Raw genomic sequence first — 72,089 nt, 5'->3', positions numbered from 1 at the left:
CAAAAACGCTCATTGGGACCTAACGTTAGTTGGATTTTTTTTTTAATCCAAACATAACTTTTAAGGCTTTTGACATCTCAACCTTGGTTAAAGACATCTCAACTTAGGTTGAGATGTAATCCAAACATGCTCTTAATTTGCACGAAGCCGGAAAGGTCGAAAGCATTACAGCTGATCATATGTATATAAGAAAAATTTATATTTTAAATTAAATTAAAACAGGTATGTTTTTTTATAGATCATGTATTTTGTAATAAATTCTTGGTATCAATATTGTTAACATATTAAGATCCATATATTTTAACTTGATTGGATAAAAATATATTGAATATATAAGATTAAATATATAAGTCTTGCCTAGCTATATATATCACTTGAAAATACTTACCAAAGTCTAAGAGAAGTAGGTAAATCATTGATATTGTTTGAAAAAAAATTATATCATTTGGCTTTTATTAGATGTATCATATTTTAAAACATTCATCCCTCATATATATACTCTCTCCATTTAAAAATATAAGGTATTTTTAATCAAATCTCATCTCCCAATAGTGTAGTTGCCTATTTTCAAACTAACCGTATCTTTTCATATTTATTTTCTATTAAACACCTTACAATAAATATAAAGTCATTCATCAATAGGGGCACTTTTAAAAAAATAATGATTACACCTTAAAAAATTAAGGCATTTTTGAACATCCAACTCTTAACAAAATGTCTTATATTTTTAAATGAAGAAAGTATATATATGCAACCCTTGCCTTTTTCTTTTTTAGAATAAACTCCCTTGCCTTACTAATGAAAAATTGAAAGAATAAAATTAAAATGAGATAATTAATAATATTCCTTTTCATACAAAGTGACCCATGAAAAGATTATATATTTCTCATAATAAATGACATACATAGGATCCGAGGAAAGCGCGCGCGCACGCTAGTAAGGCAAATTAAGGCTAAGCACATATATATAATTTGCTTGAATTATAGACATTGAGTATTTATATTATAGACATTGAGTATTATATTATCTAAATTATTAAATATAAATCAATGATTCAAATAAATTCACTTATTTATTAATCTTAAGTGAAGTACAAATTCATAATCATTAATTTAGATTTTAATAGTTTAGATGGTATAGACATTCAAGTATTTAATATGATGAATCATAATTGCTTACATATTTTTTTTATTAGAGGTAGTCTAACCTAAGGCATGCAGTCAGGTATTAAATATAAACATTTTTAACATAAATCTAAATTTTGATTCATCATATTATGCTGCTAGTGGCAGTTGGTGGCTAAGCATCTGTTTTAAGTTATTTATAATGTTTAAAATTCAGCATTCATGATCACAGTTTGAAACATGTTTTAGCTGTAAACCATAATCACGTAATATAATTATAAATCACCGACAAAGCATAAGAAAGCAGTGTGATCTTAGCGACTTTACATCTCAGCGCGCCATTTTCCCCAAAGCGTGTGATCATTTTTGTCAAACTAATATTATGAGAAATTTATCCCTACTTTCGTGTTTGAAATATTTTTCATATGTATTAAAAAATTATTTATTATAATTTTATTAATTAAAAAAATAAAGATTACTCCCTCCATTTAAAAATATAAAATATTTTTTAAAGAGTTAGATGTTAAAAATGTAAGGTATTTTTAGTCTTTTGAGGTGTAATTATTGCCTTTGTTTCAAAAATGTCTCTATTGATAGTGACTTTATATTTATCATAGGGTGTTTAATAGGAATAAATATGAAAAGATAAGGTTAGTTTGAAAGTAGATAATTACTTTATTGAGAGGTGAAATTTGATTAAAAATGCCTTATATTTTTGAATGGAGAGAGTATTATAAAAAATATAACCAACGAGAACAGGGGAGGACTGATGCTTCGTCATTTATTCAAAGACTATCATGCTTTTTGGGTCTCTGTTTTTAGTTTGTGGGTCTTTTATTGTAATTTTTTATTACTTTTTGTAATTTTTAAAGTTTTTTATCATTTTTTAATCAATTAATGATTAAAATTAATTTTTATTAATGATAAAAATTAGATTGTATTATTTTTAAAAGTTGAAGAGAAATATTCCATAAAACAATAAATTTAGAAACCTAAATATTACTAGATGTATAATTTAGTGGTCAATTTACTCTTTCACTCTTTTAAATTTGTAAAGATCTTATTTTACATTTTAATAAGAGGATATCTGTACACAATTAAAAAAAATTAAGAAAAGTTGGAAGACGTTTGATCTAAACCTTTAGCTTTCACTTTTAAACGTAGACCTTTAGTCCCTTTCCTGTCTCTTGCTCCACCGCCATGCAATATAATAGTTTACAAATTGACATGCGAGTTGAACGTGATTGAATGTCCTAATGCTGACATCAATTTTTTTACGTATATTGATTAGTTTTATTGATATATCTCAAGTAAATAAACAATATAATTCACACTTTAGAAGATCCATTAATAACGTCAAAACCCAATAATGAATTAAGAAAACCAACAAAGAAACATGCTGGCCGCAGTTATATGGTCGAATTTAAACCAATTCGGGAAATTAAAGTTATCAACTCAATGAAAATTAAGAGCAAAAGAGTATTAAAAATGGCAACTCATAGTATGTCTATAAAAAGATGTTGCAAGTTGTGCTGTTTATATATATATATATATATATATCGAATTTCATGCAAATGCATGGTTCTAACTATAGTTTAGTTATAAAAGCTAAACTTAAATGTCATCTCATGCGCTATAGCTATAAACATGAAGAAAGAAACACAATTTAATTTACTTATCCGTGCATGATCAATACGTAGAGAGAGAGAGAGAGAGAGAGAGAGTATTTAATTTTCTACAAATTCATATAGTATGTATGTATTTGTGGGATTCAAGAGCCACTTAAATTTATTTTTCCTTTCAATAGACCATTGATCAACTCTCGTGGTCTTAAAGAGCTCTTTTATTCTAAAGCTGTTGAACCTATTAAAAGTTACAAGTGAAGAAAAAATTAACAGTATTTATAAAAACTTACTCAATTACTAAAAATAAACTTATTGTATGTACTTTCTTCGTTAAAAAATGTAAGACATTTTTAATTAAATTTTATCCTCAATGAAGTAGTTAACTACTTTTAAGATCTATTTGGTTTAAGGGGAGGAGAGGGGAGTCCTCTCCTCCTAACCAAAGGAGGGGAGGGGAACTCCCCCCCCCCCCCAATTTAGAGAGAGGGGAGGGGAGGGGAAATTTTTAAAATTTTCCCTCACTTCCTCCTAACCAAAAGAGAGGAGGGAAGGGAGGGGCTCCCCTCCCCCAACCAAACACACCCTTAAACTATCCCTATCTATTTATATTTATTCTTATTAAACACTCTACAATAAATATAAAGTCATTTATTAATAGGGATACTTTTAATAAAAGGTAATAATTACATTTCAAAAAATTAAAAATACTTTATATTTTTTAATATTCAATTCTTTAAAAAATATCTTATATTTTTTAATAGAAAGAGTATAAATTTATATAACCTCTTGAAAAAATGTTTGCAGTTTCTTTAATTTTTTTTTGTCTTTCTATCATCATCAATAGAAAAACCAATTTATATTTACAGTCACATGACATGGACAGGCTATAGATAACATGAAGTACTGGGTACACATGCAAGAATTTCTCAACCTTGTAAGTTGATGGCTCTGGTGATCAATTGACATGAAGTATGTCTTACTTGATATAGTACTAGCTACGTCAGAAAAAGTAAGGCATGTTAAGGTTTATTAAGACAACCTGATTACTGGCCCTACTGTATGTGAGAATCTGGTCTGTCGAGGATTCAAACTCCAATTATTATTTGGATTTATTTGTCTCCTGCCGGATGGAGAGCGCCCATAAAAAGGGCTGTGAAGTGAAGAGAGAATATATCAAACTTTGTTTCTATAGAGCAGCATCGATTGCTTTTTCTAGTTTGCAGCTATATAGTATGGCTCTGAAGTGGGACGTGGTGAAGATGAACCAAGTGATCTATGAGTACCTGGACCAACTGGGAGTGACGGAGGGATCCAAGAGAGAGTTCGTGAGCAGAGTGAACGACATGATCGGAGTGGCCAGTTTCAGGTCCCTCTGGTTCCACACCATCACCCAACTCCATCAAATCCTGGACCCACTACTCACCGGTGATTGCTCAGTTACTGATCCATCAAAGGTTCGCCGGATAAATCTCAATGAATCTGTAAGTAATAATAAGTAATGCACTAATGTTTTCTTTCCCTTCCTGCATATTACCATGGTCGACGTTAATTCTTGCTTATTACTAGGTTGCGATCAATGTCGGTGCCGAGGATGAAGGAAAACGGATGATGAAGGATCCGAGGAAGAGTACTCCCAAGATCCGTCAATTATCCGATGAAAGCGGCGGAGCAATGGTGATTGAAGTGGAGTCGGCACTGCGGTCGTTCTCGGTTTGTATGAGGGCAAATCTTCGGTCTTTGTACTTCTTTCTGCCCATTGTTCTCTTCTCTTCTCTTGCTTTGCTTTCCTCTCTCTGTTTTGCTCAACAACGAACACACACACAGTGTCCTTCCTATAAGGTTCTGAAATTCTGAATGATCTTCTCAAGAAGAGATGCCTCCGAGAGAATCCAATACGCCGCCGTTTTACTCAAGTGCGATGATGCCATGTATGCCCCACTGTACGGTCAACAAGCTTTCTATTGTTGGCCAAAGTAAAAATGTGATATTCTTGTCAGAGATGCGAGATTCCTTTTGTTTCGTTTTGTTTATATAATATTAATATTTTGATAAAGCATCACAGAACATTCTTACACGCTATTGGCATGTTTTCATAACAAATCATTGTGTTCACTGGCCAGCTTATTAAATTAAACTAATATAGATGGTTTTAAGTTTAATAAAGGGAATATGGTGGCTTAAACATGATATTTTAAGTTTGAGTCCATGTATATTTAGAAAACATGAAGAGTTATTTTAATTAAATTTGACAATGTTAAAATTTGACATAGTCAAATTCTGATATAAAAAAAAATAAGAATATACAATTATATCCACAAACTATATATGTATAATATGAATTATTTGTCAACTTTCATTTACAAGGCACGTGATAAATAATTATGAGCGTGGACTGTGGAACCCAATTAGCAATGGTTTAAAAATTGACACGTCAGCTGTGGCAATTTATAACATTGGGAATTGGCCATACACACACATATATACAGATTCGCGTTCGGTGCTCATCAGATGCTCGTTATCGTGCAAATGAGTGATCTTTGCCTTTCATTTCAACTCAAAATCATCTCTATTGTTGATTTTAAATTAATTTTTAAATATTTTAAATATTATATTTGTTAAAATAAAAAGATTGATATTAAATTTCAACCGTCCTAATTATATTTAGATAGTTAATTTATAAAAATTATAAAAAAATTAATATTAAATTAGATTGTTATTTGTATGTATTGTCCAGAGTATATATATTTGATCAGTTAACTTGTAAAAGTTATAAAAAATTTATATTAAATTGAATCATCCAAATTTAAATATATTAATAAAATTGATTATGAAAATACTTGAGAGAGGACAACCTCTTAAATGACTTCAGATTCTTTGGAGGATTAGTCTCATAGCTGCTGACTGTGAGGATACCTTGAAAAAAAGAAAGATTATGAATATGTTTATTAAAAATTTAACATTTTTTTACACATTTTTATTTTGATAAATATAAAATAAAAATAAAAATAAAAAACTTAAATCTGGAATGTCCATCTTCCAACCGAGGTGATGGATACCATAGTACTCATCATCTATTAAATATTGAGGACAGTCTATATTTAATATTTAAAATTTGTATAATTTATATTTTAACAAATATAATATTTAAATTATTTAAAAATTAATTTAAAATCAATGGTAAATATGAATTTGAATGGAAATGAAGGGCAAGATCACTCATTTGGTGCAATGCGAATCCATATATATACAGATCATTCAGAGTTTTTCCCCCCTGCTTTTTGGCCTTTTTTGGGTCAAAAGTATGTCTTATTTTATTCACAGCAAGACATAAACAAGGTTATCCAACCCCGCTTACAACAGTTTTTGTGCAAATAATAATAATACTAATAATAATCATAAAAATCATAAAAAATTAGTAGGTGGGGTATGGGAATCCCAACATGGACAACATATCCTTTAATTTCAAGAAAATGTTTAACCTTAAGTTGCATCCTTAAAGACCAAATAAGCATCCCAGCTCCTTCGATGTATAAATGAGAAAAAGTGTTAATAATGGACATGGCTCATTTTCGGTAGAGGAGTCTCTCCTTTTCTTTCTCTCCTTTTTCCCCCTCTTCCCTAATCTTTATCCTTCATTCATTCTATAATTTAAAAAAATTATTTCATAAGATGATAATGAATGGTGAAGATTTGAGAAATGAAGGAACAAGGAGAGACCCTCCTCCCTTTATTTTCGCTATGTTGTAGCCAACTATTTGCCTCCTTAACAAAACATTACATATTTTCTCTGTTTAAAAATGTTTTTAACCAAACTTCATTTATCAATAAATTAACTAATTATTTTTAAACTAATATTATTTTTTATATTTACCTTTATTTAATAGAGTATTTTACTTAAAAATAAATGTAAAACAATTTATTTATTAAAGATATTTTTGAGAAAAAAGACATTAATTATACATTAGAATTCAAAAAATTATGCTTTATTATACTTTTGAATATTTAACTTTTAAAAAATATCATATTTTTTAAAGGTGGGAGTACCATTGAAACTCCTAGTTCCCACGCACAAGATTATCTTATTTGAGATCAAAATTAGGCAACTTTATACTCCGAGTAGCTTCCTAGCTTGGCTTGACTTCCCTGGACAAGTTAAGACTATCAAGATTTTTTTTTTTTGGCCGACTAAGACTATCAATTTATGTACCATATTCCATTAACAATTATTATATCAGAAACAACCAACCTTTTTAAGTCATGCAGATGTATCCTCATCTCATGTAGGGTAATTAAATTGATTGGAATTTGGAACCCATGGATCCAACTATGATAAACTTGTGTTCGAAGTGTTTCACTGTAAAGCAATGAACCACAAAGGCAAAAGTCACTTAGTACTTGAAAACACTATTAAATGCCACCTTCCCACATTTCAAGAGGCTAAACCAAGTAAATAGGCTCTCAAACCTTACCTTGCTTCTATAAAAAAGGAATCTATAAAATACACTCCTAAAAAAATACTTTTTACATCATTTTTTAATGTCGGTTTAGCAAAAATTTATTGTAAAATCAAAAAAAGGCAATGGTAGTTTCATAAATAAGGCTGAGAGTTTTAACATCAATTGTTATAAGTATTTTTTACATCAATTATTCAAATAATTGACATGAAAAAGTTGGAAAAAAATTTTTAAAATGAAATTTGAAAATTTTCAACATTGATTTTCATAATTTTGATGTTGTAAAGAAAAACAACATTGATTTTTCAAAAATTAATCATTGTTTTTCTTTAAAAATAATTCCTCTGCATCTCTACTCTCAACCCATTTCTTTTTCTTCCTCTTCCTCTTCTTTCTTAAGATCTTTCTTGCCGAACTCGCCCAACCTTTAAAGCTTTGACCTTTGTCCATTTCCCGTTGCCAAGAAGCTCTATTCACTATCTATTATTTTTCTATTTTTATTGATTTATGAAAATTATAGTAATTGAATTTAAATTATTGTCTTCACATTTTATTTTTGTTCTTTGTAATTTATTATTATTTTTTATTTTTTTGATATGTTGCTTATGTTAAGGGGAGAAATTGAAATTCTTTGGTTTTTTGTCGAGTTTTTCATAAAATGATATTTATACTTTATAGGAAGAATAAAAATTATTATGATAAATTTTGTTGTGTAATTTTGATAGTTAAGGTTGAGAATTATTATGTTTCCAATATATATATATATATATATTTTTCAATTGTTTCTAGATAAAATTCCATAATTTTTAAAATGTTGGGATGTCTTATTTTAAAAGGAAACTTTGCCAGATATTTTTCTGATTTTTATAAATTGAAGAACAAATATGCTTGAGCTAAGAAAGTATATAATTTAGTCAAAATTTTTATTCCTGTGTTTCTTCTTTTTGAATTGTTATATGTTTAAATTTTCTTGGGTTTATTTAAATTTTAAAATTGTTTAAGATTTAAGTTGAAGTTGATTGTTGATTTTAGTCAAATTATATGATGAATGGGACATGCAAGGATCAAAATGCAATTAGTTGTGTTTACCAAATGTAAGTATATATCATTAGCTTTTCAAATAGTATGAATAAACCCTTAACTAAGTACTCTTTACCTCCGTTACTTCTATCTCCATTTTATATGATTTTAAATCTGTTTTGATTATTTTTTATTCTAATTTCCATTTTATATGAATAGAAGAGTTTCAGAGCACACCTCTTCGAAGTTCGAAGCACAAATGTTCAGTTTATAGTTGGAAAAGGGTATTACATGAGTCATACAATTTATTTCTTGCTTTTATTTAAATGATCTTATTCAAGTATTTATTTTATCTTAATTTCTTGTTGCTGTTGCTTTATCAATGCATGATTGACTTTGCTTTCAAGAAATAGAGCTTTTTTCATTAGCCTTTTGCCTTGAATATCATGATTAGGTTCTATGTTGCTCTGAATAATTGTTAAACTTATTGCGTTTTGGATTTTGTAAATATTTTTTATATTTTTGTGAATTATTTTTTAATTTTGAATAATAGGGATTTTTTTCGGAATGCAATAATTAAAAATATTTTTTTCAAAAAAAGACATTTAACATCAGTGTGGGAAGTGGACTTTTTCACTTCGATCTTTTTTATTTTCCCCCAATAACTAATCTATAAAATCCTTCTTGCAATAGTGATAAAAGCCATGCATTATCTTAAATTAAAATTTATTAATGATGGCTTTGGATGGATGATTAGATTTAGATTTGAATCAGATTTCCCATTTAGATACATAAAAGTCTATGGATTTATATTACCTTAATTATTTAAAATTTCAAAAAAATTATATTTTTCATAAACTCTATTTAGGCTCTGAAATTTCATTGTGGAAGAAGTTATTTGAAAATTCATCAAATAATCAAATATTTTGAAATTTCATTTTGATAATCAACTTTGTTTTGTAATCAACTTTACTCAATTAAAATCCAAACACACCTTTACTACATGTATATCCTAATAAATTAGTATGAGGAGATAATTATGGTTGAATTTTATTATTTTAATATTTTTTCTGCAAAGTTAATATATATTTTGAGCTTTTTAATTTTTACTATAATCCATGATTTCATTGTTTTCTTGCAAATTCATAATTTGAATTTGCTCTTGAAATTTAGCTAGAGGTCTAGAGTTGGGAAATGTGGGTTGTGCCAATATGGGCTTAAGTCCTTAAGCTCATTTTTCAAAAACTCCTCATTTTATGAAGCCCAACCCTTATTCTTAGAACTCAGAGTAGGGCTCGTAAGTCCATTTTAAAAAAAATATATAATAAAATAAAATTTATCATTATAACAATATATATTTATTGAAATATTTTAAATTTAAAAAAAATCAGACAAATCAAGATCTTTTTCATCTAGGTCATGAACCTCAAACAGCAAACAAAAGCATAAATCACATATTCAAAATAAAAAATAAAATCTTAGATCAAGGACATGAAACATAAGAACATAAACCTATATTTTTTTTTGAACCACAGGAATCACAAACAAAATAAAAAATAGTAGAGCTAGAATTTGAGCAGGTCAAGCTTGTTTGGGCTAGGTTTATTCATATCAGGTTTAAACTATCATATCTTTTTTAAAAAAATCATATAGTTTAACTCAGTCCTAACTTTGTTCAAGTGGATTCAAGTTAACTTGTTAGTTTTGGCCTGAATTACAGGCTCTATATACATATAGAGCTAGTAATTTTAACAATCAAGCTTATTTAGATTTGATTTAAAGTATCTACCATTTTTAAAGAAACTTTATATATATATATATATATATTCAAGCCCAGCCTTAATTTTTTTTGGGCAAGTTCGAGCTTGACACAAATTATCAGCTTTGAGAAATGAATTGGAGAACAATATGCCAATAAGGAATGAGACTCAGAAATAAAACTAGAACACTATCAACCAAAAAAAAACCAGGACCTTCAAAGAATCAAAAACCCAAAATAGTGAGTAGAGGTTGAATGATCGAAGTCAACACCATAATAGCATGATCGAGAGAGGTAGATGAAAAATAGGTAAAGGCGAGATTGAGATCCATACTCCAGAGCCACAATAACTGAGTGAGATTGAGATTGAGTAAGAGCGAGGTCGTGTGGAGATTGAGATGGATCATATAGGTGAGATTGAGAGGCTAGTCATTAATTGAGTGAGAGGCGAGGTTGTTGTCACGACCCAAGAGATGATAACCCAAAGCCAAGATAGTGTTCGGGTAGAAAATGGATCCACAAAATTAGAAGAAGTAAAGGGAGATATGGACCAAGGACATAAGGCTCAAAGGAGTATACCAAGACTTAGGAGAAGTAAGCGTATTCGCAGGCCCACATGGAAGCTTCGCTTGCTGAACGATGAGGATGAGCAATAAAGAGAATTAGCAGCAGAGAAAGGACAAGTTGGTTATGATGGACGTCTCTCCCTAATATTTTCTCTCTTTGTTATTCTTTCTTTCTGTTATTCTCTCTTTTTGTATTTAATTCCTGCAATTCTATTATTTGTTGTATTGTCTGATCTTATTTCCATTACCTTAGTTGATGATATATGAATATACTAGGCTACTGATATTCATACTTGCCTCTATTTCTATTGAATTCATGATTTCTATTAGAATATAATTGTGAATGTGACATATTTAGTGCTTTCATTAAGAGACACTATGGCTGACTTCAAAGGATTTATGGAGGAGATGTCAGAGCGATTTGCTAAGATTGAAAGGTACCTGAAAACTTTAGCAAAGGCTATTAAGGGAGCTAATCGATGACCCATAACTCTAGAGATGCAGCAAGAGTCTTCGTCTCACATTTTGGTGTTAAACACACCTGAAACTCTTTGAGAGCTTGCAAACAAGACGCCAATGATTCAATCGATAAACTAGTATCCCTATATGCCCTCTAAACAGGTAAAGGTTGATTTCCCAAAGTTTGATGGAACTTAACCTCTGGAATGGTTGTTTCTTATAGAGTAATACTTTAAGTTTTATGAGACCACAGAGAAGCAAAAATTAGTAATGGCTAGAATACATATGGAAGGAATGGCTACGCCTTAGTTTTAAATGATGCAAAAGGTGAATTAGATTTCTACTTGGAATACTTTGGCTCAAGCAGTGGAAGCTCATTTTGGCTCAACCCAGTATGAGAGTGCTAGAGTACAGCTGTTTAAGCTTACCCAACAAGGGTCCTATAACGAGTATGCTAAGAGCTTTATGGCATTGGCTAATCAGTTTGAAGAAATGACTGAAGGATCACTTATAGATTATTTCATTGGGGGTTTTAAAAGTAGAGATATGATGAGATGTAGTGGCACAAGCACCCGAGTCTCTACTCAAAGCAATCACGCTCGGGCAATTATCTATTGGATGAGAAAATTTATCGACTATAACCTTGAGATTGCAAACCACTTGCTCCCTATCTCCAACGATCAACACTACTAAGGCTGTAGTGTTATTGCCGATAAATACAAGGGGGAATGCTTCTAATAGCAAAACAGCCTTGTTGCCATTACTTCCAACACCTAATCGACCCCCAATAAGTCAAATTATGCCGACAGAAATGCATATTAGAAGAGAGAAGGGTCTTTGCTATTTTTGTGATGAAAAATTTACCCCCACTCACAAGTTTGCTAAGCGTCAACTGATGCTACTTATTGAAGAAGATGAGGTAGAAGAAAATGGTGAGACAATGAACGATGAGCTTGAGATAGGAAATGCTTCTTTGTACCATTTATCCCTATATGCTTATCAAGGATTAGTGGGAATAGTGACTATCCATTTTAAGGGAACTAAACACGGACGGACGTTCAAATTTTATTAGATGGAGAAAGCTCCGATAACTTCATATACCTACGGATAATGCAACACCTAGCTCTGCAATAGAACTATTTCCAGTTTTTACACGTGTTAGTGGGAAATGGGCAGGTAATAACCCATCAAGGTTATATAGCTGAACTACCCGTACAGATTGATGAACACATGTTGCAATTCTTGACATTTATCTTGCCAGTAGCTGGAGTGGACATCGTCATTGGTGCACTATGGTTGGAAACTTTAAGACTATATATAGCCAACTATAGTTCATCCATAATTCGATTTATGGATAAGGGACAGTTTGTGACCCTCAAGGGTTTTCAGGCCTTACCTGTTCATCAGGCCCAATTAAGTAATATGACTCAAATAATGAAAATAGACTCAGTTGCAGAAATGTTTTTAATTTGATAAATGGACTCAGATGAAAAGAAGATTAGACCTACGCTAGAATTACCCAATGGGTTACTAACAGACTAGGCAAAGATACTAGTAGAATATGCAGGGGTTTTCTCGATGATTTGATGTGTATGCCCTTTATCCGATGACAAAGCTTGAGGTATCGAGAAAATGGTGCGTGAATTGTTAGAGGAGGGCCTAATTCAACCAAGTTGTAGTCCATACTCAGCTTCAGTTATCTTTGTCAAGAAAAAAGGTGGAACCTAGCATTTTTATGTAGATTACAGAACTTTAAATGCCATAATGATTAAGGATTCTTTTCCTATGCCTATAGTTGATAAATTATTAGATGAATTATGGGGTTTAGTATATTATTCAAAGCTAGATTTATGAGCTGGATACCATTAAATATTGATGAAACCTTCAGATAGGGAGAAGACAGCCTGTCAAACACATCAAGGACTATATGAATGGTTAGTAATGCCATTTAGCCTCACGAATGCACCAGTGACTTTTCAATCTCTAATGAATTATGTTTTCCAACCATTCTTGTACAAGTTCATGCTTATCTTCTTTAATGATATACTCATATATAGCTCATCTTAGGTTGAACATCTAAAGCATGTTGAAGATGTATTGCGAGTTTTGGCTCAGCATAAATTATATGTGAAATTATCTAAGTGCTCATTTGGCCAATTGAAAATTGATTGCTTGGGTCATATAGTATCAAGTGCTGGGTTTGAAGTTGACCAAACCAAGGTCATGAAAATACAGAACTGGCCAATACCCCTAAATGTTAAGCAACTCAGGGGATTTCTCAGCCTCACTGGGTATTATAGAAGATTTATCAAGAAGTATGCTCAAATTGTAGCATCACTTACTAAACTACTTTAGAAGGATGTCTTTCAATGGGGAGAGGAGGCACAAGTTGCATTTAAGACGTTGAAACAAGCTTTAACTCAAGCTCCTATCTTGACATTACCTAACTTCACTCAACCATTTATATTGGAAACGGACGCGTCAGGTATGGGTATAGGAGCAGTCTTGAGTCAGGAAGGACATCCCATTGCCTTTTAATTCTAAGAAATTATCTAGTAGAATGCAGGCACAATCTGTATACAATAGAGAATTGTTGCCATCATGGAAGCTGTAGCAAAGTTCAGGCACTATCTGATAGGACATCCATTTGTCATTAGAACAGACCATACTAGTCTAAGGCATTTATTAGATCAACAGGTTCATACCCCTGAGCAAGAGGCTTGCTGACCCAAATTGATGGGATATCAGTTCATCGTGGAATATAAACTAGGAAATTCTAATCAAGCTATGGATGCTTTGTCATGAGTTACTTTATTTACATTTTCTCAACTCCATAACACTTTTATAGATGAGGTACATGCACGAGTACAAGGGTCCACTGAGATCCAGATATTGAAAGAGAAGTTGAAACAAAATACCAATGCAATCTAAAATTTTGTTCTTAAAAAGATGACATCTATTGGAAAAATAGATTAGTTATACCAACCTCTGATGTTGAACTCATTTAGAAAATTTTGGGTGAATTTCACGCTTCTGTGTAAGGAGGACATGTAGGGTACTTCAAAACCTTTAAGAGGATTGCTGCCATTTTTTACTGGCCCAAGATGCATTCAGATGTGAGGAAATTTGTGTTGCAATGCTTAACATGTCAACAAGTAAAAACCACTCAATTGCATCCAGCAGGTTTGTTAAATCCGTTGCCCATTCCTAAACGAATATGGGAAGATAATTTTATGGATTTTGTGACTGCATTACCTACAAGGAAAGGATATTCTGTCATTTTTGTGGTAATAGATCGCCTCACTAAGTATGCCCATTTTATTCCACTGAAGGCCGACTACTGAAGTGAAGCTATGGCACACACTTTTTAGCAAAATGTAGTAAAATTACATGAAATTTTAAGGACGATTATTTTTTATAGAGACAAGGCTTTCACTAGCTCTTTTTAGCATCATCTGGCTCATCTATAGGGTACTCAGTTGCAAATGAGTTCGGCCTATCACCCACAAATGGATGGACAATTAGATGCTATCAAAAAAGTTTAGAGATGTACCTTCGATAGTTCGTGTCTGAACATCCTCGAAAGTGGCTGGATTTCCTTCCATGGGCAAAGTTCTGGTACAATACCTCACATCACTTATCTATAAGAATGTCTCCCTTCCAAGTAGTATATGGGAGAGAACCTCCACCAGTGCTTAAGTATTAATCAATGGAAGACAAGTCGGTTGACCTTCATGCACAGTTGCAGCAAAGGGATGAGCTCATAAATACTCTTAAGCAGAATATGGCATGAGCTCAAGCTCATTTGAAGTCATTTACTGATCAGAAGAGTACAGATGTCAACTTTAATGTTGGGGAGTGGGTATTAGTCTAGTTACAGCTCTATAGATAGCATTCCGTTTAGCTACAGAAATATCAAAAGCTAAGCAAGCATTATTTTGGTCCTTTTGAGATCATAGCTAAGGTAGGCAGTGTGGCATATAAGCTTACTCTTCCTAATGGGGCTAGAAACCATCCTATCTTTCATGTAACCTTGTTGAAGAAATGTGAAGGAGAACATCACAATCCTTCAATGCCAATGCCCATGTTAATTGTGCCTGAAGGCCCCATTATTCAGCAGGTGGATGTTGATGACGTTTGTTGGGTACAGCTTAAAGATCAGTGAGTTTTACATGTGCTGATACATTGGGAAGGGGCAGTACAACCTACTTAGGAAAGATATACTGATATACTAATGTTATATCCTTCTTTTGACCTTAAGGGCAAGCTTAAACTAAAAGGGGTAGGTGATGTCATGACCCGAGAGATGATAACCTAAAGCCAAGACAGTGTTTAGGAAGAAAATGGATCCTCAGAATTAGAAGAAGTAAAGGGAGATATGGACCAAGGACATGAGGCCCAAAGGAGTACACCAAGACTCAAGAGAAGTAAGCATATCCATAGGCCCATATGGAAGCTTCACTTGCTGAACGATGAGGAGGAGGAATAAAGAGAATTAGCAATAGAGAAAGGACAAGTTGGTTATTATGGACGTGTCTCCTTGATATTCTCTCTTTTTGCATTTAATTCCTGCAATTTTGTTATTTGTCATATTGTCTGATCTTATTTCCATTACCTTAATTAATGATATATGAATATACTAGGCTACTGATATTCATACTTGCCTCTATTTCTATTGAATTTGTGATTTCTGTTAGAATATAATTGTGAACGTGACAGTTGTGAAAGGAGATAAAGATAGAGGAGACGCCAAGAATCAAAGATTGAGAGGAAGAGCATCATGACTGAATAGTGGCTATCGTGACTAGAGAGGGAGAGCACTGTGAGTTCATAACCAAGCAACCCACAGCGTGATAGTGAGCAAAATAAGGAATGATAACCCATGTCATGAGTAAAGGAGAGGCTGAGAGGGAGAGTAGTGAGGAAAGGCCGAGAGGGAGAGGGAGACAAAGACAGAGAGCAATGAGCATAGTCAAGTAAAAGGAGGGAGACCTTGGGGCTTTTTTCCTTCTCAGGTGCCAAAATGGTGAGTTTTGGAAGGGAAAGAGAAAAAAAAAAGAGGGAACAAGCTTGAAGGGTTATTCGGACCAGAATCTTTTTTTAAATGACCAAGCTTGAAGCTTAGTTTTTCAAAAAAATGACAAATTTCTCAAGCCAAAACTCTTATACAAACAGATGTAAACAAGAGGCCTGAATCCCAGCTTTACATTGGGCTTCCATTCTAGCCAACCATGTTATAATTTTCACTTAGATGACTCCAAATTTTGAGTCATCAACAATCAAGTTTTTTTAAAAAAGAAAGAGAAATAAAAAGGGCAAAGAATGCACAGCTAGAGAGCACTTAGGATTTAGGATTAGGCTTATGTTTTTTAACTAAAATATAATAAGGAGACGTTACAAGAATTCATAATTAATTTATTTAATGAAAAATATAATTTAGTTACAATTATTTTATACTTTTAAATGGAAGTGGGTAATGATTTGATAAGAAACAGTGCACTAGCACACTTGGAGGAAAATGTCATGCGGCGGCTCAAGTAAAGTCTCTAGGTTCACATTACTTTTCATGATTTGTCGGTGATTATCGTTGACTGCAAAAGTCTATATATAGTCTTGGTACGTCTAATATACTCTCCATCCTAATTTATAATTTTTTTAAATTACATATATTAATAAATTATCTTAATTTTTTTATAAAAGAGATGAAAGGAATTTTAATGATAGTCTTGATACTCCTCCCTTCCATTTCATTATATTTATTTTTAAGATTGTTGCACACAAATTAAAAAATACAATAAATAATTTAAAAATACAACATACTTTTAATGTCTCTAAAATATTATTATAATAACAAATAATAAATTACACTTGCATGCCTACGTCATTGTTTGAATAGTGTTAATATCTGATTTCAATTTCCATGATTTTTTAAAAGATACCGTCAGCCTTTTTATTTTACTTGTGGCAATTAATATTAATTTAAGACAAAATTGTTGATGACGTGATTTTTCATTGATTGCAACTTATTTTCTTTAATTTTTTGTTTTGTTTTCCAAGGCATCTTTCAGCATGTAATTATGAGACTAATTCCTTAAAAAATTTAAGTATTATTTAAGCTGTTGTTCTCTTCCAAATGATGCTTTCCACATATACCTCCAAGAATTTTAATTTAATACAAGTCAATCTTTATAATTTTGACTAGGTTGAAATTCAATCTTTCTAAAATTTAATTCAATGCAACTCAATCTTAATAATTTTAGAAATTTATCAATCCTTAAATTTCAAGAAATACATTTAGTTCTTATAATTTTATTTTTTAAAATACAGTGGCTAGCTAATGTTTTAGATGATTGATACTATAAGTACTAAGTTGTATTGAGTTAGAATTTAGAGGCTGAATTTTGATTGAGTTAAATAGGGATAAAATGATTAATTTTCTCTTAATTTAATTATCATACTGCATCAAATTCATTTATCAGGAAGAATGAGGAAGGTATTGAAAACTTTTATTGAACTGAATAACATTAACCCTCATTATTTCACTCTTTAAATATCTTTTTTCTAAATCTGTTGGATGAATAGTATTTTTAAAAATTTATATTGGAAGAAAATTAAAGTTTAAACTATATCTAATTTATTTAATAATTGGTATTCGTAATTCTAAAAAAAAATGTTTTTATAAAAGGAAAAGAAGGCAGTTTACTCTACAATAGTAATATTATAAAATATTTATATTTACAAATATTTATTTTAATAAACAATAATGAGAAAAAGAGCGCAGTTTTTCCCATGATACTACTAGGATACAGCTAACTACACAAAATTTCCAAGAAACAGTACATAAGAGGTTTAATTTTTTATCATTAATTTTTAAAACCAAGCTTATTCAATCCTTCATGTTTATGGTTTTGGATCTTATGAGTAATTTAAGTTTTAACATTCAACAAGTATTTCATATGACATGATATTGTTCGATTTAATCGAATCGCTATCAAAGATTCTATCATATATGTTATTCAAAAAGTATTAAATCTCAAAATTTTTTGAAAGGAGGTTTGTGATTGAGGAGTGTTTTGATAATGACAACTGTTTTTGGAAGGAAATATATCCTTGCTAAGTTTTAAATATTCATAAAATGTAATAATTGAGACACTCTTTGATTGAATAAGTGAATTTAGGCCGGTCACTGAGTCTAAATTCTTGGTCAATATCTAATAAAGTGATTCTGTGTTCTTTTTTGTCTCTCAAAAATTGGCCCTTGCTCCCCCAATCGTCGTCTGTAAATTGTCTGGGTCCTCACATGAGCAAACATCAATCAAATGTGTCGATGTCTCGCAAATGCCGAAAAATTTTATGGCTCTGCTGCTATAAAAGGGGCATACCTACATCTTCATGATATCTAGCGTCTTGTGAGGATAGCTCGTATAGCTTTTATATATATATATGTATGGCTGTGGAGAAGGAGGAGAGAGTGGATGAGATGAACGAAATGATAGTGCAATACATGCAGCATCTGGGAGTTTCTGATGCAGCCAAGAATGAGTTCTCCGCCAAAGCCAACGCCATCAAAGCAATGGCTGGTTACGAGTCCGTGTGGTTTCAGAGGATGACCACCAAACTTCAAAACACTCTCTCCCAACTAACAACGCAATCAAAGCCTCTTCAGATCGATCTCAACCTGCCTGTCGTTGTAAGCAATCCAAACGTACGCTTCTTGTTCCTTTAATTTCTGCTCTTTAGTTACGCACTCCTAACCTCATGATCTGCACCGTTTGATGCTTATTAGGAAGCAAGTGATGGCGCCATTGTAGATGATCAGCCCCTCAACGTCGGCGAATCTGTGCTGATGATTCGTGTTCTCAACTCATTATCTCCATGATTGTTCGATGATGATTCACTTGTGTGGGATAAATAAAAAGTCGCGTGTTGTCGATCCCTATTTGTATTTCAGTTATGTAGATTCAAATAAATAGCTTTCTTTAGTATCATAAGATGCTCAAAGGGAGATAAGCTTGTTCAGTATATATCTTTAATTTCATCAACAGTGAAGGAAATTAAATGCAGCCAAACTTTGCAAATATGTTTAAAACTGTTCTAAAACTTTTTTGCCATGGAAGATGATGCAATGGATAACTTGAACTACATCAAATTTATAGCCTGATATTATGACTTTAAAGAATAATGGAGCCTTGTGAATAAATGAAATGGAAAAAGAAAATATCAGAATAGTGATGTTCAAGAATTGATTATAATATATTAGGTGAAAATGACAAATTTAATTATGAACTATTTTTTCGTGATCATTAATATCCTATACTATGAGGTGTCAACTACAGAAAACATGGCATTTAGCATACCTTCTATCCATTTGGTAGTAATATCTGTTTATTCAACCCAGATTGGTGGGACCCACAAATTTTCAGTACCTCAATCATCTTCATCGGAGGCGTGCCCCTCAACTTCAACATTCTGGATTTCCACCTCTATGCATCTTCTTCCTTCCCTCTCCAGCCTCCACTCTTCCCTCTGCTTTTAGACTTAAAGTCAAAGGGTTGAGTTTCAATTCATCAAGTGTATGAGTCGCCTGCAAAAGTGAGCTCCTCGTCCTCTTCAGGTAATAAAACGTAATGTCGTTTCCTTTGGTTCTTGATGTATTCCTCAGAACCCAACTTCAAGTTCATCATCTTCTTCTCCTTCAATATCATCATCACCATCTGATTCAGTCTTTAGTAGTAGAGATCCCATACTTCTGCTTCCCCTCTCGTGGTGCTTTTTCAGCCTCCCTGCATCAGAAAAGACAACTCTACAACATCCCATTGATGGGATCTTCCACTTCTATGTTTTATGAAGTAGGATTTTAGATCTTGATCATATAATTTTTGTGTCTTAAGTTCTAGTGTGAATTACCTAATTAACTTGTATATGATCTTTCTTCTGATAACATGTTATGTGCTTGTTGCTTCCTATGACTTGGGTGTATATATGCCTTGTTACCGTGTAAATTGAATCTTGTTACAAGTTCTTTTTGTTGAATGGATGATGATCGTTGCTTCTATACAATCCTAAGAGCGTCAAGAAGAAGGAGGAGGAGAATGAAGATCAAGTAAAGTAGATGAAGAAGAAGAAGAAGAACGAACTTTTCTCGGAATTGCCCATGGCGCTGGAATAATTGTCGTTCTCTATCTTCGACAAAGAATGGAGAAAGAAGATAAGGAAGGTTGAAGACTTGATGGGAAGATTTCCATCAAAGCATTTTCAGTCAAAAGCATTTTGTTAAATGGTCAATAACATCTGTTTGTATTTGGGTAGAATTGTTTCTTTTCTATAGTTGATGATTTTTTTTTGCATCATCTTATAGTATAGAATACTCAATGGTAGGTATTTTCATGTTTACCCTAATATGTAGTCGGTAGCTAAATTTTCATGTTTACCCTAATGTTGGTGACATCATGTTTACCCTAATGTGTTTATTTTATAGTAATAGTTATATAAATTAAAAGCTTAAGTGAGAGCTTACCACTGCTTAGTGAACCTGTTGCTTCTTACTGTTCTGCTCATATTCTTCAAATGCTTCTTTCACATGTGAATGGTCCATCTGATAGAAGTTAGAACACTGGCACAACAAGCTGAACTCTTGTATATTTTCAATCTCCTTCAAAAACCACTTGAATTTTTAAAAATGATAGTCTTCAATGCATTCCTCAACCTCAAGCGAATTGAAGGCCATATTTGAATAAGCAATGAATATTTTCGTCCTCACAAAGAAATATTTTAAAGCTTTTGAAGAATAAGTATCAATGAGTGAGTTAATAAGCCAGCAATTAAGTTCTTTCAATTTTATTGATTTAAAAAATGTTAGTTTTTATTCAATCGTGTTACTGTATATGGAGACTAGACAACTCTTTATATTGTTGTTCTCTCTGGCTCGTCTTCTCTTTAGGTTACTTATTGATATATTTTTAAAAAATATTATAAATCTTTGACATTCAATTTGCATCGAGGGAGCGATAGTTATTAAAGTCCGAAGGTGAGAGAGAAGAATAATCATGTTGCTGCCAAACATGTTGGCTATAAAACCAAAATTAAAATCTGACTAATAATGCAATTATTCAAATTAAACCTCAATCCACTGCTAAGTATCATACTATCAATATGTCCAACACAAATGTTTTAAAAGTTAAGACGTTATTTAACTTCAAAATATATAATTCAATTTTCCAAAAAGGGAAGTAGATAAAAAGTTTTTTCCGGACAAATAGATAAAAAGTAGGATGAATGTGTTAAAAACAATTAAAATAAATTAGAGAGGAGATAAAAATAAATATTATATATAGAAAGTTAGTTGTTTAATTTTTATTTCTCAATCTTTATATTACCCTTTGTCTTTTGTATTCGTATCTCTTGATCTCATCTTGTCACACCCCAATCCTAAATAGGATCGGATGACACATATAACAAAATTCAATCTCGTTTTAAGATTTCCATTAAAACTTTTAAAGATTGTTCGGTGTAAGGAGAACCAAAGTGTGTCCATTAGAATAAATAAGGGTTTTTAAGTTAACCATAGCATAAGCCGATGTTTTTAATCTTTTATTTTCTTTTTTTAATATTGAAAATCCTATTAGGTTTAAAACTGATTTCAAAATAACAAGCATTATCGATACTACTATGTAGGGTCAGCTATGTGGCTTGTACGACGTCATTGTACTTTATTATTTACCATGTTTTTAGAAATGTTATTAATTAAAAAAATCTCAGTTAACAACTTCTATAACTATTTTCTTTAGTTTTCCTCTATCCTTTTTTAATAAAGACCAAAATTATTCATTTCACTCTGTTCACTAGCACTTTCTGCGGTCTACTTTTCATATGTTCAAATCATCTCAAATTTTCTCTCATTAGGTGTTAAACTCACCTTTTTTTGTATGTGCTTATTTTGAATTTTATCTTATGTGTATGCTCACACACTCATCTTAACGTTCTCATATCTGCTACTACAATTTTATACTCTTGCTATCCTATTAAAACTCAATATGTACAATCATATGATATAGCTTATCTTATAGCAGCTATTTAAAATAACTCTAAGATAGTTTGAAATATTTTAAAGTCTAACCATATTTTGTTTTATTATATCTATATATATCGTTAACTAATAGTTTATCAAATCAAACTGTGTGTGTGTGTTTGTGTGTCGTTTTATTTTATCTTCTATTCTAAGTGTTTATAGGTTTACCTAAATTTATGGTTATTATGTTCTATTTAATTTATTTTTAAATTTCTGAGTGCTTTCTCTCAACTTCATCTGGTAAGGTAAACCTAATATTGGATTAATTTCTACTGATATTGGTTTTACAGGAATCATGGCACACTTGGAGGAAAATGGCCCTCTGAAATTTAGAGTCGCAAAGATCAGTGATTTCTTTTGCTTTGTCGGTCATTATGGTACTTTCCAAAACGTGTGTATGAACAGTTGCTTTATAATATATATATATTAGCTTAGCCTTGAGTGGCATCCATCCATGTATAGGCAAAGCGATGAGTAATCGATACGGCTCCGATGTGAAGTGAAGATCCATAGCGCCACCGCTACTTAATTAATTAATTAAGGAATGAGAATATTGAATTGGCTTGTAGCCTTTGAAGATTTTGAGCAGTGGATTAATTGTTATCTGACAACACATTCAACACGTTTACTCTACGTATCAATGCAACATGTCTTTCCCAGGCGGTGAGTGTGAGACGGGGAGTCAAAGTTGGAATTATAATTCATAAGAAGTGTTTATTTTGGATTCTTGTGTCAGAAAAATTTGGGTTGCTCTTAGAATCACGTCGGCTAATCCAGTTGGGTCCCCACCTAAAGACGAAAATGCATGAGTTGTCTAGACACGATAACTCTTGGTACTTATTCAAACTCGAAAGCTCTTACGTTAACAAGCATCAATCAGGTCTTGTTGCCTGATCTGCTGCTAGAAAAGGGGCACAGACATAAATGTTTTGCGTCTTGTAAGGGCACAGACATAAAAGCAATACCATAGAGCCCATGGATATAGATATAGATATATATATATATATATACATATGGCTCAGGAGAGAGAGACGAGAGAGTCGGTGAGATGACTGATTTTAATTCATATAAATTTATTTTTAAAATATATGGATTATTATTTTAAATGATTAAAATTATAAGGATTTAATTATTTCGAATTAAAATTTAAATACTGAAATTTAATTGAATACAAATTATAGGGATAATATGATAAATTTTCTTTTAATTTAAATATCATACTACACTAGATTCATTTATCTAGGTGAATAAGTAAGGTATTGAAAATTGCTAACTGGTGAATAAGTAAGGTATTAAAAATTGTACTGGTTGTTAAATTGATGGAGAATCAACCTTCCATTTTTTTTTTACTTTTTATATATTTTTCTTTCTCTCCATTAAATGAAGAGCATTTTTAAAAGTTTATATTTAAAATTATAAATTTTAAAACTATATTTAATGCATTTAATTAGTACTCGTAATTTTATAAAAAATGTTCTATAAAATAAAAAGAAGGCAATGTACTCTACAATATTAGTAATTCTATTAAATATTTATAATTACAAATATTTGTTTTAATAAATAACAAATGACAAAGAGACACTTTTTGAAATTAAATTTGTTTAACCAACAGAAGTCCCTCACTCTTATCAAGGTGATTTACAAGATTTGGATCTAATAATGAGTAGTACAAAATCATTTTTTCAATGAGTGTCTCGCATGATAAGATAATAACCATCAATTTTAATCAAATAGTTCTCATAGATTTTGGTAAAGTTTTGAAGGAGATATAGTTCATATGTTTTTATTGTAAAAGTTATTTTAAATTTTTTTTGAAGAAAGATGTATCTTAATAATTTTTAAATGTTGATAAAAATTTATAACTATAATTAGTTTGCTCATTAAGTGGGTAGATTTATGTCGCACAACGAATCCAAATCCAATTTCAAATGCCATACAGCTAGCTTCACAAAACTTTCCTTCGAACCTTAAAGCAGGGGTTTAATTTATTATTATTAATTTCTAAAAACGAACCCTTTCAATCCCTCACTTCTTCTTCTGCGGTTCAAAGTCGTTATATAATTAATAGATTAACTTTGAGTTCTTTTTGTCTCTCAAAAATTGGCATTGCTCCCCTAATCCTCATCCCTAAATTTATAGGGTCCTCACATTAACAAACATCAATCAAGCATTGTTGGCTCACAAATGCCAAAAATCTATGGCCCCTGCTGCTATAAAATAATATTTTTAAAATTAGATCGGATATTAAACTAGAAAGGTCAGTAGTTTACAATTCACATAGTTCAATTGGGTTGGATCAATGGTCAAACCGGTGACGTGATAATTAAATTAAAAAATTATATATATATATATATATATAATAGCCTAAATATAAGAAATAAATATAAAATTATTATTTAACTTAAAAAAATTAAATATTTTAAGTTTATCATAACTTAACAAATCATATAACATAACATAACATCAAATGATTAAAAAATTAGCCATTTCCTAAAAAACTTAAATAAAAAATAATAAGCTTTTTTTAACGGTTCGATTCTTGAAAAATGGATGCAGTTTTCAGTCTGAAACAACTCAACCTCCAAAACAATTTTCATATATCGATCAAATTGGAATTCAGACCAGTCTAACCATCCAGTTTGGTCCGATCCGGTTTTAAAATCACTACTATAAAAGGAGCAACCCACTTGTGTGGCGTCTTGCAAGCTAGGAGATAATAGCATATTAGCATTCATGGCTCAGGAGAAGGAGTGGGAGAGATGAATGAAGTGATAGTGGAGTACATGCAGCGTCTGGGAGTTTCTGATGCAGCCAAGACTGAGTTCTCCACCAAAGCCAATGCCATGAAAGCAATGGCCGGTCACGAGTCCGCCGTGTGGTTTCACGCATTCATCACCCAACTTCATCACACTCTCTCCAAAATAACAGCACAATCAAAGCCTCTTCACATCGATCTCAACCTACCTCTCACTGTAAGCAATCCAAACGCTTCTTGTTCCTTTAATTTCTGCTCTTCATTATACGTACTCATTATAACCTCTGTACTCTTGGATGCTTATTAGGAAGCAGGTAACGGCGCCATTGAGGATGAAGAGCGAGAAGTTGGCAGCGAAGCTATGCTGATGATTCGTGTTCACAACTCATCATCTCCATGATTGCTTATGATTCGATACTCGTGTAGAATCAAAAAGTCTCGTACGTGTTGTTCCCTATATGTATTTCTTGTGTCTTGTCAGTTTTGGTGAGTGTCCGATCCTTTCCTTTTTCAGCTCTGTTTAACGTATCTGTACTCATCTCTGTTTTTAACTATATATGCTATCGTCTTAGCTTTTTCTATCTTATTTCTCCAAACTTCTCTGGGCGTCCACCCAACACAAGCTCACATATATAATACGTGTAATGTGACGTTTTCTTAGGTTCCAAAAGCCAAAGAGCATAATCCAACAATTAACGGAGTTTGATAGCCAACATATCGTTGTCTTGTCTGATATTTGCTTGGCAATTGCTTCCCATTTAATATACTACCTTGTTACGTGGCATATAAATAATGTGCAAGACCTATATACTTAGTCTGATATATTTTTTTATCCAATCCAATCAAGACATATGAATTTTAATGTGTTAATAATATTAATAACAAGAATTTATTGTAGAATAAAAAAGCTCTAAAAGATACACATATTTTGATTTAAGTTTAAGTACCTTAGATATATATAAAGCTAAATATATAAGTTTTTTCTATATATATATAATTAAGTGGCGGATTCCTGCAATTTTTTCATTCATTTCATCATAGAAACATTTTCAAAAGAGAGACACAACATATGACATGCTTGCTACAATTGGTCACATCCTTAATAAAAAAATTTGTCAACATGTTTTGTCAGGATTAACAAATTTTTTTAAGACTCATTAATTATATAAAAAATTTTATATACACACTTATCCCAATTAAAACTCTTTCTCTCACCAACATAGAAGATAAAAAGGAAAACTTAATCTGCCTTGATTATAAATAGGAGCGGAGGGCGTACATTAAAAAGCTGTTCGGAGACTTACATAGGTAGGAAAATGTGTTTTTTGAAAGTACTCCCTACAGTAATTCTAGTTGACATTGTTTTCACCAAAATAAAAAACATTCTAGTTGACATTGACAATATAATTATTAACCATGAAATCCTAATAGCATTTTAAACATAGAAATGATCAAATTGTCGCCAGAATATCGTAATGATGGTCAAACTATAAAATCCAGGAATCCTGTGTCTGACTTATGTAGTTATCGCATAATTTGACAATAATTGACATCCCTTGCAAAATCATTGAGGCATGCTCCCTCTTATTCTATAAGACATTTTCTAAAACCTTTTCTTCGTCTTTGTGGATATGATATGAAGTGGACATAAATTCGCTATTGTTCTAATTTTTCATGAATTTGTGCTAATATGAACTGTTGAATAAATCGGCCAGCTTTCATGATGCTGCCACTCCGAGGTTCTTCTTAGTCACAAATTTTAACGAATAAAAATGTGAGTTTTTGCTGGTTCGAGTAACGGGAGTACAAGAAACAAAAACAGCCTATCATGCAAGTTCAGAGGATTAATTAAGTGCAATGTAACATTATTTAAAGGTTGATATATAATCATAAAAGTTCACTTAATCAATGACTCATGTATGAAAGAAATCAGAAAAGAAAGATATAAGACTTGAAAAAGTATCATTTAGTATTGACATGAAAGGCTTACCATCAACCTCTGTGTGTGTGTGTATAAATCAATTTTAATCATAACTAATGAATATAAAATATTCTTTGAATCTTAATAAATAATATATCATAATAATATCTACAAATCTCAATCGAATTTCATTTAATAATATATCGTCACAATATATTCATGAATATTCAGAGGATTAAGTGTCATGCAATATTATGTAATGGTTTGACATGTTTGCTGGAGTCTTTTAAATGAGCCTTTTCGTAAATTGCCTCAGGGATTGATGATAATGATGATGATTACATTCTTTTAATCAATAAGGGTAAAAATAGAATTTAGGACTGTTTCTAAAATATTCAACAAAGTGAGGGAGAACAGGGGGGTCATAGCTGTGGGTTCTGTAAACAGTAAAAAAGAAAAAGATAAGAAAGACATGTTGGATTGATAGAGAGAACAGTCCTAAATGTCCAGCAAGAATGCTCGCAATTTTCATCAAAAGCTGCAAACCAATTCCGAATTTTCTTCCATTTAATAATCATTCAATCGCCAACAAACTCGCCATTCCATTATGGGAATACAAAAAGTGACTTTCTTATATCTGTTCACCAATCTTTCAGCTTACGCGTGTTTTGACTTTTGACTATAGGTATAACCACATGAGAAATTGCAAACACCCATTATTTGTGAGAGAATTGCATAACAGGTCCCGACAAATGAATAATTATTTTTAAGATTCAATAGATTTATTTTTAAAGTACTCTGCAGGTCCGAAGGCCTTATGTGCAATTAATTGCATATAAGGTTTCTGGGCTTATAAAGCATTTTCAGAATTTATCAGGATTTAAGGATAATTATCTTGATTATGAGAGCTTTATATGTGACTCTCTCTCATTTTACAGCTTCAAACGCCCTGTTTTTATTTGTGTCGTGTCGTGACAACTAACTATAAAACAATAGCGTAAACACCGACGAAGCGTAAGAAAGTAATGTGATCTTAAACTTGTAATCATATATAGATTACGAAAGACGAAAGAAACTAGAGAGACTTAAAATAAAGTACATTAAATTGAAAATAATAACCATAAAAAGAGAGAGAAAAGATAACTAACTTACATATTTTGATTAACTTTAAAAGCTTTATTTATTCTAATGTATGGGCTTCCTCTACCCAAAAAACTTTAAAAGCTTTAATTGAAAATCTAAGCCTATCAATCACTACCATGGGTTGGTTTTAACAAAAAAAACTAGTTCTTAACAATGTAATAGATCAAGGTTTGAATATGCTTTAGAAGATGCGGCCACATTTAGTGCCCAACTTTCCACACATTTTCTTTATTTTCTCACATGCCATTATATGTAGATTTATTAAAAGTATTATTTCTTTTTATAAATTTTTATTTTAATAAATAAAAATAAAAAAGTTAAATTTGGACCGTTCAAATTAAATTTAAACGATTCAAATTTTATCACCTCTGATGAGCACTAAGGTGATGAGTGTAGTATCTCACTCTACTAAATATAATTAACCATTAAACTCATGGTAATCAAAAAATCAAGGGATCTCAAATTTTTATAATCAAAATAAGTTCAAAACTATCATAACCCCTTAAATTAGAATAAAAATAAGTTACGGAAGCATGAGATACCTCAGAAGAGTGAAAGAACTCGAAAACAATTGAAAAATAAAACATATGTTGTGACATAGGGCAATATGCCACAACTTGTGCACGCTGCGCCGTAGCGTGTTGTTCTCTATGCCACATGCTGTGGCTCCAGTGCCATGTGCCGCAGCATGTTGCACAAAAAATCAGTAAATTCTGTTCTCATTTGACAATAAAATTGGGGAAACTTCCGACACACCTTGATTTTCCATCCGATGTCCAAATGACGTGATCTAGGTGTCTATAAAAAACTCTTTACACAAACTAGCTAATGGCATGGATTTTACTTTCAAAACAAGTCACACTAGGAAGTTGAACACCCAAACACAATGCGACTGCTTTTCACAACTTTCACACAAAATAGGTGTCCAAAACTCTCAACAAGTGCTAAAAGCCTTTCCTAACACTTGGATCATATCTATTAGACCTAGGACTACCAATATAACATGTCACACATACTTAAACAACAATAGAACAAAATTTCACTCCTCAACCCCTTTTACAAAAACAAAGGGGGAGGCAATTTTCCATTTTATTGCACCCAAATCAAACAAAACATGTTCAAATCTTCATTTCTACACTTATATTAGTATTTTGGCCCTATTAACATATATATCACAACATACACAAATTCTCAAGGCCCAAAATACCAATCAGACGTTTGTAATAACAACATAGTGCAAATGTGATGGCATGAAATCTAGAATTAACAATCATATACTATTACACAAAATAAATCTAAACTAGAAGCATACAATAGGAATATACTAATTCCTAACCTTTTGAGTCTTCTCCCTCTCAGCACCAGAGCTAGAGCCTGAAAAGTGTTAAATGAAGGGATGAATCTAGCCATTCAGTAACCAAGGTAAAACCTACCCTATGTAGTTATATATCAATTATAAACTAAGCATATGCATATGAAATCAAGTATGTAAAATATGCTCACACATATCATAACTTGTCATTTCTCATTCAATAACATCTTTATCTCACATATACTATGTGCATTGTCACCATATTCTCAAATATGTGACCATGACCAATTATTCACGCGACTTGCCACAACTTAACACGTGTGACACATCATATATTTATTTAGGCAATGATCAACTAACTTATACCCTCCTTATTTCCTCAGACTAAAACCGTAGGCTATAACACCGAATAGGGCTCCATCTGTGTGACTAGACTACCTAAGCTCACCAATCGTGAGGTGTGACCCGATCAAAGATCACATGACTTACCCTCGGACCACGACTTTTTCCATTCTTGAATTTTAGGGTGTTTCATACCCTAGATTATTCTTCTCATTGAACTAATGGAGATAGTTAGGTTCTAGTCATTCGACAAACTATGGAACAATACCTCTCCAAACTGTGAGACAAGGTTATAACTTTATGCACCGGAGGCCAACCTAAATACCATATAGATTTTTTTTCTCTACTCCCAATCTCTAAGTGAACTCCTGCCACTGATCATGCCATAATCAATTCTCACTCATTTTCACATTTTCATTTTCATTTAGTCATTATCACAACAATCATGTTGGGCTCATAACCGTGCGCTACCCAAATATGGATTCTCATCATTATTCTCACTTATCTCAAAATCCATTATCATTAACACACATTTACCTCTACTCAACATCACATTCATTTTCTAAAAGCATAAGCATGTTCATAGTTTAAAAACCCTCTTGACTTCACATTTTGCATTTCCAGCCAAAAATAACATTATACACATTCAAATTTTCATACACTCATTGAAACTAACACATGGTTTTACATTGAAAATCAATCCCATGCGTGTAACATTCATAATTTACATTTAACAATCAATTAAAATATAATTATTCAAAGTAGAATTTTCCCAGTTATCTCAAACTTCTAAGAGGTTAAAGGCTTACCCCTCAATCTACTAGCTTCTAAGCTTGAATTTCCAAGCCAAATAGGTGACCAAGAGCCAAAACTACAATTAACTAAGTTAAATTTCATCAACATTACTAACTCAAGCATTAAACCCTCAATCTTCACTTCTAAATTTCCCAATGCCTACTCTACATGAATTTTAGCCTATCCATTGTATTTATTATCAATCTTCAATCCCCCAATAGCATTAATGAGCCATTAAACTCTTATTAATGGCATCACATTTTTTCAACTACCCATATTAAATGCAAATTTTGGATATCAATGGTGCCCAACAACCCAAGATACCAAAATTTATTATATCTAGATTTAGATACTCTAATCTACTCCCATTAACTCCATTTAAGTCAATAAATTCATATCTATAATTTATATAGATCGAAAATCCACTTCTATTATCAAACCCTAACCATAAACTCATAAATGTGGAAGAAATGGGGAAATTAATAGGTGTGATACTTACCTTGTGTATTTGTAGCCTTCAAAATACTCCCAATATCATCCACAAGTAAATCCTAACAGAGCTTATTTTTAGAGCTGAAAAAACGGGCTGATCTAGCCTTAAAGGGCTAGCCCTTGACGAGCTCGAGTCTAAAAGGATCAGCCCGTTTAAACTCGAGTTTCCTTTGAGGGCCTTATATCTAAAGCCCGGCCCTAAACATAACAGGCTTAGGGCCAACCCTGTGGGCTTCAAGCCCTTTTACTTTTGTTTTGATTTTTTAAAACTAAAAATAATTCATTCATTCCATTACAATATTAAATCTTACTTCATTATTAAATCACATAGACAACATTTTAATTCTTAATATTAACAACATATTGATTATGCAAAAATTCCCTTATTTCAAACAATAAAACATTAAAATTTATAAATTCCTAATTTAAGTCATGTAATATAAAAATAATCTATTATTAAAAAAATATAATTTAAAAATATTAACACACATACGTAATATGAATCACATTATTGTCTAGAATCTAAACTAGATCAAAAAATTACTTTTTTTGTCCAGATATATCATTGTCTAGAATTAAACAAATCAAACTTTATCAAAAAAATATTAAACAAATTAAAGTATTATGTAAATTTTAATTCTAAAAAAACTACTATAACAACTAAATATTTGAAACATTATTAAAAATATCAATAATATTGTCATAATAAATAATATTTTAAAATATAAATAAATAAATAAATGGGCCTAAATGGGCTAGCCCTTGGCCGTATAGGGCCAACCCGTTTAAGCCCTCAGCCCATTAGGGCTTACCCTTATAAGTACGCATTCTATTTTGAGACTCTAAAACTCAAGCCCGACCCTAATAATTATTGGGCTTAAACAGGCTAACATTACAAGCTCGGCCCATTTTTTCAGCTCTACTTATTTCGTCCCTTTCACTTTCTATTTCTTTCTCTCTATTTCTGTCTCATTTTCACAACTAATGTTAGCAAAAAATGGCCATGCGCCAGCATAGAGAGGTCCTCACTAAATCAAAAGTATTTGTGCGCCGCAGCAAATGATCTCCACGCCGTGACATGTGGCATAGCAACACTAACTCTTCTTCATTTTCTTCTCCTCTTGATATCCAAGTAGCTCGACTTGATACCGAACCCACAATTAGGGTTGGAATACAATCAAACATGATTATTAGACCTCCCTGGCCACACACCACCTCAACTTACTTAATTACCCTAATTAGGTTTAATTAATCAAGGAATTAAAAACTGGGATTTTACAATGAGCACTAAAAATGGATCTAAGAGAGATTTCTTACATACGATCATAATTCTATTATTCTAACCTCTATTGATATATAATTTTATTTTAGTCTATTTTATTTTTTTTATTAATCCATCCAATACCATCCAACTTAAGCTTTCAGCTCATTTCTACTGGTCCGTTGATTGAAATCAAGAAGATGGAAAATGATTGTTATATAGCCATATGTTTTTTTTGGAGATGAGTATACCAGAAACGGTGAGGAACAAGTATAAAATCTTAACTAGACATTTCTTCCAGAACATACTCCAAAAGCAAATAGCGTTTACATACATAAAATATTCTGAGTTAATTAATTGCATGCACATGAATGATCCTAATTCTTACTGTGAAGCAGAAACGTCGTTCTATATTAACAGTGTAAGGAAAAGCTTTACTTCATTTCTTAGATTGTCAAAGTTAGAAAGGTTTGTTCAATCCATGACAGGAAGCTCTACTGATAATCTTTTTTTGGTCAAAGGAAACAAACTTAAGGGAAGGTAACATCTTTTTGTTTAAAAATAAGAGTTTCACCCCCAAAAAAAAAAGTACTAATAAACAATAGCTAATGAAAATAATCTTTTTTTTTTTCAAAAAAGCAAACCCTCAGGTTGTATAGTCTGCGATTTTTGCAAGACAACATACAGGCTAACCTATCCCTTTTTAAAAAAAAAAAAAAGCTCGATTTTTGTTAGCCCAACCCATCAATTTTAACAGACAAACGGGTTAAGCCAGTTTGTCACCATTTTTTTTCCTTATTATTCACAGGTATTTCATTAGGGCTGTTCAGGTGGCCCAAAAGTCCAGTCAACTCGATTCTGCTCGAGCCAGTTGGGCTAACCAGGCCAGGTACCAAGCTAGGGTCAACCCTACCAAGTCCAAAATATGTATCTGTTATATTATTTTTTCAATTTTTTTGTCAAAACTTAATTATTTTATAATATTATTTTTATTTAATTTTCTTATTCATTATATTATTTTTTATGTTCATCATGAATATGTTTTATAATTTTAATTTTTAATCATTTAAATATTTAAAATTGATTGTTTTACTTTCTATCATGTGAAAATAATAAATAATTTTTAATTATATACAATTTAAAAAATTATTACTTTAAATTCCAACATTATTTTTATAAATAATCAATTTTAAATATTTTTAATTAAATTTTGTATTGTTTAATAATTTTTTTTATATTTAAAAATCCAGCCTAAGCATTCGGGCGGCCCAATGCCTCAATATGTATATAGGGTCGGGCATCAGGCTAGGGTGAACCCCTGCCTAGCTCATGTACACCTCTATCTCATATTATCGTCGTTATAACAATATATAAAGGGAAAATTTTACTATAACCCTTAACCAAACTTATTGATAGTCAAATCCTATAAAATTTTAAAACATCAATTCAATCCCTATGAGTTCCACTTGAGTTAAATTAAAATTAATTTTTTGAGAAAAATGATACAAATGACCCCAATCCTCTCAAATAAAAATAACTAACATAAGGAAAATAAATAACAAAAAGCCTTATCTCATTAGGTGGGAAAGGAAAATAAACAACTAATGTATAGAAAATAAAACAACTAGCATAGAGGAAATTTGTAATTCTCATTAACAGCATAACATGAATATAAATATAAACAAGTGAAACTAAACGCATGAATAACTCATGCAGGAAATATGAACAATTGATGTATGAAAAATTAATAACTAACGCAAGAAAAATTTTCAGCTATCATTAATAGCATAACACCAATATGAATATAAATAAATGAAACTAGGTATAAAAATAACTCATGTAAACAAAATAAACAACTAATATATGAAAAAAAAACAACTAAAGCAGGGAAAATTTACAACTTTTACTAATAGCATAATATCACTATGAATATAAATAAGTGAAGCTAAGCACATAAATAACTTGCGTAAAGAAAATGAACAAATGTTGTGTGAATAAACAATTGACATAAGGGATTGGGATTGTTTGTGTTATTTTCTTTAAAAACTTAATTTCAATTTAACCCAAGTAGAAGCCACAGGGACTAAATTGATATTTCAAAATTTTAAAAGGTTTGACTGTCGATAAGTTTGGTCAAGAGGACCACAGTAAAATTTTCCCATATGTAAATGTAAATTGTAACTATATGTTTGTCTCCTCAAACATTAGTGCAACTCAGCTGGTTCTCAAAGCACATAAAGAGGTTGTGAATTCTCTGAGGTAAAATGGTTCTGCCAAGCTAGGAGCTGTTGCAACAGCTGTCGATGCAGCCAACTCAACTGCTTTAATTTGGATTGCTCTAAAGAAAATGAAGCAGCAACGTAAAGCTCTCTTAGAAATGCGCGAGCTAATGGTCCTATGGATGATTTACCGGTCATGAAGGTATAAATTATGATTGAGTCCTGTTTTTCCTTCCCTCTTTCCCCCTGTTATACTGAGTCATTCATCATCATTCACGTTATACAGTGAGGCCCTGATCAGTTCCTTCTCTGAATTATTGCTGTTGCTTAGCCTACATTCCCTCCCTCCGTTCAAATCTATCTATCATTAAATTTATTTGTAATTTTAATTTTTTTTTAATACCAAAATTTCAGTCATTTCAAATATATTGTTTTCTTTGTATTCTCATTGTTGGTGCTTCCACCTTCTCTTAGCTCATGTTCTTGTCTCTCTTCCAATTGAAAATTAGAGTTAAACCCATGACTCTTAATTTTCCGTTTTCACTTCGAGTCTCAACTTATCTCTCTTCTTCTTTTGAAATGTGAAATTTTAAACCTAAAATTCAAATCCAAATCTATCAATCCAAATGATGCCTGAGAATTTTGTACTTACTAAAGTAGTCTGAGACACAGCTCTGTATATTTGTGCTGCTCAAGGTAACTAGAAAGGAAAACAAACCTAGTGCTGAAGATGTTAAGGAAGAATGGGGGATTAGGTATATAAACCAAGAAAAGTTGTTTAAGTGTGCATATGGACGTCTTATTCTTCTTGTGTCTATGTTGCTCTGTATAGCATTGGACTCGGTTTTCATGGAGCTACACTTTGTACAGGAAAGTTAAGGATGAGGAACTGCAGAATTTGGCTTGTGGCATTCGAGCATGTGATTCTACAGTAACAGAGACAGCAGAGAAACCATCTGACACTGCTGAAGAGTAGCACCTGCAGCTCATACCATGGATGAGCATAGGCAAGTTGCATGTATGGAAATGGAAAACGGTTTTTGGAGGAGAAAAGAAGAGTCAGAGATGCAACTTCAGATTTCCAAGCAGAAGATATGCTACCATGGTGCACCTTAAAGATTTCTCCGTGAGTGCATTGAATGGCGTAAAATTTTTTAGTGTATTGAATGGTGTAAACTCGAACGAGTTTCAGTAACAAATTATGGATGACAAACCCTCAGCCAGACACTGAAATTCTCTGATGTGTCCATTTTATCTTCAATAATTTTGGTAGCTAAAAGAGTCTGAAGAAAAGATTGTGGGCTTAAGTAAAGAAAGGTACCAGTTAAGCAGAGACGCGCTCCTATTCAGATTTAAGGGACTAACATGTGGTGATCCGAGCTGGCAAAAGCTAGAGAACATGATGTGATCTTAGAAGCAGCCGTAGTCAGAGCGAAAGAAAAGGTTAGGGATGCATACAAATGATGAAAATAAAAGTTTAGGTAGGGCATTGTTGATGACCATTCTAAGATTCAACACAATTTATATGTTAAGTGAAGGCACGTGAATGTTTTTATAAAAAAATTTCAACTTTCAACACAAGGTTTATCTGTTAAAACACGTGAATAGTATTACCATAAACATCGAACAAGCTCACCACACTCAATGAGATTGGTGAGGATTGAATTCTTGACCACGTCAAGGACTATTTTCACTCGCAAATTTTAAACCATTAAGGTAAATTTCAAGTATAGTCTAGTAATATCAACAGCTATAAATTATGTTGATTGACAAAGCTGACTTTCAAATAATTTCCTTGTTGACGGACAACATATCAATGCAACCCAAAGTTACTGCTTTTCTTCGATTTTTCTGGCAATTTTACCGATTCTGGTGTTTTCACTCCAATGTCGCAATTTTGTTCCAGAAACTCTTCCATAATGTTTTGGTCTCCCTCACAAGCTAGAAGTTTATGAATGTAAAATCTCAAGACTCTTGAGGCATTCCGCTCAGACTTTTTCCGGTTGATTGTAAGGAAGATGGAAAAGGTCTGTTATGCGTTAGCTATTTTTATCGGAAATAAGATTAGAAACACTATGGAACAAGTAAAAACTTCTACATATTGTGTGTACCCCCCCCTAAAAAAAAAAATTCACATGGTGCTACCAGAATGTACTCCAAAGGCAAACAGCATGTACTCCATCAACTATTCTAAGCAACTTGCGGACTAGTGCTAATTAAGTAGCACGTCAGATTAATTTATTTCCCAATCTCTCGTGACTCCTATCATACAATCCAAATTGCAGTATTTGTTTATCTATAAATATAGTAAGGTGGGCAGTTCGTATATTTCTTCATAAACATTGCAAGAAATGAAATAACTGTCTATTAACACAGAATATCATATATTCATATTCCATCATTTCTAGAAGTGAAGACAGTGCTCATATAGTATTTATTCTTCCTTAAGCCAATTGTTTACACAGTAACACGGTGATTACAGCTTCAAGAAATACCTCGTCCTGAAATCACTATGAGCTTTCAAGCAGGAGTTTGTTCTGCTACTCTTTTAAGTTCAAGTGTCTTTTCATATTCTTCGATGGACTTGAACAGTTCAGAGAAGTTTCCTTTTCCAAAGCCTCCACATCCACCCTTTTGATATACCTTCCCCTCCTCATCCTTCAGCATGCACCCAACTCTCTGAATTATCTCTATAAAAATGGTTGGCCTGCCCATTCAACACAGAAAAAACCTTTTAACTCAGTGTCATCTTACATAATCTTCATCCAATAGAGAAGTTCAGAGGGTTGAATGATGAATAGATATTGATAAGTAACATATAAAAAAGTGTTAGATGACTGGAACAAGCTTGAAATAGCAGATATTATCAAGACACAATATTCGCAAACCGCCTGTATCTCCTCTAGGATCCTTGCCACCCTACTTTATTCCGGCCAAGCACATCCCAACACTCCTATGAAGCACTAAAGTTTGTACAGTTATGTGCTCTTACAATCAAAGAGATTGATCCAAAAAGAGTAAATGTAGACGGCACTTGCTTCCTCTCCCTGCACTCTTTATCTCTTTTTGTCTCTCTAAATTATACACATGCTACAAATTCCAGCACTCATAAACAGTATTTTAATACAGCACATCTTATTGCATCACGTGTCTATATAACGTTGGTATTAGTGCTTCATAGTAGAACTTTTCAACATAGATAAAGGTTAGTTTACCTGACAATTCTGCTAATGCAAGTTTCCTTCTTTCAATTAAATGTTGTATAAATCACCAACATCAAGATAAATTCAGTCCCCAAGAAAAAAGCACTACTGTGTTATTCTCAAACAAGAAGAGGGATGAGACTAGTTACCTATCTCCAACAGGCTTAGTGAAAATTTGAAGCAAAGTTCCTTGATCATCTCTATCTACCAGAATCCCCAGCTCCTCACACTGCTTAATCTGCTCATCCGTCAATACATCACCAGCTCGATTCTTCAAATTCTTGTAATACGTTGGAGGTGGCGAAGGCATGAACTCGAATCCACCTACGACACTTCTCTGCCTCATCTCCCTCAAAGTCCTGAATATGTCTTCACTCACAAGCGCTAGATGCTGTAACCCTGCTCCTTCGTTGTGCTCCAAATATGTCTGTATTTGACTCTTCCGCTTCGTCCCAAACACTGGTTCGTTCAGAGGCAGCAAAACCATTTCATCATTGTTCGCTAAAACCACCGAGTTCAAGCCACTCTCGCTCGTGCCCACGTCCTCCGCTGTGAACTCGGCGAACTCGTGAAACCCAGTAAATTCCTTCACATAATTCACAGCCGGAGCCAGTTCCGGCACGTTACCCACCGCATGGTCGAGGCGCCTAATCCCGTAATCCAACAGCGGATAGGACGAGAGCTCCTCCACGGGTTCAAATTTGGGCAAGAACCAATAATTAGGGCTCGGGTCTGATACTTGGGACCGATCGTTGTAGCTAATGTATCGCAACACTACATCGCCGTAGAGGAGAACTTCGGATACAATAACTCGGTTATCCAGGAGCACCGGGGAGGCCGATGGCTTGGCGCCATGGGCAACGCTGGCATTAAATGCAATTTCTGCATTCTCGACTTCAACTGCAATGGCCCGAACAGCTAGGCCGTGGGAGGCCATGAAAGCGAGGCAGGATTCGCGGTTGAAAGTGGGAATAGAGGCAGTCGAGTTGGGTTCGAGGTGCTCGGCGGCGGCGATGGATGGCGAGTAAGGAGCAGAGAAGACGAAGGAGAGGTCGCCAGAACGGATGAGATAGGAAGCGTGAGTGAAGTTGCCAGTTGAAAGGTCGGATTTAGCTACAAGGGGCATGCCGAGACCCCACGAGAAGCGGCGAGCAGTGTTGGTGGCGTCGGAGCACCAGAACTCGACATGGTGAAAACGCTTTACCTTGAATCGATCGGATTTTGGATTGCTTCGGACGAAGTTCTTGAACCCAACAAGCTTGAACCCAGTAGCAGGATTACTACGTGGAGCCCCCGTCGCCGGAGCTCCGTGTTCAGTTTCGTTTCCCATGGTTTTTTCGTTTAGCGTTACTCCTGGAAATCGCCACCCTCGGCAAGTATAAATAGGAGGAGCTAGGGGCGCTAGCAGAGCCGTTTTAAAATTGGGAAGCGTGCCGTGCGGGTGCGGCTTAAGATGCATAACAGGATAAGCGGAAAGAGAAGATGAAGATGCACATTCAGCATAGTCTCATAACTCATAAGCCACAGGTATGCTATGCTAGGACAAAACGGATCGATTTGGGTGCTCGTCAACGTGACAAGACTTGAACCACGAATGATTCAGATTTTAATTATTATTATATATTATATTTTTAAAAATAAAAATTATAAAATAATTTTAATAAATTTTTTATTTTTAATATAATTAAAGATATTTAATATTAACTATCTAAATATTCTCCACGAAATCTAAATTTAATCTGATGTTTATTTAAACTATACAAAATATATTTAAATAATTAAAATATATATATAATTATAAAAATTTTGATATTAAATTAGATATTTTAAATTAAATTTAGATTATATTAAAAATAAAAAATTTATTAAAATTATTTTATAATTTTTATTTTAATAAATATAAAATAAAAATATATTAATAATTTAAATTTAAATCATTTAAATTAAAATTTATATGATCAAGATTTTATTATTGTGATGAACATCCAAACCAAAGCTCGGACAGAACGGACACGTTTTTTCCAATATCGAATATCGATGTCAAAGGGACGAACAAAACACATTTCGCAAGCGGTTGAATAAGGAACATTTACGTTGCCTGAAAAAATTTCTCAATTCAACCTAACATTACTTTCAAAATAATTTCTTTTTTATAAGTAATTTTTCTTCTTCTATTTTATAAAAAATTGTGAAAGAATAAAATTTGGATAAGATAGTTAATTATTTATTTTTTATTCAAAGTTATTTATAAAAAGGATTATCAATTTCTTTTAAAAAGATTATTCATAGGGAAGATCACGCAACTCCCATGGAAGCATTTAAAATAAGCTAAAGTCCCATAAATTCATGAAATAGCTGCTAGATTCTCATAGACTCAATGGTGAATAAGTCTGAAAATGAACTTATTGATTTGCCGTCTAGCATTAAAAAAGAGATTTTGTTTGTGTGTGCACGTTTCATAAAACCCATGATCAACGATATTGAAAATTGCTGCATATTCATGATTGTTGATCACGATAAGGTAATTTTACTTTCTCATGTTTATGATTACCGACATTGTCTTCATCTAAGCGAGTTGAGAGTGTTTCATCCGCGACTGCAAGATTTCATCGACAGAAAACAAAATAGTGATTGTTGAACAAGTAAACAATTTCTTGCGTGTTAATAAGTTCATTATTATTTAAGGGTAGGATAATGCTTTCTGGATACACCCGCGATCAATCGATTTGCATAGCTAATAGGTATGGAATAATCTGGTGCAACATTGATACATTAAAAAATTTTGATATGAATAATTCTACATGTTGTCAATAGTGTATTCCTGTGTTGTCAATATATTATGTATAGTTGTTGATATATTGTATTGTGTAGGTTGACCTATGAGAATGTAAGTACTACTAGAAAACATATACTATGTTATATTTTTTTTCATATTGAACATTTTATATATTATTTTTAAGCATCTAATGCAAGTTTGTTTTGTTGAAAAATCTCTACTATGAAACAACATTACATGTTGTCAATAGCGGATGAATGTGTTATCAATGCACTGTGTGCAGTGCAAATTAACCTATAAGATAGCAAGTTCTTCTGAATAACATATATTACGTTTTTCCATATAGAGGGCATTTTCAAAATGATGACCAAGGAAATATGTAATATACTACAAGTTTACCGCTCAACAAAAGATATATGCTAGCAGCATGAGGTCAATAGCCACACATGACTGTCCACATCTAAAAACATTCACGATGACAAATTTATTAACCCAAACCTTCTTAGAAACACCAATAACTAGAAGGCCTCAGAGTAGGCCAAAGAGTAAAAGTAAAAAATCTCAATTCCAAAACAAAAAGGCTTATCATTGTGGAAGAAGCCATGAGATTAGTCATCCCTCCAAGACTTACAAAAATCCTAATCCATGTTAGAAAATATTAAAGACAAGTGTATTTTTTTATTTATGTATCTAGAATTTATTTTTTTGTTTATTGCACAAATATATTAGCACTTGTCAATGACGAATGCATAACTTGTAAAAGAAATGATACCTTGTAATCAATGCCCAACGACAAGTGGTCAACAGGTTCTTGTAACTTCTTGATTTTTAAAAGGAATAACAGTACCTAGTACCTCAACATTTGTCAATGGCGAATTCATAACCTGTCAATATAGAGATAACCACTTGTCAATTACCAACAGCAAGTTGTCAATATGTTCTTGTAATTTTTTAATTTTTAAAAGGAATAATAACACCTAGTACCTCAACACTTGTCAATGACGAATTCACAGCTTGTCAATATAGTAATAAACATTTGTCAACATTTAATTAATAAAACAAACTGTTTGCTGCATTTACAAACTTATAATCAGCATTTATAACAGTATTGTTTAAGATAACTATACAGATTGGGCTAACTATACAAAAGGACATGATTATTAATAAAATTATGTCCTAAAACTCTATAAAAATTTTGATAATGAATTTATCATCGTCAATGCTTTTGAAGTGGACAATCATGTGTGGCTATCAGCCTTATGCTGCTTGTAACATCCTAATTTTTAGATAATAAAGAAATTATGAAATTAGGTTTTATTGAGGATAAAAAAAATGATAATAATAAGAATTTATATTATTTGAGATTATTCGAAAATAATATTATGGTTAGGCATTTAATTATGAATTAAAAAAATTTAAATTTAACACCACATAAGAAATATTTAATTAAAATATAATTTTAAAATTTAGAATATATAAATAATTTTTTTTATGTGTGTGTGTTAGTAAAAAAAAAAAAGAGAAGGTGGAAGGAACAAAAAAAAGGTGAAAGGTTGTTTTCTAAGTCCCACATTGGTTAGATATAGGAAGAGAAGAGGTGTCTCCATGTATAAAAGGCGGGAGTACGTGTGTTAGGAAATATAAAAGGTTTTAAGATACAATTTAAAAAAATTGCAACTTATGGCCCAAGAGTTTGAATAATTAATTCAAACTTATAGTGTTTTTTAATATAATTGTGGGACCCATAATCCCATTTTTATATTATTTTTTCCATCTCTCTCTTCCTTTCACGTTGCTCTACCTTGCAAGGGGGTTTATTTTCTTTTGTCTTCAAGTATGCTCTAACTTTTCTGTTTAGATTAGCATTTAAAAAATTACTTAGTTACAAAATTAATTTTGTAGTTATTTCCTAAATAATATTAGCTTTCTAATGATATGATTATTTTATAGAGTAGAGCAAATATTTTGATTAGAATTTTTCTATAAGATAGTTAATCTGATGATATGATGGATTAAAAATACAAGTTGAAGTTTAGAAATATAATAAATACTATAGAATATTTTTTTGAGGTTGAAACTCATATAAAAAGAATTTTTGAGTTAGACTCTAGATCTATACGGTTGAATTTATGTTGAATCTGAGATGTAGGGCTGAACCTTTGATTATTAAATATTTATTTAAGATGAATATATTTCTAAAGCTATAAGATGGTGATTTGAGGCTTCAGGATAATTTTCAAATTTTTAATTTTTTTTTAGATGAAATTTTTAGAATATAGAAGGATGAAATTGTTGATACTAGAAGTGATTTGAGGCTTAAATATAGTTTATTAGGGTATGATAATTTTAGAAAAAGAATTTGAAAAGTTAAATGAGGCATACACCTTAAATTAGTGTTAATAGGATCTTAGGCCTAAGACTTTCTAACTCTTTAATTACAGGCATTTATTAATTTTAATGTAAAATTAATATATAATGTTATGGAATAATTATGTAGATTGTATGATAAGAGAGTGGTGAAAGAGGAGCTGTGAAAGAGAACTTGTTGTTCAAAAATAAGGTAACCATTATTAATATATTGTGATGGGTGTGTATGTGATTGGTTATGTGTTGTTTTGTTGTTTGGAAAAATTATGAATTATGAATTATTGAAAATAAATACTGTTACATACTTGTTTAGAATTATTGCCAAGTGGGTCAAAATTTATTTTTGTTTATTACAATGAGATATTATTATTCGGTTATATTCTTGTTTGGATATTTAAATGATGCATGACTTGTCAAGGTATTTTAAGATATGATATTATTAGGAATTTCTATTAGTTAATTATTACCACGTGGTAAACCCGCATTGGACCTAATGAGTGGCATGTAGCTTGGTCCAACTCACCTTTGGCCGGGTGATTTGGCGTTTAGGCATGACGAAAGGAGGATATAAGGTGTAATCATGCAATTAGATACTTGTTTGGTTTGATTGAAAATACTGTTTGGTTAAATGTTTTTGTATGCCCACTTAGCAATCGCATGATTAGTTACATCTATATGCATCATTACATATTAATTTTTAGTTACTGGGATTTTTAAGTCTCATTCCCCATCATTAATATTTTTACAAGAGCAAGTTTGGCCGAGAAAGCACCAAAGGCGTAACTTTGGTATATGAGACACCATCTTTTATGTTGTCTCTTATTTTGGATCATACAATGTATCTAGTGTCAACTTAGGACATATCTTATTTTGTGGAGCATATAGATTCTAATCCTTTTTATTAACTACATTTATTATGATCAAGAGGATCATATCTGTCCCTCTTGATTCTTGAACTGATTTGAATATCATGTCATGAGGATCCTGTCTGTCCCTCATGGTTCTAATTATTTTTTTTGTTCACATAACAATATAAAAAAAATTATATTTTGAGATTCTGCCACCTTAAAATAGGCTTTTATACTAAATGCTGATTTAAAAATTATCATTTTCTTTGATATGAATCGGTTTTACATGGTTTTTCATTAGGTAAAATTTTATTACAAATGTATTTTCAATTATCATGGTAGAGCTTATTCATTATGTTAAATTTTTTCTACTATGGTAGGCTATTTGTAAAATATTTTATTTATATGATAAAATTTTTTCTACCATAGTAGGATTTTGGAAAGAAGTTTAGTTATTTATTATCATGGTAGAAATTTTTCTACCTGATAAGGTTTTGAGGATGTAAAAAAAAAAAAATAAAATAATAATTTTATTGAACTAATAATTTACGAAAAATTGGTTTGAAATTTTAGGGTGTTACACTGCTGACATATATTTTTTATTGAGCAGTAAACTTGTAACATATTACATCCTTCCTTGATCATCATTTTGAAAATACCTCTATATGGAAAAACATAATATATGTTATCCTAAAGAACTTGCTATCTTATAGGTCAACTTGTACTGCACACAATGTATTGACAATTACACACAATGTATTGACAACACATTCATCCACTATTGACAACATACGGTGCTATTTATTTCATAACGGAGATTTTTCAACAAAACGAGCTTGCATTAGATGCTTGAGAATAATATATAAAATGTCCTATATGAAAAAAAAAGCATAACATAATACATATTTTTCAGTAGTACTTGCATTCTTACAAGTCAGCCTACATAATACAGTATCGACAACTATCTATAGCATATTGACAACAAAAGAATTTACTATTAACAACATGTAGTTATTCATATTATATATTTTTCAACATATCAATGTTGCACCAGATTATTCCATACCTATTAGTTATGCAAACTAAATGATTATAGGTATAACCAGAAAGCTTTATCCTACCCTTAAACAAATAATGAAATCATTAATGCACAAGAAATTGTTTACCCATCCAATAACTACTATTTTGTTTTCTATTGATAAAATCCTGCAATGGTGGACGAAACACTCCCAACTTGTTTAGATGAAGACAAGGGCAGTAATTATATATATGAGGAAGTAAAAATTACCCTACTATAATCAACAATCATGGATATGGAGTAATCTTCAGTATCGTTGATCATGGATTTCGTAAGACGTGCATGCGCAAGCAAAATCTCTTTTTTAATGTTAAAAGACAAATCAGTAATTTCATTTTCAAACTTATTCACCCTTAAATCCTTGGAGATCTGATCGTTATTTCATGAATTTATGGGACTTCAACATATTTTAAATGCTTTCATGAAACTTTAGAGTAATTTTCCTTATTTATATTCAAAATTAGAGAATTTACATAGCAATAATATAAAATCTGCAAAAAGGAAAAAACTTGTTATATGCAAGAATATTGATGATATGTCGGTAAAAAAAACACACAAATAGAAATATGTTAAACTTAAAGGCATTTTTACCTTACAACTGTTTGCCTAAACATAATCTAATATCTTAAATTGTTTGTGGTGCAAAGTACAACATTTCTTTTTAAATAATTAAAAACGATATAATATTATATATAATGTTAATAAATATTAACAGTTAGTTAATTCAAAAAATTACAGAAAAAAACCTACAATGCAAAAAAGAACAAAAAAGTATAAATAAATACCCTATAAAAAAATTAATCCCAATTAAATTTTCTAAATTACAAGTAAATATCAAGAGACAAATATTATTCCTTGCTATGTAAAAGATTAAAATGATTAAAATATCATTTTGATCTACTATTTATCTAAGCTACTAAATGATTATTAGATTATTATTGTTAGCAACAACCCCAGTAATTAATTAAAAATATATCTGGACGTTAAAAAATGCATCCTCTTATCTGGTTTATCTTTCCCTTTTTTTTTTTTTCCAAAAATCCTCCTATTAGATTTTTACTTTATCTCGAACATGATTATGATAAAAAATGTGTTTAAAGATTGCAACTTGGTACAATTAAACAGGGACAATAATATTGAAATACCATTTTTCAATATAAGATTAACTATAATAAGTTTTTTTTATTTTTTTGTTATAAAAAAAATTACAAATTTCAATAGGCATTAATTATATTTTTCTCAAATTATCCCTCATAAATGAATAGCATCATTAAATTAGAGGAAAAAGTAAACATTAATCACAAGGGTATTTTAGTTCAAATATTTAATTTCAAATATAATTATTAAAATTAACTAATATTTTTAAACGTTGTTGAAGTTCTTTTATATTTATTTAAGAATAGAGAGAATTTATCTTTACCTTATATGCCATCCATTTTTATATATAAGACTCACTTGTTATTTTGTTTTTTAAAAGCAAAATCACATACCCCTATATCTATAAGTATCTATTATAATTTTCTTAAATTATCTCTCATAAACCCATAATTTTCATGAGAAACAATTAAAGCAGTCTTATTTTGATTAAATATAATACTATTTTAGTCTAATTTTTTTATTTTCAAACATATTCCCTCCGATCCTTATTATAGGATACTTTCAACTATTTTACACATTTTAAAAAAAGTTAATTTTTTTATATCATAAAAAAATAAAAAATACTTTCATTTTTACCCTTGATTTTAAATAATAATACAACTATTATATATCTTTACACTAATTAAGAAAGAATAAAATTAAAAAAAATAATTTAATTATTATAAAGTGTCCTATATTTTTAAATTAAAAATTACTTTTACAAGATATTTTTGTAAATTAGACTCGAGGGATTAATGATTATAATTAATCAATTTTCTTATTCTATGAGATGTAATTATTTTATATATATATATTAAAAATGAAAGGAGTATCTGGGACGAAATGAACTCTGAAAGTGGGGTCTACATTTCCGGCTCTATCATCCTTTTTTAGCTTTAACCCACACTCTATTATCGGAGTAGGGAGCTGCCTTTTTGTTTAATAATATAAGCCATCCATATTTTTTGTTTACCAAGATGTAGTTAATTAAGATCCCATTTGATTATTAAAATAAATGAAATAATTAATATAAAAATAAATTAAATTATTATTTTTTTTATAATAAGTGTAATAAAATTTATTAATATATGTTATAAGTGTAAAAATAAATCATACACTCTAAAAATTTTATAAATAATGATTCTCAATTTTGTAAACTAAATATCTCATTCTTTTATGAATGTGATTCACTATTACTTTTAATTATCTTATTTTTATATTTATTTTTTAATTTAATTTATTTTATTTTTTTCTAGTAAACATGGGACCTAATTTTTTTTTAATATTGTCCCTCCATTCATTGGACAAATTTGTAATTCCCAGACAATTTTTATTGTAGTAATTACTTATAATAAATGGAAAAACTGAAAAGTCAAACAATTTTACAGGATATTTCTCAAGAACTGGAAAGCATTTAAACTTTACCCTATAATGAGGAGGGGGGGTTATGTTTTTATGCATAAATACTATAATGGTATATTTAGATTTAAATTTAATATCTCACTTAGATGTGTAAAAATTTATAAATTTTGATTTTATTGATATAAATCTAAATTTATTTTTATTATACTTTTTTATAATCTCAAATTCCTTCTACACTCTATTAACTTGAAATTTTAGTTTTTTTTCAAACATCCTGTTCTCTTTATATTTTTATTATTGATGCATCCATGACTTGCTTATCTTTTCTTATCTCTTATTTTTGTCTCTTATTAATTGAAAAATAAAGGTAAACTTTTCATTTTTAATTTTTTTCAAATCTCAACTCATTTTCTTCTTCATTTAAAATTTTTTAAACTATTTAAACAAGAAATTTTAAATATGAGATTTAAAATGTGAGAATTTAAATATTAAACTTAAATTTAAATTTATTAATTCAAATGCTACCTAAGTTTCATTCGTAAATGATCAATATATATACATGACTTCCTTTTTGTTCATTTATTAATTTATACATCAAAATGACCGTTGAGAAATAGATGCCATAATTCGTCCAAGCTAGATGGCCCTATTTGAATAAATTAAAAAAAAATTTAAGGTCAAGCTTGAGGGTTTTAAAAAGTTTCAATACTACCGACTAATTCAGGCAGCTCAAAAAAAATTCAAAAAAATCAAAATCAAGCTCAAAACCCAACTGAGGTTAATTCAAATATCTGAATTCTTTTTATTATTATTAATAGTATGAAATTAACATTCACCTCAACCTTCACTTAAATTTCTCAAATCTTCTCCCAGACACCAAATTCACATATTTTTATTTTTGAAAATATTAAAAATAAACACAAATGGTTAATTCATATGATTCCCTTTTTACTTTTTTCAATATTTGGTCTCATTCTAACACGGAAGGGGGAAAAAAGGTGTGTTCTTGTGCTATGCTACTTGAAAAATCTTTATTTTTTAAGATAAAAATTAAAATTGACTCAAAAAAAATAATATAACATAATATTTAATAATTTGAGAATATGAGGCAGCTCGAAGTGTTAGTATCGAGCTTGATTATATAGGTATTTTTACATATTTGGACATTTAAAGCTCAATCTAAATAAACTCATTCAAGATTGACCCAGTTCAGGTAAGCTTGACCTACAAGAATCACCAATTGAAAATGTTTCCAATTGATGTGTCATTTAATTTCACGACTGTTTAGACATTTTTAAAAATAGTAGTACAGCCTTTGTATTATTTCCCCATAATCCTCATATTTATGATAGCTTGATACCTTTATCCTTCACATTTAGGGGGTTAAATAACTTCTCTTTTTGGGCCATAAATTATATGAAAATACCATGGTTATATTATAGGATTAGAATTCACAATAAATTTTAGAAGCTGAATAAAGATTTTCACTTGAATTCTCTATGTACCAACGATCAGGCTAACAATATTCAACCACGTTGTCTGATTTTATATTAAGATGCCAAGCAAGTGCTTGAACAAAAGCAGCATTCATCTCTGGTACGTTAATAAGGGAGGTCCCCCTATAATATATGGTATATTTCTATTTTTATAAAGTTAATATGTAATTTAGACTTTGAACTATAAATTTAGATGCAATTTGAGCATCATACTTGTAATTGGTACATTCTGAATATTGAAGAATCAAACTTGAGGTATCCTCATCCTCACCATTAATTTAGTTCTCAAACCTAAAACTATAGGCTTAAAAGTGATTTCAATCCTGAACTCATATTTTAATATAATTTGAATTTTTAACAATTAAATTTAGATATATATCTCCCTCACTGTTAATTTAAAATTAACATTCATTTGTTTTTAGCATGGTAAGGCCCCGTGTTTCTTTATCTCTGACATCATATTTGTCTTTGTCCTACTTCTTTCCTTGCTCTTTGTTTCTAACTCTTGCTTCTTATTGATAGCTTGTAGTAAATCGTGAAATCCATAAGGCTTGTTGGAAGCACATATATGTGATTTTTAACCATTAACTAGACTTCACAACAAATCAAATTAAAATTAGCACAAATGTGTATGAATCCAAATCATCTATATTAGAAATTAATATCTAATTTACTAAATTAAAAGAAAATAAATTACAAATGAACTTTGCATGGGAATCTATAAACTTGGCTCCTTGCAAAGCAATCAAAATGTCACAAGTTAGTGCAATCTCCAATCCAGCCATAAGAGCAAACCCTTTAACGTCACCCTTGAAGGCATCTTCCATCGTGGTCTGGTCCACACCTAAACAAAATATTTAACTTGAGCCAATTAATATGATTACTCACACTATAGCATCCCCATCTAGCCTCTTGAATGCTTGGGATAGGTCATCCATCATCGACCTAAGCAATGAGTTCAAAAAATTAGGTTGATTGATTATGATCAAAGCAATGCTGTTTGGCTCACACTAGATGGGTATGAACTTCTTCTTTAATGACGATGACACCAGCAAACTTTGAACTCGTATATTTAGAAGTGTTTGGAGGATTATGGATCAAGTTGTTGTTGGAAAATTCATCTATGTGGCTATTGTAGGGGAGGAATTGATGCAAAAAGGTGGGAGAGGAATTTTTGTAGGAAGATTTCATAGAGAGAGGAGAAGGAAGGAGATGTCACCTAGGAATGTAAAAAGGTGAAGACGAGAGAGTAAAAAGAAATATAATCCAATGCCATTGTCTAGGTCCACACTTAAAATACTAGATATTTGTATTAGTTTAATATTTGGGGCCAAATTGTCCAAATCTTATTGTTTACAGTTCAAAATATACTAAATATAACTTTAAAGTTTAAATTGCTTTTGGATATATAATTTAGAGTTTAAATTGTTTTTTAATCCTTAATAAAATATAGGTGGTGAGGATAATATTAACAAATATTAGGACCAAATTAACAGTGTGGATGATATGCCCCAATAAGATTATAATCCAATGCCATTGTCTAGGTCCACACTTAAAATACTAGACATTTGTATTAGTTTAATATTTGGGGCCAAATTGTCCAAATCTTATTGTTTACAGTTCAAAATATACTAAATATAACTTTAAAGTTTAAATTGCTTTTGGATATATAATTTAGAGTTTAAATTGTTTTTTAATCCTTAATAAAATATAGGTGGTGAGGATAATATTAACAAATATTAGGACCAAATTAACAGTGTGGATGATGTGCCCCAATAAGATTATTCAGGATACAAAACGTACCAATTACAAGTATATGGTTTAAATTATTTTTGGATATATAGTTCAGGGTTCAAATTGAAAATTAACCCTATTTATATATATAAATTAAGTAGTAATTTTGTAAATACCATTTAATTTTGCCCCTATTTACTGTTAGACCTTGCCCACCTTGAAATACAACAGCGTCTGGTTTAGGGATTGAAATTTCCTGGGGTTAGGGGTGTGATTATAGTGTCCATCCCTTTCACGCAGCCTAATTTTTTGTTTGTACTTTTTAATATTTTAAAAATCTTAAGTACACATACTTATATGAACATTTTTTTTTATATTAATCTTAAAAGAACACCTTATCTTTGATCATTTTTATAATTCGCTCAAAAGAAAATTTTGTTAATCTTTCATGTAAGTCATCTTTGAATTCACTTAAAATTTTGTTGATCATTTTTATGATTCACTTAAAAGAACAGCTTATTTTTTTATCATTTTTATAATTCATTATTTTTTATATTTATATTTTTACCTTTCTGCCCTTATTAAATAAAATAATTTTTTATCTTTATTAGGGGTAGAGCTAAATTTATTAAATTTTAAGATAAAATTAACGAGATTTGAGATTTTTTTTTAATTTTAGCAAAACATGATTGGGGAAAATATGTACGCTTTTTTTTTTTTTGATATAATATGTACGCATTTGTTAGTAAAAAAATCTGTCAATCTTATGACTGGGCCATGCACAGAAGAGGCTTCTCTCCTAGTGAGAACCATCATGGCTCTTTTCCCCTCACAATGTGGGCTGTGGCCCACAAAAAAACAAAATTGGTGATCCATTAAAATTAATATGTTAATAAATTTTATAATTTTTAATTTAATAAAGATAAAATTAAAAAAATATAAATATGTATCATCTATACTAGATATTAAAGCCATCAATTCTCAGCCATTTTAAGTCCAAAAAAAATTCAAATGTGGGCTGCTATTTTAGAGTGTGAATTGACAATTTGAGCTTTTTTAAGTCCTAAAATAAAATAGTTAGTCCTTTCCCTAAAAGCCTTTTTATATTTTTTTTTTAAATTTTAATATTAAAAAATTAAGTACTTCACTAATTCTAAATTTAAATCTCATTTCATGAGGATGAAGAAAGAATATATGAAAATCTTAATATCTTTGCCACCGATGAGGCTTCACAGGAAAATGAAAAAATTATATTGATGTTGATGACGATAAAAATATTCAAGATTTAGCTGATGATGCCAGTAAATTATAATTCTTATTGGTGTTGATTTTGTAATGTTATTTTTTATCAAACTTAAATTTGTTGTTGCTTGTATTAACTTAAAAAGTTTTTTTAAAACTTAATATTATGTGTAATAATTTTTTTAAATTTTAAATATGTTTTTTTAAACTTTTTAAATTAAAAAATAAAAAATATAAGGCCAAGACCTTGAGTCAACCTTGAAGATCAAGGTTGGACTGACCAAAATGAAGTTATGAGATATAAGTGGACTTAACAGGGCTAATATTCTGAAGATCTGTCCCCGCACGCATGTCCGATAAAATTCAAATGACAATGAGAAGATTAGCATGATATTGATTCCTTTCCACTGCGCCTCCATTGCAAATGTAAACTATTTAGATTAAATTTTTAATAATACAGATTAACTTATACTTTTAAAATTATTAAATTTAAATCATCAACTCCAATTCACTTTTGTGGAGGGAAGCCAATCCGATAGACACAAATGGAGAAACAATACTACGAAGATCCGTCGCAAATCCTTGTTCCCCAATGGTTGCAACTTTTTTGGCTCAGGCTTGACAAGCATACTATCACTGTCGAATTTCGCCAATGTCCATTATCCTGATTTGCTCTGCTAAACACCTCTTAATCTCGTTGATGGGGTTCGGTCGAAACAGAGTTGGACCATCAAGGAATTTCAGTCGTTGCTGAATTATCGCTTTAAGTCTTTCCAGGAAGAGCCAGCTGCAATGCCGAATCCCTTCCTCTGCTGGAAGAACACGAGAATGATGACTTTGATGCCCAAAGCAGCGTACGAGGAAGAGGACGAGGAAACACGAAACTTCACCGTGTTGGAGGAAAAGTGGCTGTTTGAGTACTGTGGAATGAATTCTTAACGATGGCTTTGGAGCTGAAATTGAACAAAGTCGGCTATGTTTGCCAGCGTGGGTGATTAGTGGGGTGGATGATTGGATGTTGACCCCAGATTCTAATGCCTTTTGATTATTTAATTTGCACAGATCAACTGTGAAGGAGATGGATTAAACTGCAACACCAATGGCAATGGAGGGAACTCGTTGCAGAAAGCTTGACAGACGAATGACTAAATGAGCACAGGAGTTTTTTTTTTTTTCACTGATGGGCGTTTATGGAATATAAAAAAATAAATGAAGGCAAATTGGTTAAGATATTTGGCTCCCCTCCTAAAAAAAAAACACTCAATTTTAAGGGGACTAAAATGATAGGAAGGGAAGTGAATGCGAGGGCAAAGTGTGACGCCTTTCTTTCAAAATTTCTTAATCAAATGAGGGAGGAGGAGTTATTTTCCTTTTTTTTTAAAATCTCTTAACTAAATATATTCTCCATGAGTTTGTGTGGCTTCTCTCTCTATTTTCCTTCCTTTTCTCCCCTCATCCATTTCCAGGCTAATCCAAACCTCCAAGGGATAGGACTGTTATAACTGACAGTTGTATGAGATTGTTGTTATTAACAGTGGCCTCGTAGGCATTTCAAAAATGTTTTTATCATATTTATTTAATGTGACTATATATTTTAAAAATTATAAAATAAGTTAATTTAACTTTCTTCAATCAAATGCCTCTTGACAAAATAAACAAATAATTTTGAATTATTAAAATTTAACTTGCACAATTTATAACTATAATAAAATAAATAAAAATTTAAATTTATAAAAAGTTTAATAACAGTATACAACTGTAAACTGTGAAGGTTAAATTTTAATAATTTAAATTTATTTATTTATTATTTGATAATTATTTTATAAAACAATTAAATCTATTGGTAAAAAAAGTAAATCTGAATTATTCGTTTTATTATTTAATGGTGGAGATGGGATGGGGGAAAAGAAAATGAGGGAGAGAGGGGGGGGGGATCTGTCACTGTTATTGTCCATTAATCTACAGTTGACAGTGCAATGATACTGGCATTTGAAGAACGATATTACTCTAACAAAAAATTTAACATAATAATAATAATAATTTCTCCTTCCAAAATAATTCCCTTTTAACTCATCAATTAGTGTTCCGAAAGTTATTGATCTCACTGTCACAAAGCACCAAATTAATCACCACATCATTACAATATAATCCATCTAGGCACTCTTTTTTTTTAAAAAAAAAAAGAAAAAAAAGTATAATCAGTGTGAATATTAGAATTTAGAACCCCCCACTTTGTGAAAGTGTAAAGAAGCACAATTGGATTGTTAGGCAGGGGCGTACCCCTATATTAACAGTAGTGTGGGGGAAGATGCCCCACTAATTCCCCATCCAACCAAATGCTATATGTTTTAAATAAGACATTTATTATTTACCCCCACTCTATAATATAATATATATATATATATATGTAAAAGATCTTTGCCCTAAAGTTTGATTATAGTTAGAATAAATAAAATTAAAACGAACCTTATATGTGATGTTTTTTTTTTTAAAATAAAAAAAGAGGCCAAGCTACCGGAGTGCTTTCTCGCTCAAGAGCTTTTGTAGTAAGTTAAGGCTTTCGGAGCGGTTTTTTTTTTTTTTTTAAATAATCTTAAAAGTTTTTTTTAATATTTTTGGGGAGAGTTTTTTTTTTCTTTCTCTTTTTTGTTATAGGCGCTGTGATAAGGACGTTCCAGCATGCATTTTTTTTTTGAAATAGCATTATATTAAGGGAAATTAACAATAAAATATCACTGAAATATGTAAATAATAATAATATTTCTCAAAATATTAGAATTTCTCTAAAGTCTCTAGGTACTTTTCTGACATTAATGATTTATGCTAAATAACTAAAGTGTCTCTTATTTAAAATTAAATAAAAAGTAACAGGTTTAAATGAAAAGTTATGATTTTTTGTTAAATTTTTGTAATTTATAGAATAAAAGTTATGATTACTTAAATAAAAATTATAATTGATTATTTTTAGAACTTGAACTTCAATGATAAAAGAAATTTTATGTGAAAAGTTATAATTTCTTATTTAATTTTTATAATTTACAAAATAAAATTGTGATTACTTAAAAAAAGTTGTGATTAATTATTTTCAAAATTTAAATTTTAATGATAAATGAAATTTTACAAGGAAGGTTATGATTTTTTATTTAATTTTTGTGATTTATGTTTTCAAAATTATAATTGTTTAAACAAAATTGTAATTGAGATCAATTATTTTCAGAACTTATTTATCAATCATAAAAGAAATTTTATGTGAGAAGTTGTATTTTTTATTTAATTTTTATGATTCATAGAATAAAATTGTAACTGATTAAACAAAAATTATTATTGAGAAAATAGAGCAAGACTGATTATTTTTATTTTTAACAAGAGATAATTTATTCATTTAACGTAAAATTATTAATATTAAAAAGGTATTCAACAATTTTGTAAAAATTGTGACATTTCAATAAACTTGATTGTCATTTATACTTTTCAGCAGGATTTATTATCATTTTCTTTATATTAATTTACTACTAGAAAAATAAAATTTAAATGCCATATTCACTTGTTAAATTGTGTTTTAATAAAAAGATTTATCTCTCACTAAATTCATAGTTAAAAGAAGCTCGCTAAATTTAACAAAAGATAATATTTTCCTCACTAATTAATGAGGGATTCAATCCTTTATTAATTTTTTAAAAAGATCATATCCTTTATTAATATTATTTAAAATTTGATAACTTTATTACTTCTTATTTTATTTATAAATTTATAAATCAAATTTCAAATCAATATTACTTCTTATTTTTTTTAATTTTCAGGTAAGAAATAATTATTTTATTTTAAAGTTACCTTCTTCCATTTGTTGTTTTTTAAAATTGCAGATCTTCTATTTATTGAAGCAACAATGTAGTACTGTTTTTGGCCGGCACATCTTTAGGTTTTAGCATTTAATTTACACTCCTTAATCCATCAGATTATACTTGCCACGTGTCTCCAAACTCTTCACCACGAAATTGGACTCCGACCACCCACCCGCGTGTGCCAGTAATGTATAGCTTCGCTCTATATAATGACGACGCCATGAATGGCGACGAAAATCAGCACACAGGGCAACAACTATATACACGTTAAAGAAAAGCCAGAACGGAGTTACTGTTATAACGATGTCGGCCACCAGAGCTCCGGCTCAAGCTAGCAGTCTAGCGGCTGGGTTCAACAACTTCCATCGAATCAACCCAAAATCAGATCGCTTCAGGGTTAAGAGTTTTCACCATGTCGAGTTCTGGTGCTCCGACGCCACCAGCACCGCTCGCAGCTTCTCATGGGCTCTCGGTATGCCTCTTGTTGCCAAATCTGACCTTTCCACCGGCAACCTTACCCACGCTTCTTATGTACTCCGTTCCGGCGACCTCTCCTTCGTCTTCACTGCTCCTTACTCTCCCTCCATCGCAGCCGCAGAGCACCTCGAACCCAGCTCCACCGCCTCTATCCCCTCCTTTGACCGTGACTCGTGCCTCGCCTTCGTAGCCTCCCACGGTCTAGAAGTTCGGGCCATTGCACTTGAAGTCGAGGATGCAAAAGTTGCATTCAACACTAGCGTCGTCCATGGCGCCAAGCCGACGGCCTCCCCTGTTCTTCTCCATAACCGAGTCATTTTCGCCGAAGTTCTCCTCTTCGGGGACGTCATGTTGCGATACATCAGCTACAACGATCCCTTTCATGCGTCCAACCCTAACCCCAGCTATTGGTTCCTGCCCAACTTCGAACCCGTGGAGGACCTCTCGTCCCACGCTTCACTGAATTATAGGATCCGTGGGCTCGACCACGCCGTCTGTAACGTGCCGGAGCTGGCTCAGGCTGTGAATTACGTGAAAGAATTCACTGGTTTTCACGAGTTCGCTGAGTTCACGGCAGAGGACGTGGGTACGAACGAGAGTGGGTTGAACCAGATAATATTAGCGAACAATGACGAAACTGTTTTAATGCCACTTTGCGAACCAGTGTTCGGGACGAAGCGGAAGAGTCAAATACAGACATTCTTGGAGCACAATGAAGGAGCTGGGATACAGCATGTAGCTCTGGGGAGCGAAGACATATTCAGGACTTTGAAAGAAATGAGACAGCGAAGCAAAGTAGGAGGATTCGAGTTCATGCCTTCGCCACCTCCAACATATTACAAGAATCTGAAGAATCGAGCTGGTGATGTACTGACGGATGAGCAGATTCAGCAGTGTGAGGAGCTGGGAATTCTAGTGGACAGAGATGATCAAGGAACTTTGCTTCAAATTTTCACCAAGCCTGTTGGAGACAGGTATAATACAATGACACAGCATTGTTTTTATGCTAAATTGTATTTGATCATGAATTTCATGATATTGATACAAGATTTAGTTTAGATATGAGTTAAAATGTGTTTGGTGTCATGAATGTGGGCAGGCCAACCATGTTCGTGGAGATAATACAGAGAATAGGGTGCAAGGTGAAAGATGAGGAAGGGAAGGTATATCAGAAGGGTGGCTGTGGAGGCTTTGGGAAAGGCAACATCTCGGAGCTGTTCAAATCCGTAGAAGAGTACGAGAAGCAGACGCTTGACCTTAAAAAAGTTGCAGACCCAACCTTGCTTTAAAAATCCGATCGATTGTGATTGTACAAGATACATATGAAGCCCTCGTAGTACAATACTATACTCTGCGTCAGTTAAATTTACATTAATTCTCGCGAAGTAAAGTAAAAGTGAGTGTAGTGATAATGACTAGTTTTCGTGATGGTTGGAAAAGGAACTCCTGATGATTATGGCTTCTGTTGCTAATAAAGGTTGCATTTGGACACTGTATGTATTAGCAATATAAATTGACTGAAGCCGCCACAAGAACTAAATTATGTGCGAGCGTTGTCAGATACCAATGCACGGCAGACATTCAGTATTAATGATTAATGAATAAATAAAAGTTGCATTTCTCAATTGTCTAGCATTAATCTTCAGGTTTACAATTTACAAGTGGACTTGTAACTTCGAGGTTAAATCATAATTAACTCTAAATCACGGTAATTTAGGATTTAACCCTTAAAGAATTACCAAATTGTAAAGTTTTATAAAAGAAATTTTTTAAAATTCTTTGAATGGAATCCCAATCTTAACAATTCAATCTCATATATTATTTAATAAGTCTAAATCAGAGTTTTTAAAGTAAAGTAAAAGCTTAAAAATCAATTGGAATTCAAATAATGAGTTTTAAAACTCAAAAACAGATTTTGTATGGAAAATGACAAATGCGCCGCAGCTTACGACACGTGCGCCACATCATGTCTTCTTTGTGCCATGCGCCGCAATGTGAGGTGCTATGCGTTGTGGCGCATTGCACGAAATTTGGCAGATCTGTGTTGTCATATGACAACATAGGGCGCGAACTTACAACACGTCCCAAATCTCCGTCCAACGTCTGATTGAGGTGGTTTCGGTGTCTACACGAAGCTTTTTCCTAGCTCTAGCTAATGATATTAGTTTCACACTCAAACTCATTTTTTATAAAAAATTTGACACCAAAACCTATGTTGATCACTTTTTCACAAAATCTTACAAATGGAGCATTCCAATTCAATCACACGTGCCAATAACTTACACCAACCATACGACCACACTCAAAGGACTCTTGCAGACTCGTGCAATATGCCACACACAATTAAAAATGCTTATATCATAAAATTACCATTCAACCCCAATTTTCACAAAACATTAAGGGGGAGGAAAAGTTGCACAAAATCAACTATTTCATTTCAAATTTCTCAAAATATATACATTTCTACTTGCATAAGTATTTTGGCCCTATCCATGAGTTCACAATCAAAACTTACTAACCTAGGGTACAAAATATACTTGTTATACACAAAATCATGTAAGTAGTGCATAAATCATGTCAATTAATCCTAATTGGCAATTACATTAACAAATATACATGAAAGTAACAAAAGAGAGGCATATAGAGGATTACTCTACAAATCCTAAGCCTTTGTATATTTTCTCTGACTTAGATTCGATGAGCTAGGTCTTGAAAATATTGAAATTGAGAGGTGAGTACAACCACTCAGTAACCAAATTTTACTTAACCCATACAGTTGCATATTAATTGTTAATAGCTGTAATTAGGCATGTAAACATGAATAACATATAACACTCGGCCACGGCTCACAAAACTAACAAATATGTGACCGAGCTTGCCACAAAACATTTTATCATATTATTTCACAAAAACATAACATAGGGTCTCAAAATAACAACCATGTGGCCGGACTTATATGCATGATCAGATACCAACCTTATATCCTCATATTACCTCTGACATGAAACCGGTAGCTATCACGTAGCTATGTCTTTCACGGACTAACCCAGCCTTCCACTTGTGAGGAGCCACCGGGCAAGGTGAACTCACTCACTTATATAATTCGGTTTCCCCTAATACTATCAACCATGGGGTGTCGTACCCCTAATCTAGCCTCCTCATAAATCAATGGAGACTAGTTAGGTTCAAATCCCTCATAGAACAAGTGGGACAGTCCTGAAACAACCATGAGACAAGGGCTATCTCCTGATTCTAATGGTCGGTGCCAAGGCTAATTCTTGATTCCAACGGTCACTACTAATACCACATAGATTTCAACCAATCTACTCATTTCCCTGGGCAAATTCCTGCCAATGATCAGGTTATGCACATTTCTCACATAATATGCAATTTAGCAATACATGAATTCACATGACACATGCTTCACAATTCAACACACAATTCTTCACAATTCTCCACCCATAGTAATAAATCACAATCAATTTCATAAAACATCAAGGGTGGCAAAATCAAGGTTTTCTTTCCAAAACTATTTCACAAATTAAACACTTTGCAAATACGCATCATTAATTTAACTTATTCATCATATTTCACAAAACACAATTAATATTCAATCATAAAAGTAAATTTTTCCTCGGTTACCTTAAATCTTTGAGAGGTCAAAGGTTTATCCCTCACCATACCAACTTTCCAAAGCTTTAACAAGCTCAAATAGTATCAAAACAAATCTCTCTACATTCATACCACAAAAACATCATTATTATCTAACTCTTGAAACTTTATTAACATAAAACTCCACACACTCTATTTTTATCAACCCATAATCACTACCTATTCATACCTAATGGGCTCATTAAGTTCTATTAATGTACATTATCATTAATGACACCTCAAACCATCATTAATGCACACAAACCTCTCCCAACTACCATATTTATGATAATTTTTTGATAATAAATACTCTTATGGACCAATCACTTTTAAAATCATCAATGTAGTGTTTCAATACATTAAACAACTCCCATTATATTCATTTTAACTAATGGAATTAGACGCATACTCCTATAGACAGAAAATCCATCTTCCAACTCAAACCCTACCATAAATCATCATAAATGAGGGAGAGAAAGGAAGAATAAGCCACCATAAACTTACCTTGGGTGTTTGGGAGCTTTAATATATCAACAATAGAACCCAATGTCATGCCCTAGCAGAGCCAAATTGAGCTCTTCATTTTTCTTCTATTTTTCTGTAGAAACGAATTAGATATATTTGATTTTGGTCATGTGTTGCGGCACACGATGCCCTCTGTCATGGTGCGCGGCACAGAGGAGCCTATTACATTTAAATTGTCTCTACGCGCCACGGCAGACTAACCACGTGCTGCAGCACAGAGAATGATTCTTCACTTTTTTTTCCTCTTTCCTTGCCCAGGTGGCCCGTCATTGATCTGGATTCACTTCTAAGGTTGAAATCATAACAATTATGCCAAGTTAAGTCCCTCTGGCCACACACCTTATTAATTCACGAATTACCCTCATTAGGTTAATAAATCAAGGTTAAATTTTTTCAGATGTTATAAGACTCCTTGATGCATTTGCCTCATACTCCTTCCAGTCTTTATTACAAAACACTTTTAATCATTTCATATATCTTAAAAAAAGTTAGTTTTTTTTAGTATCGTAAAAAAGTGATATGTACTTTTATTTTTACACTTAACGTTGAATAATAATATAACTATATTAAATACATTCACACTAATAAAAAAAAGGATAAAATTTAAAAAAGTAATTTAATTATTTCAAGGTGTCCTATATTTTGAATTAAAAATTATTCTTAAAATGTATCTTATAAATAAGATTGGAGGGAGTATTCTAGTAGTGATATGCAAAATATTTTACTTGTCCCATAGTCTTGGCCAGTAAAACATAACTAACCTTTTCCTCTCTCACAAATCAACTGAGCAAAAAGAATATATATTGGCCTTGTTTGGTTGTTAAAAAAGATGATAACAATGGAATGTGTTAAAAAAATTAAAAAAAAACTAAATCATTCTTTCTTATTATAACAAACATGATAAAATTTAATAATACACATACATATATATTATAAATGTAAAAATCATTATATCTCTACAAACCTCATAAATTATGTCTCTCAATCTCATAAATTAAATTACCCTTTCCTCTTATATCAATATGATTCATCTTTTTTTTCCCTCTATATTTTGATGATTTTATTTTTATATTTACTTTTTAAATACTAGCCATTATACATGTGTGTGTATGCGTGCATTTACTTGGCTGAATGCTTCAGTACTACAAACTGTTTCGTGATTTTATTTTAATTTTCACGTTACTGGAAAGACTTGCAACGGAGACCAGACATTAAACTAATATAGAGGAGGCTTCTCATACGAGAGATAGCAACACGCACACCCAGAGGATCAAAGTATTTGCCAGGAAAAAACATTAAAAGATCTCAAGGTATTAATTTTCGCCAAAATTAATAAAAATTCCTAAATCCACCCATTCCAAAAGCTGTTTGATATCCAGAGTGAAAATGTCATGATGAAATATGACTCTTTTTGTAAAATTAATGACTTTATATATTACCTATAATTCATAATATAGGTTATTGATAATTACTTTATAATTCTAAAAAACTTTGTTCTTTTAAAAAATGATACGCCTTTGTAGTTATACTTTTATTAAATTTTTTATATAAGTGCCTTAATAATAATGACAACTCAATTTCTATAAAGCATTTTTTAGAGGAACAAAAAACCTCCTTTGTTAACATGTCAGTGAAGTAGAATGATTTTTGCTCTTTTGAAAAATAATTTAAGAAAAAAATTTTTCATTTATTAGTACAAGATGTCCATTTTTTCTTGAAGAAATATATATGGACAAAAATATAATTTAATCCTTTTTTAAAAAATAACAAATAAAGTAAGAGAAGCAAACTTTTTAGAAAATATTTTATACTATTATGGATAGATGAAATGGACTAACACCAGAGTCAATGAGGGTTTTTTTTTTGGGGGGGTGTAGTCAATGTGTTCTTAATAACCAGCAGGCCTATAATAGAATAGGAAAATTATTAGGGAGGGAGTCGAATTAATTAAAGTCCTATTATTTACCCCACTCTACACACACACATATTGAATAAGATGTTTATTATTTGCCCAAAAGTTTAATTACTTGCATTAATTATTGAATTCAGAGGTTAAAACATAAAGAGATACAAAGGAGTATTAAGCTTATGCTAAATACTTTTGGGTCTAGAGACACAAAACCCTCCCTCTTTGTGAGAGAGATCAAGGATTCAAACCCTATTTTATATATGAGTGTGTGTGAATATATATGTGTTTAAATTGACATCTTCAAGAAAAAAAAAAGGAGTATTAAGCTTACTACATACATTATGTCAAATATTAAGTGGTTAAATTAATTATATTACTTTTTCACAACTTTCTATTGTATTTATAAATCCATTTTTGTTTTCCATTATTTGAATAATCTTTTTCCCCATTCAACAATTTTATTATTTAGGGAAAATATCTCCACACGTCCTTATAATTAGTTTATTTATTTCAATTTTAAATTAGGTTTTTATATAGTTTCAATCCTTTAATTCAACCCTTATGCTTTTAAACATTAGCTCCGCCGGTTAATTCCTTTGCACCTAACACCATTTGTAAATTGCTTTTGTGGCCAATGCAGGATGACGTGGTTGACATCTTAATGAGTTGGATGCTAAGTAAGAACCCATAACTCCACAAAGGCATTGATTGGGTGAAAGGGGAAAAAAAATTGGCACTACTACAAAATATATTTTTAAGAATGCTAAATATATTTTTAAGAGCATTTTTTTCAGAGCGCTTATAAAAAAATACTCTTAAATGGAGAGACAAAATTTACTAGAACATTTAAAAAAAAAGCATTTTAAAATAGTAGATATATAGGAGCGCTTTATGAATAAGTGCTCCTAAAATTTGCATGAAAAAAAATAAAAAATAAGCATTTAAAGAGCGCTCTTAAAAATTAAGCCTTTTGAAGGTGCTCAAAGGATAAAGACTCCTAAAAGCAAAGTAAAAAAAAAAAAACTTACCTTTAAAAGCGTTTATTGTCTAAAAACTCTTAAAAGTTTAATAAAAAAAATTACCTTTTAAAATACATATTTCCAAATTATGATAAAAGATTTCATTAAAAAAAAATTTACTCTTTAAGAATGCTTATCAAAAAAATGCTCCTAAAGACAAAAGCTTTTAGGAGCACTTAATAATTTAACGCTCCTAGATAGTAATATTTATTATAAAAATAAATATTTCTTTATTTTGGTATTTATTATTATATTAATTATGTGATAAAAATAAAAAATTTAGACTTAATTATTTTATTAATATTTTATATTTTTATGAGCGCTCGTCATAGAGCGCTCCATAAGGGGAGGCTTTTCTTTTTGCTTTTCGTTTTTATATTAGTTTTGAATTAGCTACCTTGTTTTGAACTCTTTCTTGCTCTGCGGCTCTCTTCCTATTCTTTTTCCTTCTCTCCTCTCCTCTCCTAAAGCTTGCTGCCGTCGAACCTCACTGTGGAAGCCATCAAACGCTGTCATGAACCCAGCCGTAGAATCGGTTGAAGCTATCGATGCCATGAAGTTCGTGAAGCTCCATCGAAGTCAAAATCCAGCGAAGCCGTAGACGCCTTGCTATCTCTGCTGCACTGTCATGGCTCACGCCGAGTCGCTGCTCTCTTGTTGCTAAAGCCCGTGCCACCGAAGTCGCTGAAGTCTATCCATCCGTCCAGATCTCCTCTCCCTCTCCCATGTCGCCGTTGTGCCGAAGCTTGCCAAAGATGACCATGTTCACACTCTCTGGTGTTCTGGTTTCACGACCACGTCTCAGATCTAATGCTTGTACTACTGCAGAAAATTTTGATTTTCACTCCCCTTTTATTGCCCATCGGTATTATTTAACTCCAGAACTTTGCGCTTTAAATTTAATATCCTTCTACTTTTTGACAGGAAATGATCATAGCTAGTCACGATCGTCCTTCACAAAAAGTAAGCTACCTTGGATTCTTCCTTCCTTGTTTTTTCATTGTTGGACATAATTTTCTTTATTTTTCATACCAACTTCTTCAACTATTTTTATGCTCAGTTTCATTTTTACAATTTTGCTTCATATATATTGGGCCCAGGGAAAACAATTCTTGCATGATATTGTTGCAAACGGTCACAATGGAATTGATGTCGACAAGTAAGTCATGCTTTTTTGTATTTACTTGATCATTAATACTCGCACTCTTGAAATAATTTATGCACGTATAGGTTCGACTAAATTGTTCATGACACCCGTTCTTGTGCTAAGGATGCAGCTTTCAGCTGCTAGCAAGACAACACTTGCACTTCAAGTTATAATAGAAGCTCAAAAGCTTGGAGGTACTTGTTGACCATTCTTATCTTCATTTTTGCTAAATCCTTTTCATGTAGATAATTAAACTATTAATTCTCTTATTTATTTTCCTGTTTATGTTGCAACTGTGTTGCTGTGCATACTGCATTTTTTTCATTATTTAATGAACTTCTATTTGATCTGTAGCGAGGATATTGAATCATGGAGTTATGTTGGAGTATTTGTGTTTCTGTGCCTGAGATATCAGTGCAGCTTTCTTCCATCTAGCTTGCATTTGTAGCTTAATTTATTAGAGTTACACTCTAGACACTTTTTTTTATAGTAGTAAAGTATTAGAACTTTAAAGTATTAGAGATGTACATTAACTTTAGCATTGAAAATATTGAAGTTAACTTTTATGATGATATTTTTTACGCAAACAATTGCTACTGATAGGGTGAGGATCAGTAAATATAATTACTAAATTTATTGTGGTAGATTCATCATACATTGATTCAAAAGCTTTGCATCTTTCAATGACCATAGCTATAAATACATATGCCTATTCTTGTATTTCCATCCAATTAGTTTATATTGTATTTTATTATTTTAGTTTTGATTTTGATTTCGGTTAGCCATTATGCAATGAGTTATCAATTTGGCTTTGAAATGTAAATCTCTTTCATTCTTTGTATATGTGATCTGTATTATTGGCCTTGCAAATTTCAGTTCATAGGTTGAGGCTTTGAGAAAGCAACTTATTTAAGATATTCTTTGCTGAGACAATTATTCGTGTTCTCTAGATACAATTATTGCATGGAGACATCCTGAGTATCACGCTTAGTTGCAGCTCTTACGTATAATTATAGATAAAGATCACTTGATGTTAATTATTGTACTTATTTCTCTTTTTGGCTTATGCGATCTGAACGTTTTGCATATTTTTTTTTTCGTAGGTTGGTGTAATGGTAGAAGGCAATTGTTTTCCTTTTAAATAATTTTTTTTCTTATAGTGTAATGTTTAGAAGATTATATTAAAAATCTTTGTACTAATTTTGATGTTAGAGTAGTTGATTGAGATTATGGCTACCAAACCCACAAAAACATTGTATATTTTTAAATTCAAATGAAAGTATATTTTTCTTGTTATAATCAATTTTTCACTTTAGAATATTATATTTAAATTTATGAAGTATGTAACATTATATAAAAAATGAGTTCCTTTTTTTAAATAAAAAATGAGGCTACAAGAGCATTTTCTTTAAATAGCGCTCCCATATGGTGACATTATTGTAGCACTTTCGCTTAGAAGTGCTCTTGTAAGGAGAACTACAAGAGTGCTTGTAAGCAAAAGCATTCTTGTAGAGGGGCTTATAGGAGCGCTTTTAAAGGAAGTGCTCCTATAAGGGGCAGCACTTTTAAACCACTCCCATAAATAGAAAAATAAGTATTTTGAAAAGTGTTTTTTTGTAGTAACGTGGGTTAGAATAATTGCTTTTTAGTCAAGTAATTAGAATAGAGCATTTGGAGTAAAAATTTGGAGTCACGCCATGGGGAGCCAGATTCATGAGGGAGAAGGGAAGGGAGGGGGAAGACATTGCCTTGACAATATTGTTCTTCTTCATTTTCATTCTGGTGGGGTGGTTGTTCAAGTTGAAGAGGCAAGCCATCTCCTTATTTCTAGTTCTTCGTCCTTGTTCTTTTTTTTTTTTTTTGATGTTGTTGTTAGACTACTCGATCATCATTCTTCTTCTTCCTCATTCTTTTTCGTTTTGGTTTTGCTTAATGTAAGTATATATGCTTAATCATCTTCGTTCTTCATCATCTATAAGTCACATTTCGACCCTATATTGTTTTCCTCGAAGATTTCAATTACATTAACATTGAGTCAAAACTGATTGATGTTTACTGCCAAAAAAAAGTTTTTGTAGCGGTTTTTATGTCACTTTTGTAATGAGTTGAACTGCTACGTGCATTTTTGGTAGTGATTTTAAAACCCACTACAATCGTTACCATAGCGGGCCATATAGTAGTGATTTTTAGAACTGCTATCGCAAAAGTTAAAGCGCTAAAAGCTGTGTAACAGTTATAGAATCGCAAACACTTGAAATTTGAAAAATTATTTTGAAATATTTTTTGTCAGAGGGATGTAGTGGTTTCAAGACCACTATGACATTTGAAAATTTAACTTTTCACATCTACGTTCGCATTGTCCCAAAATTCATGAAGAGATTCACATTTATAGAGTTCGAGAAGAGATTTGTGTTCCAAGGGTTGGCGTGAAAAACTTGATCACATAATTGACCAATGTCCTTCATGAGCCTATTATATTGCAACGGGGATTGCATAAAGGACTAGATAAGATCGGATTTTAGATTTGATCTTTTTCTTGAAAAGGATTAAATTAGGTAACTTATAGTTTAGTTTGGTCTAATTATAACCTTAAATTAATAGGACCAAACTTGATCTATAAAACTAAGAAATTAGTCCTCATAATTCAATACCCACTTAGCTTTTTTCTCCCTTCTATAAGGCAACAACTCATTTCAACCTGATAAACTTTATTAAGATAATAAAAATATAAACAGGCCAAACATTTAAAGTATAAGGGCCAAATAGAAGGATGGGAATTATAAGACCTTAATTAAATTATAAGCACCTACAAGATATTTTTCCTATTATTTAACTCACCTTTTCCTTTTGTAGCTTTATAAAATTATTAATCATTTATGATTCAAGAAAAACATGAATGATTAAATTATTGTTGATCACTTAAATATATAATTTTGGGTTAAGTGAAAAAAGTCAGGATCATCTTTAAAGTTAAGAAAGGGTTCTTTTCTTATTTTGACTGGGGGTGCTTCTTTTTTGCAAAGGGGTACTAAAGTAAGTTCATATGAAATTTAATCTTAAAAAAGTCTTTCAAGACCTTATTGTAGTTATCAAATTTCGTGAGATGAAATTGTCATTTTCTTATTTTAGAATGATTTATTCATCACTATCCCTTCTTCTTCTTGTTGTTGTTGTTGATTCTAGGGTTAAATATCAACTTGAACCCTAAACTATAGGTCCAGGAGTGATTTGAATCCTATACTTTAAAAAATGTATTTTGAATCCTAAACAATTAAAGTTGAGGCAATTTGACCCCTTGTCATTAACTTTCAATAAATATCCATCAAATTCATTTGGAAAAAATTACACTTTAAAACCTAATTTGACAGAAGTTTGTTGAAAGTTAATAATAGCGGTCAAATTGCCCCAACTTTAATTGTTTAGATTTAGAATATACTTTTTTAAAAATTTAGGGTTCAAATCGCGCTTGAACATATAATTTAAGGTCAAAATTGTATATTTCAACAGTAATTGAAAAAAGTGTATCTTGCATATTATATTAATTTTTAAAAATATTTTGAAAGAGTGTGTAAGTTTCTTGGTTTGAATTGATGCTGGAGGTGAAAATTTATAAAACAAAACTAAATACCTCTATGATAAATAAAGAAGCTGAAAAAAGTGTATGAAGAGGAATCTATTTTAAATTTTTCCCTAACAAAGAATGACAATGTGTTTTTCACCAATGTTATTATGAGAATTCATTATGCCAAAGAACAAATAGGAAAAAAAATATGAAAGTGCGCTTATAGTAAAAGATTATATTATGTTTCTAGTACTGTCATTGATTGTTTATTAAAACCCCACCCAATAAAAACAAAAATAGTTAACTCGACAGTGTCTCATTCATACCCACCATTATTTTCACCAAAAACTTCTTTACTCATTATTACAATTTACAACTTTTATATAGTTTCATCATCATTATTATTTACCTTTTTTTAATTCCTTCTTCTCAGATCCTGAAAAATTTGTAATATTATCAAGCTTAATAAGCAATTTAGACCCTGAACTATAGGTGTAGGGGTGATTTGAACGTTAAATAATTAAAATTGGAGCAATTTTGCACATACTATTAGCTTTCAACAAACATATGTCAAGTTGGGGTTTATAGTGTAATTTTTTAAAATGAATTTTATAATGTTTGTTGAAAGGTAATGATTGGGGTGAAATTATCTCAATTTTAATTGTTTAAAATTTAAAATGTACCTTTTTAAAATTTAAAATTTAAATTACTTCTGAACATGTAGTTCAGAGTTCAAATTGATATTTAACCCTTAATTCTAACATTCCCATTTTCATCCATTTTATTTGTTTTGTCGTAATCATGACAATCCTATTTCACAATTGCTTTTGTTATTTGTCATATTTGATCATGGATAATTTTTTTTAAAAAAAATATGTTTATAGATTTTTATAATTTTTCTCAATTTTAAATTAGGTTCATACATTTTATTTTACTTTAATAAAACTCTTAAAATTTGATCTATTATATACGTTCATCTTTGAATGTTAAAATTAATAATGAACTATTAGATTTTACAAAGTAAAAAAATTATTGGAATTTATAAAAAATTTAATTTAATACTTTTAATTAAAATTAAAAAAAATTAATTTAATGTGCTGTTCGAGAAAATTCTATATGTAAAAAAAATTAAAAAACATTTTAATTATAAATTTTTAAATTATAAAAATTATATAATTAATTCTAAAATCATATAATCATTTAATAAAAATATAAAAGATTTTCATTTCGTTTTTAAAAAAATTTGATGATTTTTACTTTAAAAAATTTAATTAATCAAATTAGAAGAACTTAATTAAAATAAAATAAATTATAATAATTTAATTTAAAATTAAGTAAAATTATAAGGATATTTTTTTAATTTTTTTATATTTCTAATTTTTATATATATATATATATATTTTAAATTTAAATTTGATTTAAATTCTGTTAATTTATGGTGATTTTTCTAGGGTTTATGTAAAATCATGTCATACAAACGTTAGCACCATTGCGCTGCCTCCAATTCTCGCCCTAGTTCCGAGGAGTCTCCATGGGGAAGAAGAAGAAATTCATCGACAAGAAAAAGTCAGCCACTTTCCAATTACTCGCACGCGATTCTTCTGATCCCAACTATGACGGAACTCCTGGCAGCGACCGTATATTTGTTCGTGTCGACAATAACTCTGTCTCTGCTGCCAGCATTGTTGGCGCTGAAGAACCTTACGGTGGCGGTGGTGATGATCCCAATTCCATATTCGCTGACGCACCTGAGGACTATGAAGGTGACGAGAATGATGTCAAGGTATTGGGGAAATCCATGCTTGGGTGGAGTGAGAATTCGAGTACCGCTGCTGAGACATTGCCGGAGCAAGTGCGGAGGGAGATTTTGGAGTTAGGTTTTCCAGACGATGGGTATAATTACTTGCTTCATCTGAGAGAGATTCAGAATACTGGCGGTGGCTCTGCATTCTATCACAACCCCAAGTTTAGAGCTGATCTTGTTCCTCATGATGTAAAGGTCAGTTGTTTTTCTGTTAATTTTACTGTCTTTACGCCTTTGATTTGAAATACGACGAACCAGTGGTGTCAAAATTGAGAAATATGGAATGGCACGCATAGCGATTTAATGGTAGTGCATGTGCCTTGTGTTCATGTAAGCATCAATGCTTCATAAGATTTTGTGTACTCATCGGATAGCAATTTCCTTCTACTTCCGTCAAGCGAAGTTTTTTTTTTTTTTTTTTTTTGGGTGGGGGGGTTCCTGGGTTTTGATTCGTGAGAAGTTGGATGCCATTGATGTGGATTCCCCTCAATTTAAGATTAGTTTTCTTCTTGACCACATTGAGTATGAGTGGATTGTATTGAATTTTTTATTTTCATCGTTCTATAATGTGCCAGAAAATGTTTGATTGTTTTCTCTTTTCATGTGTCTAGGCCTATGACGCATCACGATTACAAATATCCAAGGTGAATGAAGTGTGCAATGATAAGTCCCTCTACGGTGTTGCATCCAGGACTACAAGTGTGAGGATTCAGAAAGGCGTAGATCCTGAAGTGGCTGCATTGCTTGATGATAGTGATTTGTCACGGTTTGGCTCTGATGTTGAAGACCTGGAGGAAGACTTTGTTGTTCAGGCAAACCTTCCGGCAGAAGAAGAAGAAGACAAGTCCGACATATGCAACAAAACGAATTCTGCACATGAATGTGCTATAGATAAAAACAATTTGGAAATATTGCATGCTTCTGCTAGTTCCAAGGTTTCAAATGATCTTGAGCCCCTGGATGGAGTTACAGAAGGTGTCGTTGAAGTAGGTTGTGCCAATGAAAAGCCAAGAGTTCGGCGACTCTTGGATGAACAGTTTGATTTAGTGAGTTCTGCTTTTCTCGATTGACTTTGCACTTTTTCTCTCTCGCTCTATAACAGTTTGGCTTAGTGAGTTCTGCTTTTCTGGACGACTTAGCAATTGCTCTGTCATAAAGGACTGTATAAACTGAATTTCATTAATTCCCATGTTAAAGATAGTGCTTTCCACTTTGCTACATTTTCATGTTGCTAGGACAAATTGACCTCTATTAACTGCTTTTGTGCATTTTTACTTCAAGATCCCCATTCTTATTCTATTATTATATAATATCATATATGCTGTAGCTTGAACGTCAAGAGTATGGAACTGATGATGATAGTGATGATGATGATGAATATGATTATGATTGCTATCAAGCTGAAGATGAATCTCTTGCTGATAAGCTCAGACATTCTCTTAATGGCCATGTGGTGGATGACCTAGAGCTTAATGATGACAACTATAAGGCCCCTGCAGATTTAATGAAGGATAAAGAGGCTTTGAAAAGTGAAGAGCAAGATGACTCTGCTGCTGATGTAATTCGCCTCTGCAAGGAATATGCTCAGAGGTATGAAAATGAAGATGAAGAAGACAAGGATGTTATTTTGGAGGAAGTAGTGATGAATCAGAAGTTTGGGATTGTGAGACAATTATTTCTACATACTCAAATTTAGATAATCACCCTGGAAAAATTGACGCACCTGAAGTAACAAGGAAGAAGAAATTGGCTCAAGCTGTTTCTGCAGCCATGGGTTCCTCTAGTCTTAAAATATCCCTTAAAGGAAAAAAAAATCCCTGTGGATTTCTTGCCTGGTGGTAGAACACCCGCTGCAGAAAAGGTGAAAAGCTTGAACAGTATAAAACTGAACAGTACAAGAGAAAGAGCATGGGCAAGAATCAAAGGAGGAGAAGAAAGAACGGAAGGTATATGTGGATGTTATTTTGATTTACTTTGCATACGTGCTGTCTGTAAACAGTCCAATTTATCTATCATATAGTCGTTGTAAAATATCAACTGATGAAAAGAGTGGTCATTTTAATGTGTGGGCTAATGAGAATTTACTTTTTTTAATGACAAGTAATTGTCTGAAGTTGCTACCAAAGAATTGTATCCATGTTTATGTATTTTGGTCTTACTACATCTCCTGCTGCTCTGACAAAATGGGTATTTGTACTGCTATTAGGCTGCTGTGAAGGAGGAAAGGCGAGAGGCACGCCGCCTGAAAAAAGAAATGAAAGGGCTGTACAAGTGTGAAACACATCGAGGACAAAGAGTTGCTGCTGTATCGGGTCCTTCTACTATTCATCTTTTGTAAGTTTGCAAAATTTAGTACTCTAGTTTGCTCTCTCTACCATGAACTGGTCCTTCTACCATTCATCTTATAATGTTCTCAAATTGTGTAAACCTTAATTAGCACTTGCTCTGTCATGAAGTATTGTGGCTGTTACCTATAATGGAGGTAAGAGTTCTATAAGGGGAGAAATTAAGAAATAGATTGACATGAAGATGTAAGAGCTATTATTTCCATGTGGAGGAGGATGTAAAAGAACACTGACCCTATTGTGCTTGGAG

General features: G+C 31.5%; 3 protein-coding genes and 1 long non-coding RNA gene across 5 annotated transcripts; 3 read left to right on the top strand and 1 right to left on the bottom strand.

Annotated features, from left to right (window-relative positions):
• Positions 1–28,923: 28,923 nt before the first annotated feature.
• On the bottom strand, positions 28,924–39,013 carry LOC129295393 (4-hydroxyphenylpyruvate dioxygenase-like). Of its 2 annotated transcripts, XM_054933909.1 has the most exons (3): positions 37,668–39,013; positions 36,811–37,022; positions 28,924–29,268 (listed from the first exon to the last, which is right to left on the bottom strand). In XM_054933909.1, exons 1-2 carry the CDS (start codon positions 38,975–38,977, stop codon positions 36,836–36,838), a joined length of 1,497 nt encoding a protein of 498 aa, XP_054789884.1. In that variant the 5' UTR covers positions 38,978–39,013; the 3' UTR covers positions 28,924–29,268; positions 36,811–36,835. The 2 variants fall into 2 exon arrangements, with proteins under 2 accessions (XP_054789884.1, XP_054789883.1); XM_054933908.1 differs by lacking the exon at positions 28,924–29,268 and having other exon boundaries at positions 36,673–37,022.
• A 16,690-nt stretch (positions 39,014–55,703) lies between these two features.
• Positions 55,704–57,294, top strand: LOC129295392 (4-hydroxyphenylpyruvate dioxygenase-like). Its single transcript, XM_054933907.1, has 2 exons — positions 55,704–56,851; positions 56,977–57,294. The coding sequence occupies exons 1-2, from the start codon at positions 55,704–55,706 to the stop codon at positions 57,164–57,166; spliced, it is 1,338 nt and encodes a 445-aa protein (XP_054789882.1). The 3' UTR covers positions 57,167–57,294.
• A 6,162-nt stretch (positions 57,295–63,456) lies between these two features.
• On the top strand, positions 63,457–64,353 carry LOC129295395 (uncharacterized). Its single transcript, XR_008589569.1, has 3 exons — positions 63,457–63,797; positions 63,906–63,944; positions 64,082–64,353. It is a non-coding gene; the product is annotated as an uncharacterized LOC129295395 (long non-coding RNA).
• A 4,797-nt stretch (positions 64,354–69,150) lies between these two features.
• On the top strand, positions 69,151–72,007 carry LOC129295394 (uncharacterized). Its single transcript, XM_054933910.1, is given in 8 exon segments — positions 69,151–69,689; positions 70,106–70,540; positions 70,822–71,128; positions 71,131–71,302; positions 71,304–71,371; positions 71,374–71,397; positions 71,400–71,440; positions 71,701–72,007. Coding segments are annotated over 8 exon segments (1,647 nt in total). The 5' UTR covers positions 69,151–69,221; the 3' UTR covers positions 71,833–72,007.
• The last annotated feature ends 82 nt before the right edge of the window (positions 72,008–72,089 follow it).

This window comes from Prosopis cineraria, unplaced genomic scaffold (assembly GCF_029017545.1).
Source record: "Prosopis cineraria cultivar Desert tree isolate PC_DT_omini unplaced genomic scaffold, ASM2901754v1 PC104, whole genome shotgun sequence".
Classification (NCBI taxonomy): domain Eukaryota; kingdom Viridiplantae; phylum Streptophyta; class Magnoliopsida; order Fabales; family Fabaceae; genus Prosopis; species Prosopis cineraria.
The sequence above is the reverse complement of the archived record's forward strand: the minus strand, read 5'-3'. Positions and strand labels throughout refer to the sequence as shown.

What these genes read in the sequence shown, in the direction of transcription:
- LOC129295392 (XM_054933907.1), top strand. Translation starts at nt 55,704, where the DNA reads ATGTCGGCCACCAGAGCTCCGGCTCAAGCTAGCAGTCTAGCGGCTGGG. An exon ending in ACCAAGCCTGTTGGAGACAG is followed by an intron (nt 56,852 to 56,976) that starts GTATAATACAAT and finishes GAATGTGGGCAG; the next exon opens with GCCAACCATGTTCGTGGAGA.
- LOC129295393 (XM_054933909.1), bottom strand. Translation starts at nt 38,977, where the DNA reads ATGCATCTTAAGCCGCACCCGCACGGCACGCTTCCCAATTTTAAAACG. An exon ending in ACTAAGCCTGTTGGAGATAG is followed by an intron (nt 37,023 to 37,667) that starts GTAACTAGTCTC and finishes TTGAATGGGCAG; the next exon opens with GCCAACCATTTTTATAGAGA.